General features: G+C 42.2%; 1 protein-coding gene across 8 annotated transcripts; it reads left to right on the top strand.

The window, feature by feature from the left end:
• The first annotated feature begins 34,407 nt into the window (after positions 1-34,407).
• On the top strand, positions 34,408-65,484 carry VEGFA (vascular endothelial growth factor A). Of its 8 annotated transcripts, none has more exons than XM_020785106.3 (8): positions 34,408-35,490; positions 42,682-42,733; positions 50,747-50,943; positions 53,593-53,669; positions 54,418-54,450; positions 57,696-57,767; positions 58,932-59,063; positions 61,391-65,484. In XM_020785106.3, the coding sequence occupies exons 1-8, from the start codon at positions 35,425-35,427 to the stop codon at positions 61,410-61,412; spliced, it is 651 nt and encodes a 216-aa protein (XP_020640765.1). In that variant the 5' UTR covers positions 34,408-35,424; the 3' UTR covers positions 61,413-65,484. The 8 variants fall into 8 exon arrangements, with proteins under 8 accessions (XP_020640765.1, XP_072848025.1, XP_020640767.1 ...); XM_072991924.2 differs by having other exon boundaries at positions 34,409-35,490; positions 57,696-57,745; XM_020785108.3 differs by having other exon boundaries at positions 34,409-35,490; positions 57,696-57,749.
• Positions 65,485-72,089: the final 6,605 nt, after the last annotated feature.

The following is a 72,089-nucleotide window of genomic DNA, read 5'->3' as shown; positions in this document are numbered from 1 at the left end:
AAAATGAAATGGGTTTAAATTTTAAAAGAGCTAGAAAAGGCAGGGAAGTGAGACAAGGAAGGAATAGTGACTGAATGTGGACGTTTGGTTCGCTTATTTCTGTACATAACCAAACTTAGGATCTTGAGGGGCAGCGCTTTGTTTTTGACACCTCGAAGCGAAGTGCTTGTCTTTAGTTCCTGTGTGAAGATGACTGTTGAGAGTTACATCATATTCTAAGAAGGAGGGGACTCTTACTCATAAAAACAAAGCAGGAACATTGGGCTCAAGGGAAAGCTACTTGATGGGTGTTACTTCAGGATTTGATGATTGTGTAACTCAACAGATGTACATACTTTTGCCTGTATCAAATTTCGAGCTATTCTGCATTTCAGGATATAACCAGGTATCATATTTGTGAGTACAATATTATATATTATCAATACACATTATTGTTACTATGATTTGGAGGCATTGTGGCACTTCAGATTTCATGTGTGATGTCTATGGGTTGCTTTATATTTTTAAAATGCAGTGACAGAGCAGTCTTCCTGTTCACATAGGGTAGGGGCACTGGGTGTCCTCAGCCTACGTATCTGGCCCCCAAGCTCTCAGATCAAGCCTCTGTGTTTCCCTCCCTCCTGGCTAGGCTGTTGGCATGCCCACAATGTCACAGCACTGGTAGCAGTGGGAAGTGAGTGTCAGCAGGGAACTGGGAATATTGCATAGCTTCTACCACGTGATGAGGACATTTCCTTGCTCACCCATCCTGGCTGCTCCTGTGTGGGCCTTGCACTGGATAGGTGAGCAGAGTCCTGCAAAGATGGTGCAATGTGTGGTGGATGCATTTCATACTTCTTGCCCTATTTTTACTGGAGTTCTACTTAGCTTGCACTGAAGCTGGATATGTTTAGATAGGGAGAAGTAGATAGATAAGCACTTCCTTAAACTAGTGGTCCCCAACCTTTTCCAAACCGTGGACCGGTTGGGGGTTGGGGTCCGTGTGTGGGGTGGGGCACCCCCCACTCACGGGTGGGTGTGGTGCACTCACACACATGCATGGTGTGTTCACGGGTGAGCAGGGCATGCCCGCTTACACGAGTGGGTGGGCGGGGCATCCATGTGTGCGAGTGGGTGGGCCATGCGTGCATGTGGCCATGCATGGGGGGAGTGCATACAGGGGGGTGGGAGATCTGTCTCCACAGCCCGGTCCTGTGAAGGCCACGGACTGGCAGTGGGCCACGGACCAGAAGTTGGGAACCCCTGCCTTAGACTGTTCTTTACCTGATCTCTGCTCACGTTCCTTCCAACCCCAAACTGATGCTCTTGGGTTACTGGTCCTATTTGCTTTTCCATATACAAATTCTTGAACTTCTGTCAGAGACGATTGCTTTGCTTTCTGTTTAAGAAGCAGGAGCAAGCCATGGCCTCCTGCTCCATCACCTTACTTAGGTGGGACTATGAACTTCCATTTTTTTCTGTCAGATTTTTGTTTCCTAGGGTAAATAGTGGCCAGAATTCAACTGAATATTTTTACTGGTGCAAGTCCAATGGTGTATATTTCATTGATTAACTGCAGCTAGTTAAGAAGTTGTCATTTGTCATTTTTGTTGTGTACCAATGCATAGAACCACCACCAGTATTTTGCCTCGAGATTCATGCTCCGCACACATAGTCCAGCAGTGAGAGGTTTCTGGCCAGTGCATTATTGTTTGTTTGGCCAGAAGTCTCAGTGAAGTTGCCTTCTGTAAGACTACAGTGGGGTCTTGACTTGAGAACTTAATCCGTATTGGAAGGCGGTTCTCAAGTCAAAAAGTTCTCAGGTCAAATCTGCATTTCCCATAGGAATGCATTGAAAAACATTTAATCCGTATCTGCTCTTTTCCGTCCATAGAAACTAGAGGGGAATATTTTGTTTCTTTTTTTCTTAGGTCAAGAAAGGTTCAGGGAAGGCAGGGAAAATACAGTCCAGGCAGTACAGTACCAGGCAGTCTGAAGACTGTCTCCCAATCCACTCTCTAAACGCTGGGAGGAGTGAGGAAGCAGACAGGCACCCTTTTCACTGGCCAACAATTAACTGAAAGTTCACATTTTGCACTTTCCCTGCCTCCCACGTGGTTTTTTTTTCAATTCTTAACTCAAATCTAAGTATGTAAGTCATGTCAATATTTTCCTATGAGAGCGGTTCTTAAGTCAAAATGTTCTTAACTCGAGCCGTTCTTAAGTCAAGACCCCACTGTACCTAGTTTTATTTTTGTGTGCACACTTCTTCAGACGTCTGCTACAAACAACATGACTACCAGCTAAATTACCTTGCTAACTACAGTGGCTTCCAGTCTGGGTTATCATATTTCAGGGCACTGCACCATCTGCTTCCATCTTCCAGCTGAAGAATGGATGATGTCTTTATAATCAATCATTTCAAGAGTGAATATGAAGAGAAGGGCAAGGAGAAGGGATGATGGGATGGAAGGAGACCTCAAGGGGAAAATGATGGATGGGAGATAACTTGCTTGAAGGCATGCAGCAGAGATGGGGGAACTTTTCCTTTTTTCCAGGCCAATAGTCAATTGCCTTTTTTAGGCAGAGCAAAGGGCAGTTAAGGACAGAAGACAAAGGAGAATTGAAGAGCTCAAAGACATTACTATATAAAAAGTTAAACATATTGCATTAGGTAAAACCTATAATAGTGTCACACCTCTGGTCTAGGCTAGTCTACAGGCAGCATAAGAAAGAGGATGTAATTGCTGTTGTAAGTTAAACTGATCACCACCTGTCAGTAAAAGATAGGGCTGATTTTCAGATGTATAATGCAAGCTTTGACTACAAAGGGAAATCTTTGGTTGCTTTTATTTGCCTAGAATTGCATATAGGCGTAGCTTGTTGGTAGAATGAATACATTCTAACACAATTATGTGAGCACGAAACCTATCATGACGAATAGTTTCTCTTAAGCCTGGAAAACAGAATTGCCAGAAACCACCATTCTGGAAATTATAGTCCAAAAAGTTGCTTTTCCAAGCTCTGGATTGAGCACAAGAGAAATAAATAGTGTCCTTGTCCAGTAACATTCCAGAGCTTCAGGATCAGTAATATCTAGTATTTAGCAGGGAGGAAGTACTATCTGTAAATGAAATCCTGGGGCGGAAGTAAAACAGATAAGCTTTCCAAAGTCACAGAGAAAACCTGCAAGACAGTAAAGGCGCACCTCTGCCAATGGTCCAACAAACATGCCTAAAAATCTCAAGGCTTTGGATCTGCAAACAAACTTAATTCCTGGCTGGAGACAGTGCCAGATGGCACATTGCCTTTATCAGTTCACCCAGACGAAAGGAGCCATGTGCTGTTCTGCTAGAAGAGGTTTGGTTTTCCTACATACTTGTTGACTACTTGAAAAGTTTCTCATTCCTTTCTTCACAGTAACTTTGTCGGCCTACCCAAACAACTAATAAAATGCCAGAGCCCCCGCCCCTACTGCCCCTTACTCATTCTCTTCCTACAATTTGACTCTTGAATTACTAGCTGTTCCTAGCTGCCAGTCTATTGCTTTCATAGTGATCTGCTCAATTAATTACGGAGTTAGAAATTATGGAGAGGAAGCAACCCTATATTGATACTTTCCTGTTTCCAAAAGTGTGTGTACAGAATGCTAAAAACCAAACAAACTCACTAATCAGTGAAAAACCTGCACCTAGGTTATCCAAATTCTTTGCTAAGGAATGATGTTTGTTTATTCACATTCTGGGTGATCTTGGCTGGCCCCATTCCTTGGAGGCACTTGCCCCTGTCTCTGTAGTTCTAAACCACTGAGCTATACGAGCTCAATATAGCAAGCTAGAGACAAAGGGAGAAAGCTATTTTTTAAAATATATATATATATATATGTATTTTATTCTGGTGGGTGTGGTAAAATGTTCCTTGGTACCAACTGGGACATAGTGAAGACAGTGACCTCAGGCTTTGAAAACCATATGATGGACACAAATCGTACCTTGTCCTCCTCCAGTACTGCTCTCCTGCCTGGAGACCCTTGGAAGCTTATGTTAGCCCCCTCCCCTTTATCCTTCTGCCAGCAGTTGAAGACACAGCTCTTCAGTTAAACTTTTAATAACCATAGCTGAGTACTTGGAGGCTGGTCTTTAGGCAAGCGAGTTTACTTTTAAAGTTTTAAAAACTTTAAATCTGTTAATGTGTTTTAATTATTATTAAAGTTTAATTACTTTTTAATGTGTAATTTATTGTTTTTAATTTCACTTGTTTTAGCATTGTGAACTGCCTTGGGCAGGAGAAAGGAGTACTATAAATAATATAATATATAAATAAAATAAATAGGACCATAGCCATTCCCTGAGGCTCTAGCTCAGTGGTTCTTAACCTTTGTTACTCAGATGCTTTTGAACTGCAACTCCCAGAAACCCCAGTCAGCACAGTTGGTGGTGAAGGCTTCTGGGAGTTGCAGTCCAAAACTCCTGAGTAACCCAAGGTTAAGAACCAGTGCTCTAGCTGATGCCATGAGCATTGGCAACCCACAGTCCCCATCCCCCTCCAAGAGCAGCTCTAGTTACCATAGCAGATGATGCTGGATAAAGGAACCCCAGACTCAGCATAGCACATGTTGTAGCACACTGGTTCTTAACCTTGGGTTACTCAGGAGTTTTGGACTGCAACTCCCAGAAGCCTTCACCACCAGCTGTCCTGACTGGGGTTTCTGGGAGTTGCAGTTCAAAAGCATCCGAGTAACAAAGGTGAAGAACCACTGTTGTAGCATACTGAATGTTGTCAGTCAACATTCAGTAACAGGGACAAATCTACACATGTCTGGATGAATGCATAATGTACATACTCTATGCAATTTGAGCAGATTCACATATTTTATTCCACAGTTTTACTAGGATACATATTTTATTCTAGCTTTACTAGAAAAGATGCAAATCTTTGTGCAAGGCACTGAAGCCTCACCTATTAATGAAAATGTAATTTAGTAACTCCTCTGACTCTTGGGATTTCATGGCACACTTTCAAGCTGATATTTACAAGCATGAGACAGAAACCTTATTTAAAAGGAGATTCTTTACAAGTTGAATTCTGAGCCATGTATCTCGTAGAAGCCACAGTTCATCCATACACACAACTACTATGTAAATGACAAATTGCAAAGTGTTTTTCATTGCATGAATTCACTTTTGAAACTGGGAATACTGGTGCTTTTTCTTTCTATCGTCACAGTTTTCAATAGTGGAAGATGAATGAAAGTTTAAACTTTTGCCCAGAAACCTCAAATATATGCCTGGAAATGTTCAGAGTTGAATTGACTGCTGAAAGCTGCACAAACCAACAGGTAGGAAAGTTGAAAGCCAAGTTTGTCAGGGATGAATGACCAGCTAACTAAAGAAAATATCTCATACTACTAAAATAACATGTATTTCCTCCCTCCTTACTCAGGCCTTTCCAGGAGGGAAATGGAAGCAAAACTGCACAGTGGCAACATTTGAGTACAGTATTAGACACAGGAATATAAAAACATTATTAAACAAAGGAAGAACTTAAACGGAGTCATGTCACATCTGAACAAAGATGATCCTGCACTCTGTTCCCACAATGGTCACTGAGAAATCTATGAGCCCAAAAGTAGACTGTGAAGGCAATGGATTCTCCCATTCATTTCCTCCAATACCTGATGTACAGATGCATATTGTCTCTGATGTGGGAAGTACCGTGTAATCCTACCAACTCCCACTTATTCAGGCTTAGCTGATTGTAATTATTTGTTAGTGGGCAATTTCTTGTAGCTCCTGATCCACAAAGAATGCGTAATCAGTAAGATTCTAGCTTATAATGTCATAAAGATATTATTGCACTTGACAATGAGACTTCTTGTTGTTGTTGTTGTTGTTGTTGTTGTTGTTGTTGTTGTTGTTGTTGTTGTTGTTGTTGTTGTTGTTGTTGTTATGTGTTGTCAAGTCACTCCTGCCTTATGGCAACCCCATGAACAAGTGATCTCCAAAATGTCCTGATCTCAACAGCCCTGCTTAAGGCCTTCCACCTTTCCCAGCATCTTTTCCAGAGAATCCTGCCTTCTTATGATGTGCCCAAAGTAAGACAAGCTCAGTTTCAACAGGTTTGTCTCCAGATATAGTTCAGGTTTGATTTGATCTAGGACTAATTTGTTCATTTTTCTGGCAGCCCAAAGGGCTTAGATATCACTGAGAGAACTTATGGTTGGTTTGAAATTAATATTTATGCAAACCCATGGAAAACCTGAATTGCTCTGCTGCTCTTCCCCCAAGCATTCCTATTTGAGTGAGAATCTTGTAGAAAAAGATTCCACATTTATATCCCCAACCTCACTGAAATTGAGTTTTCTTATTCCCTGGACATCCAGGAAATATATTTACCCTTGAGGATTCCTAGAGCTTATAACAATTACTTTTCTAGAATACTGTTCCTAAAATTTCTCAGCCATTTGTAGTCTAGAAAAGCAAGCTTCCTGGGCTTTGATTGTCTTCTTTTGGGAGAATGGACACATAGACCAGGATAGTTGTCAGAATGAGACAATAGGAAGAGCTATACCCCTTATTTTACCTTTAGTCAGAACCCATCAGTGAAAAACAAGGATGGGATGATGGAAGATTGATGTTGTCTGATAGCAGCCAAAGGTTTTTCAGTGGCTGCTGTTTGTAAGGTTTGCATTAGAAACAGTTACAAAACAGCAGGGCACTATAGCCAATATGCTCAGGGTATTGTTGTTGTTTAGTCATTAAGTCATGTCCGACTCTTCGTGACCTCATGGACCAGAGCACGCCAGGCCCTCCTGACTTCCACTGCCTCCCAGAGTTGGGTCAAATTCATGTTGGTAGCTTTGGTGACACTGTCCAACCATCTCGTCCTCTGTCGTTTCCTTCTCCTCTTGCCTTCACTCTTTCCCAACATCAAGGTATTTTCCAGGGAGTCTTCTCTTCTCATGAGACGGCCAAAGTATTGGAGTCTTAGCTTCAGGATCTGTCCTTCCAGTGAGCACTCAGGGTTGATTTCTTTCAGAATGGATAGGTTTGATTTCCTTGCAGTCAAGGGGGCTCTCAAGAGTCTCCTCCAGCACCACAATTCAAAAGCATCAATTCTTCGGTGGTCAACCTTCTTTATGGTCCAGCTCTCACTTCGATACATTGCTACTGGAAAAACCATAGCTTTGAATATGTGGAACTTTGTCGGCAAGGTGATGTCTCTGCTTTTTAAGATGCTGTCTAGGTTTGTTATTGCTTTCCTCCCAAGAAGCAGGCATCTTTTAATTTCGTGGCTGCTGTCCCCATCTGCAGTGATCAAGGAGCCCAAGAAGGTAAAATCTGTCATTGCCTCCATATCCTCCCCTTCTATTTCCCAGGAGGTGATGGGACCAGTGGCCATGATCTTGTTTTTTTGTTGGTGAGCTTCAGACCATTTTTGCACTCTCCTCTTTCACCCTCATTAAGAGATTAATTCCTCCTCACTTTCTGCCATCAGAGTGGTATCATTTGCGTATCTGAGGTTGTTGATATTTCTTCCGGCAATCTTAAACCTAGAGTGATCTTTTAGGCCAGAAGGGCGGGGTATAAATCAAATAGGCAGCATATAACTAACTAACTAACTAACTAACTAACTAACTAACTAACTAACTAACTAACTAACTAACTAACTAACTAACTAACTAAATAAATAAATAAATAAATAAATAAATAAATAAATAAATAAATAAATAAATAAATTCCGGTTTTGGATTAATCCAGTCCAGCCTTTCGCATGATGTGTTCTGCATATAAGTTAAATAAGCAGGGAGACAATATACAGCCTTGTCGTACTCCTTTCCCAATTTTCAACCAATTATTTGTTCCATATCCAGTTCTAACTGTTGCTTCCTGTCCCGCGTATAGGTTTCTCAGGAGATGGATAAGGTGATCAGGCACTCCCATTTCTTTAAGAACTTGCCATATTTTGCTGTGGTCCACACAGTCAAAGGCTTTTGCATAGTCAATGAAGCAGAAGTAGATGTTTTTCTGGAACTCTCTGGCTTTCTCCATGATCCAGCGCATGTTAGCAATTTGGTCTCTAGTTCCTCTGCCCCTTTGAAATTCAGCTTGTACTTCTGGGAATTCTCGATCCACATACTCCTGCAGCCTACTTTGGAGGATTTTGAGCATATCCTTGCTAGTGTGTGAAATGAGTGCAATTGTACAGTAGTTGGAGCATTCTTTGGCACTGCCCTTCTTTGAAGATGACCTTCAAAGAAGGGTCATCTTTTAAGATTTCAAATAGTTCAACTGGAATGCCATCACCTCCACTGGCCTTGTTGTGTGCCATGCTTTCTAAGGCCCACTTGACTTCACTCTCCAGGATGTCTGGCTCAAGGTCAACAACCACACTATCTGGGTTGTCCGGGGCATCTAGATCTTTCTGGTATAATTCCTCTTGTATTCTTGCCACCTCTTCTTGACGTTTTCTGCTTCTGTGAGGTCCCTACCATTTTTGTCCTTTTTCATGTCCATCTTTGCACAAAATGTTTCCTTATTATCTCCAATTTTCTTGAACAGATCTCTGATTTTTCCCTTTCTATCAACGTAGAAGCTTAGAGATGTGTTTGTTGTACTCTCAAGCTGGAACCAACTTACAGCAATCCTAATAAGGCTTTCAAGGTAAGTGAGATATTTAAAGCATTTTTAACAATTCCACATCCTTAGTGAATTTCCATGGCTGAGCAGGAATTTGAACCCAATCCTCCTGAGTCTTAGTCTGTGACTTTATCCATTACATCACACTAGGTATCTCTTAGAGAGGTGTGGAGGGAGGGAATTCTGGGAGTTATAATTTAAAAAAAACCCAACAACACAAATCCGTACAGTTTTAGTAGAGACTGTTACCAGCCTCTCTAGGGAAACAGAAGCTTGACCACTTAAAACGAGCATTATTTGTTTGTTTGTTTGGCTTTTACCCCGCCCATCTAGATTCAAATGAATCTACTCTGGGTGGCTTACAGTCCGAGCAATATAAAACAAGAATTAAAACAGATAATAATAATAATAATAATAATAATAATAATAATAATAATAAGAAGAAGAAGAAGAAGAAGAAGAAGAAGAAGAAGAAGAAGAAGAAGAAGAAGAAGAAGAAGAAGAAGAACAGCAGCAGCAGCAGCAGCAGCAGCAGCAGCAGCAACAACAACAACAACAACAACAACAACAACAACAACAACAACAACAACAACAACAACAACAACAACAACAACAACAACAATAATAATAATAATAATAATAATAATAATAATAATAATAATAATAATAATAATAATAATAATAATAATAATAATAATAATAATAATAATAATAGAAAACTAAGCAAAGTCCAGGATGGGGAAACACAGGGAACTAAGTGATGGAAGTGTGGGAAGGGGCTTTATATTAAATTCTGAATGTTAATATACATATATTTATTTGAAGGCTACCTCAGGGTATAATTCTTCTCTCAAAGAATGTGGGTTTTGGCTTGATTTATTTAACTTTATCCCCCCTGCCCCCCCACATGATGCTAAATATTTTCTTTAAATTTAAAATTTGCCACAGCTACCTTCATGAGAGTAAGAGGTTGCTAAAGAGGCCAGTGCCAACCACTCAGAAGAGGAAATTATTAACAATCTTATCTTCTGGAATTTGAGTAGATTTGGAAACGGGTGATCTTTACTGGACAGAGAATTTAATCTCTCTCCCCAGCAGTCCTTGCCCTCCATCTGTTCCAGCATTCTGTGTAATATGCTCTGTTCTGCTTGAATCACCTTGGAAGTGGCAGCTCAAAGGCCAGGACAGAAACACAAGAAAATACAGTTGTGATCAGCAGTGTGTGAAGGTTTCCTCTCCCTCCAGTACAGGAGACTGGTTGGTTGTTGCAATTACAAATAGATTTTTTTTTCTTTTGGTTTCCAGTTTCCTTTGAATTTCTGGTGGAACAGGAGCAGTAGTAATTTAAAAACCTCTGCTCACTCTTGTATCCTTGGTAGGTGTTGCTCTGCAACTTCCCTAATACTCCAGATGATGCACTAATTGGAGTATTATGCAGAGCTTGAAAATTACTTTTTTGGTCTAGAATTTGCAGTAGCCTCCACCTCATATGGTGAGATGCCCTGCTGCCTGGGGAATTGTGGGAGTTGCCGTTCAAACATTATTTCTCCCCCCCAAGGTGTAATCCAAGAGACTGGAAGCTGCATGGGGAATATAGTCTGTTTCAGGGACAGATCTATGGTTTAAAGTCTTTTTTGTACCTGGGCAAGTGCTTGCACTAAATACAGAAGAGCTCACAACAGGAAACGAAAACATTTTCCACAGATAATTGCTTTACTTTCTCCATGATGGTTTTATATTGTTTTACTGGAAATGGCTATCAGTGGTTTTGCCAAGTAGTTGTAAGAACACTTTTAGGTACAATCTTTCTGTCATGTTTGCAAAACATATACAGCACAGGAAAGCAGCCGTAAAATGGGAATGTAATTTTAGAATGCTTTTGATGTAGTGCAGAAAGCAGAGGAGATACACTTTCAAATTGAATGTACTGTACTTTGCAGAGAATGTGTGTGTGTGTGGGGGGGTGTTGCTCATTTTATAGACACAGAAAATGCAAAAACCAGAAACATCTCTTGCAGTAAGACACAACAAAACTCATATACATGTTATCTTTCATGGCAAAGTTTTTTTTAGGTGAAATGTCTAAGATTATGGCTTGGCTAGGTTAGCATGTGCATTTTTTATGTCAACAGAATATTCAGAGTTTGCAATTTATGTTCTGGTTATATTAGCTTCCTTTTTCTTCCTTTCTTGTTCGAACAAAATTATAATTGCTAGCCTTTATTTAAATATTATTTTGTTGAAGCATTTTATTCATTTAAAAAAATTAAATGTAGCTTGTGAAAAACACCATATTTGCCATGTATAAGACCCCCCCCCACTTTTCTAACCCAAAACTAAGAAATCTAAGTGGGGCTTAGCAAGTGTAGGGGGGAAGGGATCAAAGCAGCACAGGATCGCTTTGATCCCTGCTTTCCCTCTCCAAAAGGAGGGGGAAAGGGATCAAATCAATCCCGCAACTGCATGGTCCTTTTGATCCTTTTCCCCCTTATACAGCCACGGGATTGCTTTGATTCCTTCCCCCCTCCTTTTGTTGAGCCCCATGGGACTTAGCAAGCAGAGGGGAAAGCAGGGATCAAAGCGATCCTGCAGTGCTTTGATCCGTGCTTTCGTTTTACTAAGGATAAACAAGTGGAGGAAAAAGCAGGGATCAAAGCCCTGCAGGAACACTTTGATCACTGCTTTCCCCTCCACTTGTTTTTGGACTCCCCTCAGCTTACTTCCTTGTATAAGATGACCCTCAATTTTTAGTCTAAAATTTTTAGAAAAAAGTATAGTCTTATAAATGGAAAAATACAGTATGCTTGTGTTTTAGAGCGGGAATATATTTGGTTATTCCAAGCCTATGGATCAGTTCCTCCTTGGCTACTTTTGCAAGTAAATGGGATTACTTTCAGTTGTTCTAAGGTAAAAATCCCCCCCAGTATTGACAATTGGCTTTACAGAGCTTCTAAATTATGATCTATGAAATAGAATTAGAGCGAGTTCACTTCAGTCTAGAAATAGATCATCCCTGGTTGACCAAACCATGCCATGGGCTCAGCTTTCTCAGTCTCTTGACTTGATGCCAAGATCAGAAAATAACCTAGTGGTCCACATCTGTTCCCAACCCAAAAGTGGTACATATTGCCTGCATTTATGCTGGACTCAAGACCCTGCCAGGAATTAAAATCTGATCACATCCTGTGCTTTCTTAGTGAAGTCAACAACAATGATATCCCTATTTATATGATAGCACTTTTCAAATACTTGAAAGGCTGTCATACAGAGGAGGGGCAAGATCAGTTCTCAATCATCCCAGAGTGCAGGACACACAACAATGGGCTCAAGTTAAAGGAAGCCAGATTTCGGTTGAATATCAGGAAAAACCTCCTAACAGAGCAGTACAACAGTGGAACCAGTTACCTCGGGAGTTGGTGAGTGCTCCAACACTGGAGGCATTCAAGAAAAACTTAGATAATCACCTGGCAGATATGCTTTGATTGTATTCCTGCATTGAGCAGGGGGTTAGACTTGATGACCTTGTAAGCCCCTTCCAACTTAACTTTCCTATGATTCTATGAAATTTGCAATAGCATCTCATTATGTCACACAGAACTTGCAAAATTATATGGGGGGCACAGCTCTCAGAAGATCTCAACTTGCTGGGAAATTCCAGTTGTCAACCAAAAAAAGGGCCAATTTTTCCAACTTCTGCTTACTTCAGAGTTCATATGGACTTTTATTTCTTCTCTCTGTTGACAATGCTGATGCCTTTTATGAGGTTTCATCCACTCCTCAGCTGCAGCCTTTGCCAACATTATGCTTCCTGGATGTGTTGAATTACAACTCCCATCTCCTTAGTCACCATAGTGAGCACCCATAGTGGAGAGCATCAGATCAGGAACAGTTGAAACACTGCTAGGAATGAAATAGGGTCAAATCACTTCCGAAGTCACACAAAACTCCAGTTCAGCAGCCAGCTGATCCTTTCATGGGTTGTTTTTTATTCACACATTGTCTTGTGTACAGTTTGTGTAATTATGCAAGCACTTGTGGCAAGGGCAAGATGATGGTACTTAAATCTTGGTGTGCTGATACATGCAGGTCTGTTATTGTCTTTCTTTGTTCTCTTGGAATTAGATGTTTTCTGCTAAATGCTAGGCATCCAGGTAGAAAGAAATAACACGAGACTAAATCCAGCTGTTAATCCTTATTGGAGTAGCCCCACTGAATGAATGAGGATTGTTAAACTAGCATATAAATTTCATTGATTCAGTAGATCTTAAATGAGACTCACAACTGGATTTGGTCCAATATCAAACAGTGGGAGGGAGAAGTCAGTCCATTACTTCACCTGTCGCAAAGTGTATAGAAATCCTGCTAGATAAATCTTCTGCAGGATAGTTCCTCAAGAAAGCAGAAAATGGGAAGAGAAGGGATATGAACAAGACATGGACAAGTGAGAGACTGGTTGCGAAAAATTGTGAGTTCTAAAAATTCTATGTGTAACATTCCTAAGCCGATGTCTTGCATTTAGTTCTTGATAGTCCATGTAGTCACTGTTAGATATCTATATTGGCGCTGACAGTCATTAAGACTGTTGATTTAAATAACTGGAAGAAAATCTAACCTAGTCTCTTTTTCTAATTGGTGCCTGTGTACCTGATGGGGTTCTGCTCAATTTAAAAATGGCTATAATTGACTGGTCTGTAACCTGAAACAGCTGTTCATCACAGCAGTAGGCCACCCAACTGAGGGAAACATCAAGGAACTCAGCCCTGCAACAAGTGCTGGTGCCACATACTTTCATTCACCTACTGCATATTGCAGCCACAGTGTAAAAATTCATTCACCTATACCTCAGTATTCTGTCTATACTGTGTTATACACTGTTGCTTATCAGTAGCTCATTTTGTTAACAGACAAAAGCAACTATCCCACAGCCAATAAATAAAAACAACATAAAGGTCATGCCTTCCTAGGTATTTTTATACCAATTAACTACAGACCCGTTGACAGTCCCGCCAACCTAGCGGTTCGAAAGCATGCAAATGCGAGTAGATAAATAGGGACCACCTCGGTGGGAAGGTAACAGCGTTCCGTGTTTAAGTTGCACTGGCCATGTGACCACGGAAGATTGTCTTCGGACAAAACGCTGGCTCTATGGCTTGGAAACGGGGATGAGCTCCGCCCCCTAGAGTCAAACACGACTGGACAAAAAAAAATTGTCAAGGGGAACCTTTACCTTTACCTAACTACAGACCAATAGGCATCTGAATTGTTATGTTGTTGTTACAAGCCATCAAGTTACCTCCAATTTATGGTACTCTAATAGGGCTTTAAAGGTAAGGGGGAAGGGAAGACTACAAGAACAAGGAATATGTCTTACCTGCTCAGACTTGCATGCTCAGCTGAAGTGATCAGAACCAAACTATGATTTGAAGTCTGGACAACTTAACTATAATACCAGGTATTAGGAGAATTAGAAGTGGTCCAATGAGATGAAACAAATAGATACCGTATTGTTCCTGAGATTTAGAATTATAGTTATTAGATCAAGCATGCCAAAACATATACAGAAAAAGATTATTCGACCAGCATATTACTATCACCATCAGATATTTGGGACTGAGCTTCACAGTTGAGTGGAATTTAGTTCTCCCTAATTCCTAGTCTAACAATATAACTGCGATCTCACACGGGATCATAACATAATTGATCCCAGTGTTCTGCTAAGCTGGAACTATACTACTGCAGTAAACTGGGGGGGGGGGATGTATTTGTTCTGGGTTAGCTGCAAACAGGTGAGACCACATTTGTAACACACTGTTAAGTTGTAGTGCTTTTTTCTGTATTTTGATCCAGCATACTGTGATTTGTATTGGCATATATACTTTTGCTGTGGGCATATTGGGGGCTGGGCATGCGTTCCTCATATGATGGGAACACTGCACCCAACTTCCGGCCCCACCTTTTTTATTTTATTTTTTAAAAAGTATCTTTGGATGTGCAATTTAAAAAAAAAAACATGTTTTAAAATGGGATCCGTTCTCTGCATGTGTGCATGGAGTTTTTGGATGAGGTTGGAATCTCTTTTAAGGACTGGGTCCACAGAACTCTAAACTCACCTTGGCCCAGGACTAAGAAAAGTTATGGTACTTATTATTACAGTTACTTTTAGTTACTGCAACTTCCAGAATCTTCTACCAAGAGAATCGCTGGCTAGAGAATTCTGACTTGTGCTGTCTGGGATCATTGGCAGTTGTAGTACAGAAAAAGTAACTTCTCCAAACATTGCCTAGCCTTCCCATGAACATAAAATTTCAGGTGTCATAAAATTTCAGGGTTTGAGACCGATGCTGCTGGACTCACATCTACCTGAGAAGGACCTATGGTCAACCTACAAGGCTAGCCAGGACCCCTGTCATTAAACAGCCTGAGGCCGCTGCAGCTGCCTCGGGCAGCAGATACTGGCTGTCATGTCAGGGCAGCACATTGTTGAGTTAATAATAATGTAACTATTATTGTGTTTTTGCCAAAATAACTTGGTTAGATTTGGGCATGGAGGTGCCATTTGCTTCTTGGCCTCAGCAAAATGTCTTGGTCTGGCCCTGCGGTCTTAAAAACCTTCCCATGAATCCCATATGTGCTGTAGCCCCCAGTTGCTATTTCTTGAGCCATGTCTTTCCAATTCCCCTAAACCTGACCTTCTTTCTCTTTACACATATTGTTTTAAACCATTTGTTTACGGCTTGTTCATTTTTCTAAAAAATAAATGAATAAATGGAATAAAACAGTTTAATTTTATCTGAACCAGAAATACACACACTGTATGACCAAACTTAGTCAACAGAAACAATGGGCTTACTTTGCAAAATTTTATGGTTATTATAGAATTTGCTTCTCCCCCTTCTGCCCCCAAGCAGAAAACTTGGGAACTTTCAGCACAATGTTCCAGGCTAATTGATTCAAGCAGCAGAGCCTTCACAGTGCCCTCTGATGTTTCAAGATAATTAGTATGATATGGCTGCGATGAATAACCAAACAGTTTGGTCAAGCTGTTGCCAAGATGGCAACAATGCAGTTACAGTCTTTGAAGGATGTGTATTTTCCACAGACAGCAGAAGTTTTCAACCCAGAAGGGCTTTATTAGAAAGAATGACCTGGTGGCATGCTAATTAATAGATGAGCTGCGGAAGTGCAAAATAAACCTGTCAATTGCTGCAGGATGTTGGATGTGAACCTCACAAAAGTCAGACTGGCCCGAAACCTGCTTCAGAACAAAACACAACTAGGAAACAAACAGGAACGTCGTCGCCGAAGAGGTTCTTAATAAACAAAGCCCTGTTTTAAACCTCCTTGCTCGTGAGCCATACGTTACAAGCAGGCAAGACATGAAAAGAAAGGGAAAAAAGCACAATTCAAATGGCAGTGTGTAGATATGTTAGTGGCACCCAAGGGAAAAAGTGCAGGTGGCAGGACACAGTAATTAGGATTTAGGAACTATCTCAAGAGGCAAATCAACTGAACTTACCCGTATGAGGAATGATGAGGCTGTTAGTTAGAAAGCTTCACGGTTATTCTAACCACACAATGTGGTTCATTTAAACAGAACAGAAAGCTCTGTGTGCCTTAACTATCTTGTGTTTACATCACCAAGGGAATTGGCTTCAGTTAAGGACAGAATATTATCTAGAATATTTCACAAAATTATACACATATACTGAAAGCTGAACATATCCCTGGCAACAGAGTACATTGCTATTGAAACAAAAATGTTGTGATTTCTCTTTTTAAAGTCCTTTTAAAAATTCAAAACATTAAGATGAGATAGAGTAAAAAAACGAAGATCACTATAAAAACAACAGCTTCAGAGAAGCATATTAAAATACAGCTATAAAAACTGACGACACATACGAAGATCCAGGTCTATAGAGCCTGTGTCCTAAGCACACTCCTGTACTGTAGTGAGTCCTGGACCATTTGTGCACGGCAGGAGAGGAAGCTAAACACCTTCCATATGCGTTGTCTCCGACGGATTTTTGGTATCACCTGGCAGGACAAAGTCCCAAACAGAGTAGTCCTAGAACGAGCTGGAATTTTCAGCATGAACACATTACTGAAACAGCGACGCCTACGTTGGCTTGGGCACGTCGTGAGAATGGCTGATGGTCGGATTCCAAAGGATCTCCTGTATGGAGAATAGTGCAGGGAAACCGCCCCAGAGGTAGACCACAGCTGCGATACAAGGATATCTGCAAGCGAGATCTGAAGGCCTTAGGAATGGACCTCAACAGATGGGAAACCCTGACATCTGAGCGTTCAGCCTGGAGGCAGGCATTGCATCACGGCCTCTCCCAATTTGAAGAGACCCTTGCCCAGCAGGCTGAGGCAAAGAGGAAGTCACAAAAGCAGCAAAACCAGGGAGCTGGACAGGGGACAAACTGGATTTGTCTTCAGTGTGGAAGAGACTGTCACTCTCGAATCGGCCTCCTCAGCCACACTAGACGCTGCTCCAAGTCCTCCATACAGAGCACGATACCATAGTCTTTCGAGACTGAAGGATGCCTAACTATAAAAACTGCCTGTTATGTGGGTGTGATTGACCATCAAAAACTGGGCCCTAAACTTTGGCCAAAAGCCTCTTTCATAACTAATCAAATGGCATCACTTTTGTAGACAAATTGCCCCAGTTTAAGAAATCACTGCAAATATTATCAGTTGCACACTGAGTCACACTACTCAATATACAACAGATAATGCCTATGATAATTTCATATCTTAAGGCACTTAAACCTCCAAAATATATGCCATTTGTCTTATGATGGTGTAAGTAGGCAGGAGGATATGGGCCTTTATTTGCTGGGGCATTCTGATGGTACCTTGTTCCTCAAGTCTGTTTACTGTTTTTTTTTTAAAGTTTTAATCAAATATATTAAGACTGTGCAAATTTATGAATTAAGGATGTCTAAAAGTTCCTGTTAGGTATGTGGTGGCGCTGCGGGCTAAACCACAGAAGCCTGTGCTGCAGGGTTAGAAGACCAGCAGTCGTAAGATCGAATCCACACGACGGAGTGAGCGCCCGTCGCTTGTCCCAGCTCCCGCCAACCTAGCGGTTCGAAAGCATGCAAATGCGAGTAGATTAATAGGGACCACCTCGGTGGGAAGGTAACAGCGTTCCGTGTCTAAGTCGCACTGGCCATGTGACCCCGGAAGATTGTCTTCGGACAAAACGCTGGCTCTATGGCTTGGAAACGGGGATGAGCACCGCCCCCTAGAGTCGAACATGACTGGACAAAAATTGTCAAGGGGAACCTTTACCTTTACCTAAAAGTTCCTGTTATTAACAGCTCTGCTCAGGTTTTGTGAACAAGAGGGCATGGCTTCTTCTACTTAGTCAGTGAATCTCATCTACAATCTTTCTGGTTTCCTACTTCCTTCAACTTTTCTAAGTATTTTTACCTTTTCCGTTGAGTCATGTCTTCTGGTAATATGCCCAAAATTTGATAACTGTAGTTTAATCATTTTAGGTACTTGTGAAACTAATTTGATGTCCATCTTAATTTGTATTTCTGGTGGTCCATAATATCTAAAAAGCTGTCCTTTAACACTCAATTTCAAATGCATCAATTTTTTTATGTCATCTTTTTTCTGTACGTAGTAAATGGAAATACCATAGCATGAATTATCTTGGCACCAATTATGAGAATGTATCAAAATTGCAATATATTTCACAAAAACTGGTTTATATAAGTGAGTTAAAATAAATTGAAGATACCTTTTCATATTTACTCAGAGTGTGCAATCATATCTGTATATATAATGAATCAATAAAAAGTAAGTATTAAAAATCAGGAAGATTGTCATAGATTACTTGAACCTGCTGAGCCAACTTTTCCATAACCATGAGATCTGTAGGGCAAAAGGATGATGTTTCCACCCTCGGAGTTTATGACTACTTTGGTAGAGAAATGGCATTTGATGTAAAAAAACCACCATCATCTAGAGTCTGGCACCAATAGTCTGTCTCCCAAAATGCATGTGTTCATTTATAACTCTGATCCAGTCTGCTTCTGAAAATGTCTATGGTTAAACAAACAAATAAGGGCCTCTGCATGAAAATTCATTTTAATTCATATTTAATTATCATTTTTAGAGTATCTACTAGAAGTTTTCCCCCATTCCCAACACATGCCTTTCTTATATTCTTAAACAGCATTTCAAACCATATTGTAAACAGGCAAATTATAGTATTTTAGCTGGGGAAGGAGAAATTATAGATAATGCAATTTAAACCTCTTACACCTGTAATGGTATTGACCCATACTGGGGCCTCAGGTGCTTACATTGGAATAAATAAGTGGTCTTTAGGTACATAACTGTGTTGTGCGGTGTGTAGCCTGACTCTTACTGAAGAAGGTCTTTCCCTTTGTGTTATGAGGGATGTATCTGTTTGCTGCTCTTCAATACAAACAAGCTCAAGAGAGATTAGCTGCTGTGCTGATAATCTAGAGATTTGCTTAAGTGGTGGAAAAGGCATTTTAACAAAGGTAAATTGGTCATATGTATTTCTGTGGATCATTTTTCACTTTGCTGTAAAGTATACTCCCTGCCCCATACAAAATTGCTCTATCCTGATTTCTTGAAGTCTACTAAAACTCCAAAATCAAAACTGCAAAATGGAAGGTTGTATGTGTAAAAAACACATCTCTTTGGCAAATAGAGACAAATATAAATATCTCAAGCCATTATAATGCTATATTTGGATTTTGCAGATCTGTGTTTTATTTGGACAGAAATAAAGGTTACAGGTGTGCACTGACCACAAAATTCTACTTGGATCTTGATTTCATTATTTGAAGAACAGCTTAATTCAGCTTGGAGGGCTCTGCAGGCTGCTTGGTTTGACTCAAGAATCAAAATACTGTATCCTTTTTGGAAATCTGAAGATTTCTGCCTCCCCATTGGGAATAAAAAGAAAGCTATTTTTTAATTTATTGACATAACTAGACAATATTTGCAGGAGAGATGTCACTTTTTGATGGGGTGAAGTGTGGCATATTTCAGCCAAACAACAAGAGGTTTGGTGCTAAATGCCTTTTCATTTTTAGAGAGGTGTGTGTGTGTGTGTGTGTGTGTGTGTGTGTGTGTGTGAGAGAGAGAGAGAGAGAGAGAGAGAGAGAGAGAGAGAGAGAGAGAAGGCAGGTTATACAAGAGGAATCTTTTCAGTTCAAATGGGTTTTAAAAGGGATTTTCATATCCCTCCCCCCACTTTTATGTGGCAAGGAGAACAACATAACTCAAGGGCTTGCCTCTCAGGAATAAATTTAGCAAGGAAAATTCTAGGTGTGTTTGTCTTTTCTGTTTGAAAGAGCTCAAAGTTTAATTTAGGAAGAGCTGTATTTTCCTTTCTTCTTGGGTTTATATAGGCTATTTGTAAGCATACACTGTCGAAATACCATTCTATAAGGAATGTGTGACATTACCAGAGGACAGGTGCAGGGTTTAAGCTGTTACAACAAATGGAAAAAGTTTTAGGACTTTTGTTCATTTTGTTTTCTGCAAACATTTTGTCTGATTATCCTTAAATGGTAAACAGGTGTTATTACAGTAATGCTTGACACAATCATACAACCTTGCTTGCTTGCATAGTTGTCACTTCATCCCTTTTTCTATATTCTTTCAGGCAGAGAGGTGTTGTTGTTGTTGCTATCTTCGGAACTGATATACAGTGGTGCCTCGCTTAACGAGCGCACCGTATAACGACGAAATCGCATAGCGATCCGTTTTTTCGGATCGCTAATGCGATCGCTCAGCGTTTTTCTAATAGGGCAAAATTCGCTTTGCGAAGACCGGTAAGCGTTTCGCTTACCGATCTTCGCAAAACGAAGCCCGACGATCAGCTGTTCGGCGGCCAAAATGGCCGCCGGAAGCCCGGAAATGGCCCAAAATGGCCGCGCGCAGCGTTTTCGCGCCCTCGTTAAGCGAGGCGAGGGCGCGAAAATGGCTGCCGGCCTTTAAGAAGCATCGCTGAACGGTGAGTATTCGGCCCATTTGGAACTCATTAAACCATGTTTAATGCGTTCCAATGGAATTCCCTGCCCCGTTCAACGATGCTTCAGCATAGCGAAGGTTAATCTGGAACGGATTAACCTCTCTATGCGAGGCACCACTGTATAGGAATCCTAATCCTTGTAGGGCTTTCCAGGTGAGCTATTTAAGGAGTGGTTTTGCCAGTTTCACTCTCCAGGTGAGTTTCCATGGCTGACTGGGGTTTGAACCTTCAACATCACTCTATCTACTACATCAGAGAGTTCTTACAGAAGTCAAATGCATCACCAACCTAGCTGATGTTAACCAATTGGAAAGAAAGCAGTAGAAGAATAACAAGTAGCAAAACCATTCCTCCTCAGCTTTCCTCCCTCATACATATGTCTGGCTCTCTATTATATGTGACTTGAATAAAACACCTGTTGCAGAAGGATGATGGCTTGTTCTCCCTGTCCTGGGAGACAGATCAGGTGTGCCAGGGAGCTTGACTATGGTTGTGGAGTCTCTGTGGGTCTTCAGATACTAATGGGGTGAATCAGTATCATTATTGGCCACTTATGGGGAGCAGTGGGTACAAGTTTCTCATACTGAGTGTTGACTCACAAGTAACACCATTTCTAGAAGCACACGTGATTATTGCTCTTGTGGGTAGCAAACAAGGGTAGCCGTGTGACATGGTTTCTTGCACCTTTAACAACTGTATAAAAATGGAATTTTTAGCAGGGACAGCTTGTCATGCAATTTCCTTGTTCATACAAACTATTAAAAGTACAGGAATCCTTCTACCATTTCATGTAGTCACCCGAGACACAAAACACAGGAGTCAGTTCCATTAGATTTCTTCCATATCCCTGTCAAAGCACTGTGATTTGACATGGAAAGGAAACACTTGGTGAAATTATTTCCTAGTTGGAAACTGGAGTTGTTAGTCACAAAACCATGTTACTCTTCCTGTTTCTGGGATTTCTCTTATAGACAGGTGCAGGTAACATTAAGGTTTTAGAGCCACACAGCCTGCATCTTTCCCAATAATTCCCAGAGTCTGAGAATCTTCCAGGACTAGATTCCTATAAGAATCATACAGAGGACTTTGCTACAAATAAATTGCAGATTTGCTCCATTCTTAGAGTGGCCATATAGGAAAGATAAATTTTTCAAAGAAAAGTTTGGATGTAAATCCCAGCAAACCCTCTTTTGCCTCCAGGCAGCAGAATCATTTCCATAATACACTATTCTTTAAACTGGATCTTCTGTATTGCTCAGTTCAGTAAAAGGATGCTTACCATGGTGGTGGGACTCCCATGAGTTGAAGGCTATAAATGTCAAAATATTAATTCTTTGTGCAGATGGATGTGAAATGTTGCAAATTTAAGAAATAGAGGACAACAAGGTATATGAATACTCTGCCAGATTTAATAGCTCAAGAGGAGAAGGGGACGACAGAGGATGAGATGGTTGGACAGTGTCATCGAAGCAACCAACCTGAATCTGACACAACTACGGAAGGCAGTGGAAGACAGGAGGGCCTGGCGTGCTCTGGTCCATGGGGTCACGAAGAGTCGGACACAACTAAACGACTAAACAACAATGACATAGTGGACAGAACAGCACTCTTTCTCATTAGCAATGCTTAAATCACTTTTTAAAAGGAGCGTGTTTTTAATTTTAATTCCCATGTGGACAGCATTGACCTGGGACACATGCTAAATTATAAAATGTAATTGTCATATGGGAAGCATGAAGAGAGCAGGGGTGGTGGTGGTGGTGATGAACATGCCTTTTAGAAAGGATTTGGGCATGGCATCCCTCAATTACATACTCATTCATTCAGAAATAAATCCCAGTATATTCATGAGGCTTACAGATAAGTGGTCAAATAGTTGCCTTCACAGGTAAGTACTGTAACACTATCAAGAGTATGAAACATGGCAAATGAAAGAACTGTTGGGTGTATTTCTGCTTCTATCACACCAGAGGGAGTGTTGGCAAAGCAATACAGGAAACAACCATCTGTTGTATATAAAGTTTCTTATGGATGTTCAGTTGAAGAGGAATATGATATGAATATTTCTTTTTACCACAGTCTCAGCACTACTAAATATATCTGCTGATACCGGACAATTGTGAAGCCACATTTCTTGGTTTCTTTTTGCAATTTTGTCTGGCGTCTCAGTGACTTGAAGCGCCTTTAGATTGAGATTGGCCAACGGAGCTGCTTACTCTGGGTTGCAACCACTCTTTGGCCCTTGCTCTCACACTGCTGGGAAACCTAATCAATCTCCTGCTTTTTCTGGTACATAGCTTTTGGGCTCACTGCCAAGGGATTTCATAAGAAATCAGAGTGACTTTTGAATTGCATCTGCACTAGCACTAAAATGCTTAAAATTACTCTTCTGTTTCCTTGACTCCCAGATTAGAATATCCAAATCCAGATATTCTCACACAAGATGAAATTCTAAGAAAAGGCAATGTTTTGTGTTTCGTTTCTGCAAAGTCTCCCATTTCTCAAAGGACCGTTCCATTTGACCTTCTGCTCAAAACACACTTGAAAATGTTCAGATTAGTCTTTTGGAGGTGAAATACTTGAAAAGGAAACGATGTAAATACAGTTATCTGGAAAAAAAGCACTTTAATGTAGAATAGCTGGAATCCTGTTGCACAGCTCTGACTGTGCAACAGGAATGACATCACCAGCAGTGGCAGACTGCTGTGGATTAGAGGCTTCTCTTTGCTATTTTGGGGTATGCACAGCTTGTACACAATACAACAAAATTATTGTGCATCCCAAAGTTGTGAAAGGAAGCCTTTAATCAGTGGCAATCTGCAACTACTGATGACATCATTCCTGTTGTACAGGTGGGCCCTATCAAACAGGATTTTGTCCAGTGCCTCAGACCCTTCAGTAGACAAGACAGAGGCTGCAACTATGTGGGTGAATAGTACAGCATTTGCTGTGCAAATAAAACAGAGACATTCAATTTTTAAAAAATTGATCACATGACACAAAGGCCAATGTGAATCAGCCCAGCCCTTTTTGCTTCAGATCCAGAGGTTTCTCCCCTGCTTCTGGGGGCTTTTACTTTTATTCAGGCCTGACTGATTCAAACTCTTTGTTCCCCATGTCATCAGTTGTTTTGTTCTCCAAAAGTACAATGGGCATGAGTGTGGGTGGTATTCTGGTGATACACTAAGGTCTAGTTTTCCAAAGTTCTTCATAACGTACAAACGTGTATGCACATACCATGAAAAACATTGCAGACTTCTGTCATTCATAGTACTTGTTTCTGTTTCATATAGATCAGAGGTCTCCAATCCCCGGTCCACGGCCCGGTGCCAGTCCATGGGCATGGCATGACTGGGCCACAGAGACAGAGCTCCCACCCCCACGCACTGCCTGACACCCACCCACACGGGTGCCCTGCCCCTCCGTGAGCACGCCCCTCCCCTCCACACATGCACGTGAGCACGCTCCTCCCCTCTGTGAACATGCGTGAGTGCGCCCTGCCCATCCTCAAATGTACCCCGCCCAGTCATGAGTGCAGGGGGGACTGCCCTGCCCCCCATGCATGGACCCCACCCCACCCTTCCAACCAGTTCCTGATTCAGAAAAGGTTGGAGACTACTGATATAATGAAGATAATCTTGCTTTATCTGTGCAAAGGTGATCTAATGCTAAACTAAACTATATCAATGTAGAGATAAGGTGATCCAATGCTAAACTTAGTAATTTGTTTTTTTAAAAAATAAAAAATGTTTTGGAGTGATAAGGGAGATTATAGGGATGAACGTTCCCACTATCCAGAACATCATGCCCAACTTATTTTATCCCCTGAATACCATCTGGAGTCAAACCATCATTTTGGAGAATGAAATAACTAATCACATAGGAAAGTGTCTGTTTTAATTGTTCCAGCTAGAAAAAAGCATCATAAGAAAAAAAAAAGAAGCTCTGCATCAGAGGAAAAAGACCCAATCTGATTCAAATTAGCCTTTGTAACATGTGGTCAGTTAAAAATGGTGAATTTATGCGATTTACACCTGCAAGTTGACATTTGCATTCCCTGCCCATTATTCTCTCACATGATGCAATACTTGAGGCCCAACCCTAGCATTAGACACAGTGAGGCAGCTTCCTCATCTAGTCAAACTGGATATCAAGAAAGGAGAGCAAATTGTTAGTTATTTGCTTTGTTGTTAATGTTGTGCCCCCTTCTCCTGGTGGAGATGAGGAGAAGAGAGTGTCTGCCCCACTGACTCACTCACTAATTTCACTCACTCTGGATACTGTGCACCGTGATTTAAATGTGGGGGTTAGTGGGATGGAATTGCCATTTGTTGCTTCAGCCCAGGTAGCAAAATTCCTTGGGCTAGTCCTGGCAACACTATGCAGGACGTCAACAAGCCTAGAATCGCACTATAAGCTTCCCTTGCTCATTTTCAAAAGTCAGTGGAACTTGCCTTGTGGTAGTAAATGGGCCCAAGCAACTGCCTCTCAGTCTCTTCCACTGGGAGCATGTTAACTGTGAGACTGCACTGAACTGGCATAGAAATAATGTGTGTTCTATAAAAGATGGCATTGGCCAAAATCTCCTTGCTGGATAGTAAATGGCACTGGAGTAGGCCTATTGAATCAACTAGGATTTAGTGAGTCAACTCCTACTTAATTCCTTTGGTTCAAAGGGGGCTACTCCAACTTTGACTTGCTGTGTTAAAAAAAAGTGACAATTACAGTAGGCCCATTTGAATCAATGAGAACCTATGTAAGAGTTAACTCAGCAAAACCCCATTCATTCAGTAGGCCAACTATAGTGCAGTTTAGTGCAACAGGACTCCAACCATTATTTAGTTACTCTGTAATGCAGGGTGGCTATCCCAGGAGAAGCTTATAGCTGTCTCCAGAAGCTTTACTTTCAGTTGTTATTGGAAATACGTATATAAAAGAATTGGGCTTTTCATTGGTTTCCCCCCTTAATTCATGCAGATACATGAACTAATTTAACACTGACTGCTTTTTCCAAGTACAGGATGTTGTGGCAAGTGTCAAACCACCACATCCAGGTGAAATATAAAACCAGCCAAGCAAAGCTGTAGTGGTAATTTTAGAAGACAGGCACTTGTGCTCAGCACTGACGTTTTATAGAGACATCATCTCTTCATGGACAGAAAACTATGTTGATTATTTTGACTTGAAATCCCCTCCCTTCTTATCTTCAGATCCCAACAAAGCACCATGTTGATTTCCCTCTCTTTCTTTGGATCCACCTTCATGGACAGCTTCATGTGAGGAATTTATTTCAAAAATTGGGTCTGCTCTTTGGTTCCTGATTTTCTCATAGGCAATTTGTGGTTTAGTGAGAATTTGTTCAGTAGTCTCCAGGGTGAAATCTTGGCTTGTTGCATTTTGTCAGTTGCCAGCTCTTATTTTTATTCTGAGTCTCATTAACAAGTAGGCCTTTAAAAACAATAAACAGACACTTGGTGTACAAACAAGAAGGTGAAATGTGTGTGTTGAAGAGTTTTAAATTTCAGGTAAAACCTCCTTTTGCTACATAGTAGAAGTACAGTGATCCACAGAGGAGAATAACAGCAAGTTCCCAGAGTCAAATCCTTTCTTATTAGCTAGCACTTAAAGTCTTAGTAACTCATTCTGAGAAACCTGTAGGAGAAAGAATTTACATTTCTTTTACATACATTTGCTTGACATTACGAACATGTGCATTCTGATTTTTTTACTGCATATATGAATGAACAGATCAATAGCAACAAACAACTGCTACCAACAGACAAAGGAGAGGAACAAAACATTCAGCAGAGAGGCAGGAATCTCTTCGAATTTTAAAAGCTGGAAGGAACAATTGGTTAGTGCTGGATAGATAGACAATTGCCCTAGCCCTGAAAAGTCCTTTCCAGTCACTCAAACTAAAGGCAGCATGCAAGACTGTAAATAAAACTCCAATGGTGTGAGACCCTCCAGATGTTGCTGGTACTGGTACTGGTAAGACATAACCAATAGTGAGAAACTACAGTAGTCACAGTCCAACATCCAGAGGGCCATGTGTTCCCCATCACTGCCAAATAGCCTCAAGAACAGTGGTCCCCAACCTTGGGCCTCCAGATGTTCTTGGACTTCAACTCCCAGAAATCCTGGCCAGCAGAGGTGGTGGTGAAGGCTTCTGGGAGTTGTAGTCCAAGAACTTCTGGAGGCCCAAGGTTGGGTACCACTGCTCAAGAAGACTGAATGTTGAGCTCCTTAGCCTTTCTTACTGTGCTCCCAATAATTGACATTTACAATGTAATCCTGTACATTTTTATTTAGATGCAAACTCTGTTGAGGTCACTGGTATTCACTTAATAGAAATTACTTCTGGATACAAATATGTAGGGCTATGATATTTTACTAAGCCATAGCTTATTTAACTTAACTATTTGATAGTGGCAGGAGAAGTGCAGAGCTTGGGAAGCTTATATTTTTGGACTCCAGAAGTACCCAGCCAGCATGGCAAGAAAAGTACATTTCCCATGCTCTTGCTAAGGATCACTGCTCCCATTACCTGTAAGGCCAGAGGCAGCTCTTTGACTAGTCTGTCTTACTGTGCTCACTGAACAGTTACATTCTGAAAAAACCACCAGAAATATTAGGAAAACAAGAAGCGTTGAATCACACACTCACACAAAACTCTTTGTGATGAAGAAGAGGAATGATAAGACAAAAAAAGAGTAAGAAGCAATACTCTGATCATCTTTCCCAAGAGCCAGGCTAAAAAGCAATTTTCTGGTTATGACCAGACAGGGGAAAGTGGAGTGGTCTGGTTTGTGCCTAAATGATTCTTTCCTTAAGTGTGATCTATTTTATCTTGCAGTTTTGTTCACGCTGGATATGTTTTTCTCGCATGAGAAGAACCCAGACAGGTCTTTGGATGACTCCAATTTGTCCACTTTTCAATGATTGACTCTTCCCTGCTTTTTATTGCCTGTGAATTATAGTGAGATTTCCCCCTTTTTTTAAAGCTATTCCTCTGAAAAAGTCAGTGCTTCATCAGATAACATATGTTATCTGAAGGACATATCTGATGTATCTAAAACTGCGCTGAGTCAGTTAGGCAAATATTTTTAAAAAGTTAGAGAAGAAAACAGAGGAAGGTGTTTCTCCATTGTCCCTTTTAATATCACAACCCACTGCATATGTCACAGGATTGTCACCACAGCGAACACCACCCACAGCGCTATTGGGAATGAATTAACCAATCACACAGGCTACTGAATGAGAGAATCGGGAGCATTCTCAGACTGTTGCTAGGGGCCATTTTTCCCATTACCTGCAAGGGCAGAGGCAGCTCTTTGACCAGACTCTCTTACTCTGTTCACTGAACAGTTGCATTCTGAAAAATGCAGAAATATTAGAGCCACCAAGAAGCATGAGTCCAAACTGTGCTAAATAAATGGCAGCCCCAGCACTGTGCCAGAAAGAGAGGGGCAGCTCTTAAATGGGGCAGGATGGTTTGCTCTTATTCAAAACATATGCGGTTGCCGTAATTTGATTTGAACCCAAACTGCACCAAAACATTGGGTATTCCATTTCCGCTCATTTTACAAATCAAATTGGCTTTTGCATAAACAGAATCTGCGAGAGCTGGTTTTGGAAGAGCAAAGCCTTCAATGTAACTGATTGAATGATCTCAGTTTTTAGAGTACTCAGTGACCTGTCATCTCTGAGTGACATTCAGTATATTTATAAAATACAAGCTGGCTTAAAAATGAATAGAAAAAGCATACACTAAGATCAAGACTAAACACATACTAAAACCAGACTGTCAGCAGAACATATCATATGAAAAGACAGACTAGATTCAGATGAAGGAGACATGAACATTAATGGAAGAAACATCAATAATGTAAGATACACCAATGACCACCTGACTGGCAGAAAGCAGCAACCACCATAGATGACTTTTAAAGAAAGTAAAGGAATAAAGTGCCAAAGTCTGATTACAGTTGAATGTTAAGATGACAAAAATCATGACCACAGAAGAACTGCAGAACGTTGGTGCTGAAAAGGAATAAATTGAAATAGAGATTTTGCATGCCTTGGTATACAAATCCAAATGGAGACTGCAGACAGGAAACCAGAAGACTGAGACTTGGAAGGGCAGCAATGAAAGAATAAGAAAATATAATCAAGTGTAAGGATGTGTCACTGAAGACCAAGAGCAAGAGCCTCCACACTCTTGTATTTCTGATCACCATGTATGGGTGTGAAAAGTGGACATTTAACTGGAAAAAAGATTGACTCTTTTGAAATGGCACAGAAGGAGAGCTTTGTAGATACCCTGGACTGCCAGAAATCCAAACAAGCAGGTCCTAGATCAAATAAAGCCTGAACTATCACTGGAGGCAAAAATATTGAAAATGAGACTTTATTATTTATTTATTTATTTATTTATTTATTTATTTATTTATTTATTTATTTATTTATTTAATTTATACCCCGCCTATCTGGCCCACCGGACCACTCTAGGCGGCTTCCAAATATAAAATCAAATAATAAAACATAAATCAAACAAGAACAGCAGTAAAGATGGGCACATCATGAAAAGGCAGGATCCTCTGGAAAAGACAATAATGCTGGGAAAGGTGAAAGGCGGCAGGAAAAGAGGAAGACAAGAAGCCACAGGCTTGAGTCTACAAAGCTGTTCAAGGCAGTTGAAGGCAGGACATCTTGAGGATTGCTCATTCATTGCATCACTGTGAGTTGGAGGTGACTTAACAGCACATAACAACAACAGCAAAATCAAGACAACACCACCAGCAACTTTGTAGAGTATAATGCAGGTGCAGACAACACCTTTATTAAACCACTACGAGAAAAATCACACAATCTGCTAGCTTTTCTTCAGGCATGCACCACTATCTCAATAGTGTGAAGAATTTAGAGTTCCAAAAGTTCATGACATTATGGATTTACCAGACTTGTTTTTTAGATATAAGTTAAAAAAAGGGAGTGGTAGCCTAGCACAACCAGAGGACAACAAGTCTAAGATGAAGGAATGACAAATATGATATGACGGAGTGCCACTTCACTGACTTGTGACTCAGAAAAACAGACATGGTGCTTTTTCTTGGGGAATTCTGGAATTGTCATAATTTTACGTCTTTTCTTTCTCTTCTTTTCAACTCTCCAAGAACGTTTATCCTTTCCTTGATGAAACATACCTTCTGAATAGCTTTTTGCTTGATGAGAAATCCTTTGCTCTTGATATTGTTGTAGCAACCACTAGCAGTGTATCACAACAAAGTGCACAAATGCTTCACTGCAACAAATCAAAGGGATTCTGATTCAGAGGAAGAACATGAGTTCAATGGGGCTAAAATGGTGATGTCACTGAGTCTTATTCCCTTGCTCAGATACTGAAGTACTGTAGCAAGACATGATATGGTTTGCACCGTGTGGCTAGTACTACTGAGTAATTTTCATGGGTCAAGAGGAGACAAGAAAAAGTCTAAGGAAATTTAACTCATTGACCTGACCTTATTAATTAATTAATTTATTAATTAATTTATTTATTTAAAATATTTTTATCCTGCCTTTCTCCCCAAAAGGACCCAAGGTGGCTTACATCACTAAAACAGCATTTGAAAGCGATAAATAGTAAGTATACAAATGTTTAAAAATAATTAAACAAGTATTACGTATATTAAAGTGGTAACTAAGATCAATATTCAAACACATTTAATACAGAGCACAATCATCCATTTAAAACCCCTGATTCTGATAATAATCTCTTCTCTAAAGCTGTTATTTACATTTCAAGGGATGCCTCCCTTGGTGCCTGTAGGAACCTCCTTGAATTATAAATGTAGGAAAGTAACTTTCCCCACATTCTGTCCCACAAGACTTAAAGTCTTAAGGCTGCTCAAGCTTCCATGCAATTGATGTACCAAAAATGTGCACATTAGTTGCATTTATACTTAACACCATGTCTCACCTGGCCTCCACAGCAACCTATAGTACTTATTTCAAGTACAAGGTTGGTGTGATAGCCTTTCAAATTCATCTCTGTTTTAATCCAAGAGAGAAAACCAAGTCCTTTCTCTCCTTGTCCCAGCTACCTTTCCTGTCCTTCTACTTGGAGTGGAGGAAGATGGGCTTTGCCAAATTGTACCTTCCGCAACACACCCAACATCTGAGAAAATGTTTATCAGCTGTCTTAGGGAAACTACATTTTCTAACACTGCTCCTTCACAACTGTACCCAAGTACGGTGTGAGCCTGACCACACCAGAAGAGCAAGCAGTTGGGCATGTATGAGGAGTGGCTTAGAGGCCATCAGGGGAAGGGACTGGTCCCTTTATAATAAAGTCCATTTTGGCTAGAGGTTCAACTGAGAATAAACCAAACTATCTTCCAGAATTTGAGAGAAATAATTTAGTTTTTTAAAAATCTCATTGCTCTCCGGTATTTTTAAAATGTGTGAGAAAAAGTAGTAGAACTTCAGGTGGATAACATATATGTCGATGATTTGCTGGCTATCCTTCCCAGTATATATAAAACTGCCTGGAATTTCCTGTCCAGTAACATACATTGGACCTGGTATAGTTCAGTGTGTTGGACTATCTGGCTACTGAGCAAGTAGGAGTTTGAATCTGATTGTGCCTTCTGTGAGAGGGGCTAGCTGAGATCACCTGCCATCTTGTGCCACTTTGGTCCCAGAGTACCATCAGAAGGAGGGACTGGTAAACCATTTCTGAGTACTTTATACCTTTGAAAAAACCCTGGGAGAATTGCTGAATGCTAGAATCAATTATTGACAACACATAATTAAATTACATATATACTACATCAAACTACGGTGGACCCTCTACTTACGGAATTAATCCGTATTGGAATGGTGGCTGCAGGTCGAAAGGTCTGTAGGTCGAGCCTCCATTGACCTACAATGCATTGAAAACCGATTAATCCCGTAACCAGCCGTTTTTGTTCCATTTTGGTTTTTTTCTGGTCTGTAGGTCGATTCTCCGGCTGCAACTTGAACCTAGATTTTGCGGCCAGAGAAGTCTGTAACTCGAAAAGTCTGTAAGTCGAGCTGTCTGTAAGTCGAGGGTCCACTATAAATGATTATATTCTTGCATGCAACTACTCAGGGTATGGGTAGTTCTCCTTTCCCTTTTGAAGGTGGGCTATCCTAATCAGTATCCAGTGTGGTGCAGTGGACAAGAGTGTTCAAGAAAGCCGCGTTTGAATCCCCAATCAGCCATGAAAACCCAGCATGGAAGTGTGTGTGTGTAATATAGAAATGGTAAAAACACTCCTTAAATATATCATATCTTGAAAATCTTATTAGTGTCATTGTAACAGCGGATGGACTCACTGATCCATAATGTCCCTTCCAGCTCTGTGGTTCTAAGATTTCTAAGTTTGATGGGCACATTACATACATACCCTAATCAACTTTAATAATAGTTTGTCAGTTTAGTATGCTCCCTTATATTTTATGTTTTCCCTGCGGGAAATGTGCATTTAATGCGGCCAGAGAAAATTAGGTTTTTAAACCAACCAACAATATCTGAGTAACTTTTCTCCCAACTCTCTCTAATGTGCTGTGGAAAAGAGGGAGATGTATTTGTTTAAGTCTTTTCAAATTTCTACCACCAGGGAGCACCATAGGCACAGTTGTGCTCCTCTCATTCAATGTTAATAGGCCTAACTGCTTTCTAATGATAATACAGTACTGTATTTCCAAGTCCCCTACCAATGTTCCTGCCCACCCTGATGCCAAAAATGCATTTTTTTCATTTGTAGCAAATGCAGACTGATACTGCAAAGCCTGCGACCAAAGTTTTGCACAACACATACTAATATTCGTTCAACCACTGAATAAAACAAAACTTGTTTCCCAAGAGTAGAAAACTGTTTCCGATTTGCAAAGGAGCCTTGAGAAACTTGATGAAAAGATGATAGTTTGTGAGTTATCTTAGGCCTATGTTAATATTTGAGTATGCCTTCTACAAGAAAGTGGGATGACAGCTTATCTGTGTTCTCCCCAGGCTAAGACATCCTTGCATACATATACTTAGAGCAACATGTGCCACTTATGCTGGCAGAAGTATGTGGCAAGGGACACTCAAAAGATATGACTCCAAATTATAAAAGGGAGGGGAAAACAAAGTAGCACATAAGAAGCCACCTTATTGGCTCATCTTGCTTAACGTTTTATATAACAGGGTGTGCAAAGTGGAGACCTCCATGTCGTATTGAATCACAACTCCCAGCATTCTTCATCATTGGCTATGCTAACTAGGTATGATAAGAATCAAAGACCAACAATACCTGGAGGTCAGTTCCTTGGTTATCCTGGTCTTCAGTTACAGGCCCACCGAGGGAAAAAGATGGGCCTCCTGTGCTTTTAACAGTTGTCTAGGGGAGGAAATTTCAGGTGTATCTTGTATTACAAGCCGCACCTGCTGGAAGTTTATATAACCACGAAAGGTACAGGAACACTCAAATTCTTTAGTGTGTGTGGCCTGCAGATATTTGAACTAGAACTTTTCTTAACCTGATTTGAAAGACTAGAGAAATTTTGCATGCAAAGTATGTGTCAGACCATTGAGGTGGCCACCCCACTCCTGGGGAAAATGCTCACCCTCTACTGCTTCTACCAGCTCTTATGGTTTCTGGCTTTGGGGAGCAACCACAATGAGTAGATGATTGGGTGTGGCTATAATGATCATTTATTCGTTCAGTTTATTTTAAATGTCCCCGTAAAAAAACAGCAGCAATAAAAGCAGGCATAATTGAGCAGGAAGTTCTCTTGTCTCTACTCATGGAAATGACAGGCATCACGTGCAGCTCCCATTCATTTCGAGGGAGCCTTTGCTTTGAACTTCCTATGGGGTCATGTCTCCTTCTGTCTTTAGGAGGGGAAAAATAAAAAGCACTGAGATCCAGAGCTAGCCGCTTGAGATTAAGATCCAAGAGCATTAAATCCGCGCCCCTTGAAATAAAGTGGTATAGTCCCTAGAGCCAGGAAAGTATTTGGGTGCATAAGATGGGGGGCGGGGGCGCAGAATCCCATAAAGCACTTCCTGTCCTTGATGCGCACACCACAAAAATATCGAATTAAGCCGTCTAGCACGACACCCCCAAATCTGCTGCCTGAGGCAGCCGCCTCACTTTCCTAACCGTAGAGCTGGCCCTGAGGAAAAACCTCTTTTTCAAAATGCCGCCCTTTTCGTTCCAGGAAAGACCAAGAATGAGCCGCTGTTTGTTTTCCTCAATTTCTTGATCATCCTCCGTCCCTATGCCAGCGGGCTCTAGCCATTACTTTTCAATAACGGGTGTTTGTGGCGGGGGGGGGGGGGAGGAAGAAAGAGGAATCTTTTAATTTGAATTGGCAAGCCGAGACCATACAGCTCGCGAAAAGGAGGCAGGGAAGGGAAGCCGAGAAAGGGGAGGGACTTAGGAGGCCAGAAAAAGCTCTTTTTTGCGAGCGAAGCTCGGCGAGGCGTAGCTTAGTGAGAGCGGGCAAGCCGGGGAGCGCTGTGGACAAGGGGTCGTGCTGCCGCCGCGCCTGACATTCGAGCGAGCGAGCGAGCGAGCGAGGAGAGCAAGAGCGCGCGAGGAGGGGGAAGAGAGAGAGAGAGAGAGAGAGAAAACGCCAGCCAGCCAGACAGGCGCGCACTCTCTCTCTCTCACACGCACACACGCACACACACACACGCCCAGACGCTAAAAGTGCAGGCTCGCTCGCTCGCGCTTGGCAAAAAAAGGAAGGCCAGCTGAGGCAGGGAGCTCGGCGCTCGGGAAGAGGAGCTTCGGACTTCCTTCTCGCCTCGTACTGCCCGGCGCCCTGGGATCGGCTATAATCGTGCTTTGATTCACCCCTTAATTAATTTATTCTTCCCCGGCTGCTGAGAAGGTGCCTCGCTCATAAACCGTTGGTATTGTGTGCTTTTTTCCCCTCCCTTCCTCTTCTTTTGGAAAGGGGAATTAAAAAAAAGCACCATATCATTTTTTTCTCTCTCTTTCCCACCTCCGGCTCCTTTTTTCCCCCCTTCAAACTCCAAGCAAAGGGCCCCAAAGCGAAGTGGGCTGATTCAGCGCTCTCCAGAGGGGAAGCTCGTGAAGGTGGTGTTAGAAATAAATCAATAACAGAACAAAACAAGCCATTCCAACTTCCAGCTTGAAGGCAGCGACTGGCGGCAGCCTCGGGATCCGAGACCTCTGGGGAGAGAAGATGCACTGAAACTTTTGGGGAAACTTTTCCTCCTTTCCCCCCCTCCTTTAAATGAATTCTGATTACTGATAATATTACAATTTTCCCCCTTCCTTTTGCCTTGGTGGTGCGCGCCACAGAGCTTCGGAGTGGGTCTGCGTGTGAGAGAAAGAGAGACGAGAGGAAGCAAGCAAGCTGTTACAAATCGGAGCCGTTGGGTTCCGTGCCGGGATTGTTTCGGAGGGGCGTCGGATCGGAACCAGGAGCTGAGCCGGGGACGTTGAGAGTTGGACAAGTTAAGGAGCGGAAAGCGAGTGAGGTGTGGAGGGAGTGATTTCCCCCCCTTCCTTTGCGGCTTTGGCGCCTTGGGAGCCGGACTTATGGACGGGTGAAACCAGAGCCTCATTTTCTCCCCCCTTCCCCCTTCATCAGCCCCGGAGTTTTCCTTGATCGGAGCCGCCGCCAGAGGAGGAGCACATAAAATAAAAGGAAAGAAGAGGAGTAAGTCAGTGCGAATCTAATCCAGCTCCTCGGGTTCCCCCCTTTTGCTTCGCTCCAGGAACCATGAACTTTCTGCTCACTTGGATCCGTTGGGGGCTGGCGGCGCTGCTCTATTTCTACAACGCCAAGGTAAAAAGGGGGCGGGCGGGCGGATCCGGGGCGGCGGGGAAGCCTTTCTTCCTGCCCCCGCATGGCCTGGTCGCTGCCTGCTACGCGGAACGTGCGTGGCGGGGGCGAGGTGAGAGCCGGGCCAAAAGGGGGGCAAAAAAAGGTGGGTGGGAAGCCCACACGCGTCGGGAGCTGCCCGGCGTGAGGGAAGGAGGGGAGGGTGCAAGCCCAGCAGCGTCGGGGTGCCGGTGCTCTGCCGCGCCGGATGGGGTTGCCCTTGGTCGGAGGGCAGGCTGACCGACCGGCTCCGCCGTCCCCGGCTCCCGACCCCAAGGCACTCCGAAGGACGCCTCACGCCCGGGAGGGCGGTGGGCTTCCCGTTCGCACGCCGCGGTCCGCATGGGGCCTGCGCGTGTGACAAGAGGGAGGCGAAGGCGAGGCAGGAAAGGTCGTCTCTCGCTCTCGCTCGCTCGCTCCCCCCCCTCCCCGAAACTCTCTCAGGCGAGAACAGGTCTGGCTTCTTCCTGGCACGCCGTTCCTGCCAGCCGTCCACTCCCCCTTCGCTGCCTCTGCGGTGGGCGAGCGGGAGTTGTGGAGAACCTGGCTGGACGAAGCCCGCAGAAAGAGCGAGGGGGGAGAGGAGAGGCGAGGAGAGGGGGGGGGGGCACAGCGCCTCTGCCTTCTCGTCGGCTCGTCATCGGTCCCTGAGCATGTAGGCAGCCACCTAGCTAGCAGGCTCAGTTCTTGCATCAGCAGCGCACACGCTCCTCTTTCTCTTTCTCTCCCCCCCCTTGACATTGCAAAAGGGGTGTTTTGGCCTGTTTGCTTTAGTTAGTGGCAGGTTTACTGACCGGAGTTCAAAATTCCTGGCTTGCAAAAAGCAAACAGAGATCAAAGACCACAAAATGGATTCTGCCTTGCTTCCAGGTCGATTTCCAAGAGAAATGACCCTGCTGAGTTCCCATAAATAGGAGTTCCTTCTATTCAACTCCCCTAGCTCCTGAGCGCTTTATCTTTGCCACTTTATGGGTATTCTTTACAGGCAGCCTAAATGCTCAGTCCATTTCCCTTGGTGTGTGTGTGGGGGGGGGGGCAGTGCTGACCAGTTGATTGCCATTGTTAGTATACTTTTCAGAATAGTTCAGACAAACAAGGAGTTTAGAGTTGGGTCTAAGAGTTTGGACTGGGCAGGGAGTTGAAATATCCCCTGTTTGCTTCTAGGTACATGCTGGAAGAGACCAGAACAGATTAGCTTCCTTTTGCTGTTTGTGATCAATGCAGGCTGAGAACTGTCTCTACAAGTGTGAGAATTAGTGCTTTAAGTCCAACCTTCTCCAGTTGGACTACAAGTTCTATAAGCCTCAGCAGACAAGGTAGCCGCATCTGGAGGGCTGCCCAGCACAAACTATTATTTGCATTGTTTCCTTTGCCACTGAAGGTGAGACTGTAGTTAGGAGCCATTTCAGAAATGGCCTTTGATGTGATGTGCTTGGCTCCTTCAGGGAGGCTTGTAGCTTGGTCAGTGCAATATCATGGTTTGCGCTGACTCTTGAAAATCTTTTGAAAACAGCACAATTGAAGTGTTAGGCTCTGTGGGTCAGGTTGAAGAAGGGTGAAGAAGCTGCTCCTCTGGCGAAGAGAATAAAGATAATGGAGGGAGAACAATTATAACTCCTTTGGGAACTGTACTATGATACCTGTAGTATCATAACTTGCACTGTACTGTAGTACTATTCTGTGGTTTTGTCATAATGGTAGTGTTTGAAAGGCTAGCCCAAATGATGTAATCAGAGCATCAAGTGATTTTTCCACTGGTGGAGGGAGTGGGACAAATTTGTATATTTCTGTGTCATCGTTTCCAATAAACGTGCCTCTTTGTGCATTAGGGGGCAAAGCTGTAGCTGAGAGGCAGACTGAAGAGTTGCATGCAGGTAAAGTGTTGTGGTGCTTTAATAACACATTGGGGAGGTGTGGTCCTGAGATAAGGCTGTTCTAGCAGAGGGAACCATACAGATACTAACCTGTTAGGCTGTTAGGGTTCCAAAATGAGGCTGAGGCAGTGGGGAATCACCGTGACCTGCCTGAGGAAGCACAGGTGTTGGTTTCCTCCCGCAGACCAAATAGCAGGCTGTAACAATGGTGCAATCAGTAGCCATCTTCCCGCAGTGATTTGCCACTTCCGAAAGTTCTCTCCTTTCAGACATGCAAGCCTGATCATGGTTGGAAGAGGGATAGATGATACGATCCAAACTTGTCAGGTTACAAGCTTGGGCAGTTCCAAGGACTCTGTTCTTTTCTTCCCCCTGCTGCGGCCCAAGAAGCAGGCTTTGAATCTAGGGTGCAAGATCTTGGACAGCTCTGCTGGTGGCCTTGGTTTTACTAAAGCCTGTGCTGTTATCTTTCTTCCTAGGCTGGATGTGAGTTAGGTATAGAGTCATGGGGCTCCCTCCCAAGATGCATTTCCAGTGGGATCAAGCAAAGATCAAACACTGAGGAAGGGGAGGGAGGGAAGGAGTGTGTGACTAGACTGCTAATGATCTTACAGCCACTAGCCTCTTGCTTTCTGTCAGGCCACACTGGGAATGGTGGTTACCTCCCAGCTCCTTATGCTAAATCGCTTGGGGGGGGGGGGGGAGAGGTCCCTGCCAGAGCTTTCTTGCTCTGAGAATTCCTGGCCTTGCTATAGCAGCAACACTATTGCTTGCAAAAGGTAAAACAAAAATTCTGGAGATCTCTTTCTCTCTCTCAGTGCCATGTTGGAGACTCTTCTGGTTACTTTGCTGGATTACTGATCTTTCTCCTGAATGCACAATAGGGAAAGATTGCAGCACAGCTCAGTTCTTAAGTAGAAACCTCTGAGAAGACTTTCTTAGTGCCTGAGATGGAAAGGGGTTTAACTCTTGTCCCAGGGGCCCTCCCAAAGTAGCTGGATTGTTTGTTCCAGACCTAAACAGTTACAAAGCTCTTTTAATGAGGCTGCAGAGATTAGGGGGAGGAGAGACAGAGTGGGGGTGGGGGTTAAGGTGGAATAGGGAGTGTGTATGTGTGTGTGTGTGTGTGTGGTTAATTTATTGGATTAACCTTTTCTCTGCCTTGGTTCCAGTTGAAATTGGGCACCTTGTAGTAAACTAGGGGCTAGTGCTTAAGAACACAGTATGTCTTGTGCAACCTGTGGCTATCTTAGGACCTAAAGGAAACATTCCTCTTTACTCTGTCTTTTTCTGTAAGGAGAAACTGTGTCATAGGAAAATCCAAAATGAGGTGGAAAGAGATTATAATATAGGAACAGTGAGTAAATCCCCAAGTCAGCAAATGACACGAGGAGAAGCATAATAACCTTCAGAAGGGCACTGGGCCTTTTTTGTCCCTTGGGAACACTTTGTTTTGCTTTGCTTTTTCTCTAATGAAAGCCCACATGTAAATAGAAGCAAATTTCCCTCCGCCGGAGAAGCACCCTTGATTTTCTGAACTAAGAGTTGTCAGTCCCAGTAACAGGAGCAATAGTTTAACAGTGTAGGAGGCAAAAGAGAAGTACCTTCATGTTTCTAGTATGGACTCAAGGTGACACTGCTGTATAAATAGCTCCTGGATCCAAAAGCAAATGGTGTGAGCAATACCATGAAAATATTGTGCATGAGGTTTAATGGGTAATGTGTCATTGTGTGGGCAACAGATACAGCAGTCCTTTTTAGGAAAATACCTGGGTGTCATGCCTCTGAAAGCTGCTTCATCAGCAGTCTTTATTCTAGATAGATTTTAAATAAATAAATTAAAAATACCATATCAAATCTGCAGTTTACTATCTAAAATAATTTCTGAGGGCTTTTCAGAGATAATCTCTTAAGATAAGTTCTTTTAACACAGCAGAGCACCATACAGCTGGAGTTTATCTGAAATTCTCTTCCCTAAACATTTCTCAGTCTCTCTCTCTCTCTCTCTCTCTCTCTCTCTCTCTCTCTCTCTCCGTGCTACAATTTTAGAGTTATGGGAGAGACAAGGAAGCTATTTATTAGAGGCTAAACATCTGCAAAAGTACCTTAGGGGCACGTCACATACAAAGTGACCAGCAGCTTGTTGCTATTTCAGAACACCCCAGACTGGACGGTTTTTCTTTCTTTTCTTTCTACAGACATAAAGGGATGCCAAAATTGCAGCATCTTTATTCTTTGACTAGGATTCTGGATATATTGTGGCAGTGTGGTATTGCTTGTTACTTGTGTAGGGCAGCTGCTTGTGATCACGTTTTCTGCAGGTGTGGTAGGTGTCATAAATTGGAAAAGTCCCAGGGACACCTTGCCTCTCACTTGCTCATAAAGGCTACGTGCATTACGCGATGCTGGGAGGTGGGCGGGCACTTGCTTGACAGGGACAGCTTGCCACCTGGCCAGGTAGCTAGGTCTCTGAGACTGCAGACACAACGAAGGCTTTTCTGTGGCTGCTTTCCAGCCCTCGGCCTTGGTGGTTTCTGAGGTCAGGTATGGCTTCTGCTTCTCCCGTCTTGTTTGTGTTGTTGCAGTGACCTTCATGTTAAGGAGGAAGAAGAAAAAGGAAAATCCTGTTCTTGGCTGTAAAAAGTAACATTCTAGTCTGCTAGCTGCCAAAACCTTTTACAGGGGAAGCTGACTTGACCGGAAAGGCTGCACCATTTCTGCCCACAGTTATTACTGTATATTATTAGTTATATTTGTATTCCATTTCCCTCTAGTTTGGTCAAGGTTGTGCACATGATTCTCCTCCTTTCTACTTTATTCCATCCTGAAAAACCCTGTAAGGTGGGTTAGCTAGGTCCAAGATTGCTCAGTGAGTTTCAAGGCTAGGTGGAACAATAATGAGGTTTCTTTCCCCCCTCCCCGGGGCCCCAATGTTGGACAGGCAGCCTTAGCTATAGTACCATGGTGGCCGTCATTGTCAGAAAGCTGCTGCTGGTGGTAAAATCTATGAAATGTTGAGAAATTCTTTGTATTGTTTTCCTGTGGTGGTTACTGGTCTTTAATTATAGCACAGCTTCTCTTTTTTGGCACTTCCAGAAAACATTGCTTGCCTCTTCCATATGTCTTTTTGATATTAGACATGCCAGTGAATGGCAGCGTTCATTATACCTCAACATGAAAGCTGGTACTTCCCAATACTGGCTTGAGTCACTCCTTCACAGATCAGCTCCACCGATATCCTAATGGCTCTCTTCTTTCTGTCTTGCCTGTCACTTGTGTTTAGATGACACTCTTCAGAGCCAGTTCCTTTCTGAATTGCTTGGATGTGAAAATTCCTAGGATGCCACCTTAATTAGTTCTGGTTTGCCAGCCAGGCATTCTCCCTGTAGGTATTTGTGCACTGCATTAAGTATGTGGAATCAGCATGATTTGTCTATAGCCATTTTAATGGTCAAATTCATTTCTGTAACTGCGTAAGTGGGAGTTTGGTTAGAGCAGCAAAGAAGCCAGGCACAATTAAGAATGGGTTGCCACTTCTGTGCTTTTTCATATGTCCTTCACACTGGTTGAAAGAGCCTAAGAATTAAAATTCAAGATGGCATCTTTCTGGACTTTGGAGACTCCAGCAGGAAAAGAGAGATGAGGGTTTCCATCCTATGCAGATAAGCTGCTCAGCTTTGATTGACAGGAGCGGAATCTATGTAGCACAGCTGGAGAGCCAGTGGAGTGTTGTGGAGAGAGTGTTGCTGGTACCCGTAAAATCCAGATTCTAGTTCTCCTCCTGCCAAGAGGTCCACTAGGGTGACCTTGGACCGATCACATGCCCTTGACCTGGCCAACCTCACCGAGTGGTTGTGACAGGTTAAATGGGAAGGTGAGGGGAGCTGAGTACCCTTCTTTAAACTCATTCCAGGACAGGCAGGATAAAAATACAACTACTCAAACAATAAACAAATAAACAGAACAGCAAATATGCTTGTGAAATACAGTTGGTGGGAAACAGTTGACTGGGAGTGCGCTGTTTGCCTCATGTCTGGCTTATGGGCTTCCGAAGAAGCAAGCGTTTGGCCTCTGTGGGAACAGAATGCCAAGCTAGATAAGCCTTTGGCCTAATTCAGCAGGATTTTTACATCCTCGAAGTCTGAAGAGATCTCTGCTCCTCAGTTACCCCACATTGCGCAGTGCCCGCGTAAATGGATTTGCTTCTGTGACGCGAAGGGGGAGAGAGAGAGAGAGAAATCGGATTGTGATCATTTTAATTGCACTGCTGGCTCCCTTTTCACTCTGCTGGAGTGCTTTGTAACATGCAGCCTCCTTTTTCCCCAAATACCTTTGACAAACTTTCCTTGTAACAGCAATGGCGTGCACAAATCTTATGGCATATTTGTCATGTCAGCGCTAGAAGGTCACCAATATTGTTTTCTCCTCTGCCACCCCCCCTCACCAGTTCAGATTTGCTCTCTGTGTTTTGACCTTAATAATCTAAAATGTCTTTGAGCAGCAAGTTTCACTCCTGTTGCCTGTTCAGTGAAGAGTGTTGCTGACTGCTGAGAGCTTTCGTAGGACCTTCTGCCTAAATTCCGACTTTACCAGAGAACAAGGAAGTGGAGTTTTTTGGAATATGAATTCCAGAATCTCCCAGCTAGCATGGATAGGGGCTGTGCTGGTGGACTTTTCTGGGGTTATAGTTGAGAATAATTTTCCCCAAGTTTTTTTCTCACACTTGTGGGCACAGCAGGCTTGTAAATTTTCTTTGCCTTCCTGCTGAGCCTGTGAGACCCTGAACTTTCTCATTTTTACCCATGCACATATATAGCCCAGGCTGTGTTATAATGTCTTCTCTTATGCAGGGAGGAGTGTTTCTTTTTCTTGTTTTATTTTAAAAACAGTGGAAATAATGCATCACAAAAGCACGCACGCATGCGCACACACACACACACACAGACACAGACACAGACACAGACACAGACACAGACACAGACACAGACACACACACACACACACACACACACACACACACACACACACACACACACACACACAGAGGTGCCAACAGTAGTCATCAGTGTTTTATTTCTGAATCTAGGTATTTTCTTTTCTTGATCTTTCATTTACAATGAAGAGGAACAAGTTGTGGATACAAATTATGGCAATGCCTACCTTTTGCCTTGCAGATGGTTCCTGGAGGGCTACTCTGATTTCTGCAGGAAAGTACGGTGCTTTTCTCTGAGGATTAGTCACAAATACTGTATTTTGACTGATTTTTTTGTTCTCTTTCCAGTTATCATGGGCTGCTCCTGCCCAGGGGGATGGAGATAAGCAACACATTGAAGGTAAGTGGCTTGCCTTCCTTCTTTACTCTTGTGGGAAATGGAAAAGTGGGTATAAGTTGCAGAGAAAAATTGGGGTGGGCTTCCAACAGCTCAGCTGCTGGAGAAGACCCTCCTTAATGCTGCCACCTTCTGGAAACTAGGTGTCAGCTGTATAGAATCATACTATTTCAGAAGCATGTGCTCCTCTTGTATGTTGTTGGATGTCATCATCTGCCAGCACCAGATAGTATGGTTGGTGATAATGGGACTTAGAAGGTACAGTAATAGCATCTAGCAGAGTGCATTATCCTCACCTTTGACATATGTGCATGCATCTGTTAAATGAAAGTAGTGGCCTAAATCCTATTAGTTAAACCCACCAGTGTAACGCTGTTAGAGTAAATCTTGTTAGCAACTGGCTAAGTCAAGGTGTTAGCCTAGACATTTGCTGGTTTGCACTGAATTACACAGCTTGGTGCACATAACAAATGCCTACTCTAATTTCTTAGAAGTCATGGCAGTTAGCCAATATGGTTTATGCCAGTTGTGGCATAAAGGCCTCAATAGGATTGTAGCTGATGGAATATAAGATTGACATTATTCACTGTCAGATTTAATGCCATCTTGGATTCATGATATCCCAGCTTGATTAAAAGAACATTATTTCACTGTGGAGGAGGAAGAGGCTGACCCTGTGTTCCACCAAAGCCCACAGAACACGTTACAGGAATGCTATTGTTTCTAGATCCAGACATTTGCATCTTGGGTTAATTAAAATGTCTGTGACAGTCCAGAAAACAGATGTATGAGTTTGTTATGATGTTCAGAGGAAGATATGACAGCTCTTTCCTGTTGGCAGACCTTTGACCTGGCGTGTTCAGCTCCCATAGAGAAGCAAGGTGTCAAACTATCAGCCAGTGTTTGGATCTTTTAAAGATCAGTGGTACTTGTGGGTCTGAATAAGGAAATAAAAGGGATACTTTTCTAGGAAACTACTTTTCTATCTGACAGTAGTAGGGTTATCAGAAGATTACTTGGTATCTTTTAAAGGGATCAGCCAGGATATGAGGACTGATATTATACATCAGATTCCTTGAGACTGTAGCCTAAGATAGATGGTAATATTGAGGTAGGGTTGGGGGGGGAGAGAATTTCCTTTGTTCCTTCTGACCATAGAAGTGTTAATTTTTGGACCATAATGCCCAGAATTCCTCAGTCAGCTTAGCTGGGGGATTCTATTACTGTGCTCCAAGAAGTAGTTTCTCCAAGCTTTGCTTTTGACATTACAGTACTTGAGGATTAATTCTACCATATCTGAGGCCAAAATGTTTCGAGCATCCTACTTTAGATCAAAGCAGATCAAAGCAGTGGTCCTTTTGGAGGCATTTCCTGTGAATCTCCTAAGTGCTCAATTGAGAGGTTTTGGCGTTGAACTTTGGAGCATCTGGGGCCTGCAGTGGACACTTGGGCCTGTTCTGGTAAATGAGCTGTTGACACTGCAAGATGGATGCATCTCCTCGTTCCTTGTAAAAACTGCCATGCATCTAGACAGGTGTGTGTTCTGCAAAGTGATACAAAATAAAGGGTGGCCGGAGAGAGCAGGAACGGCATAGGGAAGGAAAAGCAAGTTTTGGAGAGTAAAGGAAGCAGTTTCTTTTGACAGGTGACTAGATAGATCACTGAAGGGAGTCTTGCCTTCTTCCTTTTTGGGAGGATGTCTGTTTCACAGTGCCTGGTAAATTTATTCAAGCTTGGGATTTAGCGCTGACAAACTTTGGACCTTCAAATGGTGCATACGCTTCCCAGGTTAGACACCTCCGTGCTACTACATTGTTTTCCAGCTTCGGGACCTGAGAGCCTGCTTTTACAGTCTCAGTGACCCAGACTCTGTTTGGGACACACAGGGAGTGGCACATGCTGCTGTTCTTAGCTCAGGGCAGCAGGGGGCAGCGTCTCATCTTGCCATACTCTTTCAACTTGCAACAGAGTTTTTTTGGCTTGGCAAACTACAGTACTTTGCCAGAGGCTTACAGGAGAGCAACTTTGTAACAATGAACCCATTTTATATTGTCTCCTGTTCCTGAAAGGATTGCTGAATAGTTGTTCTGTTGATTAAAAATAAAATTAAAGGAGGTTTTTTTTCCACATTGAATGGGAGATAGTTTTGATCAGAAGCCCCAAGTAGGAATAAGGTTGAAGATGCTCATCCTAGTTCTGGGCCATTATTAGATGCTTAAACGTAACCGATTATCTAACATTTGCCTGCCCCAAACTGGCACCCTCTAGATATGTTAAACTACAATAGGAAATGATGGGAATTGTAATTCTTCATGACTGGAAGAGATTATTTTGAGAAATGCTGTTTAGTGTTTGTGACCCCATGCACTGTTTTAGAGATGAAGTCATATTGTGCTGCTAGACATGCTTTGTCCCCTTTATGCTCTGGTTAAATGAACCTGTATTGCGTTTACCCACCTGTATTTTATAGCTGCAGACTGTCAAACACTTGGCTTATATTACAGACAATTGTGAAGTATAGCAAGGTGGAGTACATTTTAGATGATATCTACAATTCTATTATTGGAACTGGTGTGCTGCTCATGCTGTCTGCATAAGGAATTGCCTGCCTTAATGGCCGTTTTGGGTCCCTTGTTGGGAGAAACGCGGCATATAAATAAAACTAATAAAATAAAAATCAAGTGGTTAGTTCTAGATTTTATTGGGGGGGGGTCATTCATTGTAAAGAAAGTAGTGCAAGGAAAAGTTGAAAACAACAGGAAAAGAGCCAGACCAAATATGAGGTGCATTGACTCTGTAAAGGATGCTACCGTCTTGAGTTTGCGAGAGTTGAGCAGGATGGTTAACCATAGAACCTTTTGGAGGCTGTTAATCCACATGGTTGCCAGAAATCTAAAGTGCTTAACAACAGCATCATTGTCCACTGTGTCTCTATCAATGCGTAAGATTGTGCATGTGTAGGCTCAGTTTTTTCTGGGCCAACCTCACATGAGTGGCAGAGATGGAACCTGTACATCAACTGTGTGCGTCTGTGTGCTATTTAGACCTCTGAAATTGCCAGCAGAGACTCCATAGGGTTCTAATGTGTTCTCTTCCCCTCTACGATATATTTAATGAACAACACTGATTGGTGGGACTATTCTTTAAATTGATGAGGTCTTTATGTTCTATGGATCAGAAGGCTCAAGTGCTGGTTCCTGTCTGTGGAGTCCCACCCCAAACAGTTGTTTGGTTTTTCTCATCCTTTATACCACTGCTCAGCTTCCTTTATACCACTGCTCAGCATCAATTTATCAGAGTGGTGGGCCCTGGAATTTACCAGCAAAGCACAAACATTCTGTTGGATTCACTGCTTATTTTATATTTTGTTTTTAATTCTGTTGGGAGATGGTGTTAGAATGGTATTTCTTTTATGTATATGCCCAGGTCACAGCCACTTAACACCACAGCTAGCCTTGGAAGTTTCTTGTGACAACCTTTTCTATTGCTAAGCATGGCAATGATAGGCAGAGATAAAATACTGGAGGACTGATTGGAAAGTGAATGTGGAATACTTACAAACTAGTGTTGGGCATCTCTGTTTAAAGCCTTGCCCATCTGCAAGGGACCATAGAGGTAGCCTGTTATGCCAAAAATAGCAGGCTATTTATGCATACTTGCATCAATTATGTGCAGTATATGCAAGGGATTGTTGTTGGAACTGAAGCTGAAAATGAGAAGCACCTCAGGAAGAATGGGACATTCCAGATGTTGTTGGACTACAGCACCTTGCATTCTCCTCCAGTCTTATGCTGCTTTTGGCTAATGTGGGATGGGAGCCCAAAAACATCACAGTGCTTTCACTGTATAACCAGCTGTGTAATCCTTTCTACTTGCATCAGTATCTTTGCAGAGTCTCTGATCCTTACCTCCAGCTTTTTAACAGTTATCTTAGAATGTAAAAGTGCAGTTCTTTAGAACTGTTTTTAAAATTGCTTTTCCTTTTTTTAAAGGAAAAAAAAACAACTATGCTGTGTTTCTCACCAGTGATTTCAACCTTTGAGTCTAGCTAATAGTAGCTTCAGTCAGCTTGCATGGTCCATAGTCAGGGATTCACCTGGAAATTTAAACCTGAGCCACCTTCAGGTTCAGTAGTTGAGAATGGCTGCCTTCCTATATAGTACTGCTAATTTTGAGTAAAGGGAGATATTTAAGCCAATTTCTTTGGAAGTTACTACTTGGTTTACCTTTTCTTGTGCTGCAGATGTTAGATAGCATCACCAGCTTTATGTTTATCTCTTAATGGGGTTATCTAAGAATTTAGGTTTAAAATGAGATAAAAGAATACAGTAATGACTTTTACTGTGGACATAGAGGTTATCTTGGTGAGAATGTGCACGGAATGATCTCTGAAAATTTAGAATGAATTTTACTGTTTTAAAATATATACATTAAATATGTGATAGTGAGTCAGGGAATGGGGAAAATATACTTCATGTGGCATGCTTTACTTTTAAGGCACCTTCTTTTGGTTCACACGTTCTTGAGAGAATTCTGAAGCATCAAAGCATTGGGAGCAAGTTGGCTTCACTTTTCTTCTTGGAAAGCTCCAAAATCATGAGGTTTTTTTTTTAAAGATTGATCACTCCCCTTCTACTTCCCCACTTACCTCTGAAGGTAACATTATCAGAATAAAAACCCTGTGTAAGAAGTGCAAGATGGCTTAGGGATAAATTGGGGTATCTTATAGATTTGAGTAATAATGTACAGTAGATTGTAGCATCACAGAATTGGAAAGGTATAGAGTTGGGGCAGGGGAGAGTCATATGGCCTACCATAGGCTTCACACTGCAGAAGGCCGTGATATCATCCCTGACAGGAGACTGTTATCAGACCTTTGGTGTAAATAGCTCTAGTGAAGGAGAAACTGTTGTCTCTTCAAGTGTTTGTTCCGCTGCCTAATAGTTCTCACTGTTCAGATATTTCTACTGACGTTTAGGTGAAATCTGCTTCCCTGCCACTTCGGCCCATCGGTTCTAGCTCTGCTTTTTGGAACCGTTGGGAACCGGTCCATTCTGGCTTCTGCAGAACAGTTTGCCAGGTATTTAAGAGCTATTTACCTGCCTCCCTGTCACTTTTTCACTTTTTTTTTTGGTCCAGCTTGAGTATATCCAATCATTTTCTACCATTCTACATAGGATTTTGTTGCCAACTGCCTTGCCATCCTGGGTACCCTTCTCTGAAGTTTCACATTGAACCATGTTTCATTAAGCCTTTCAGATTGCCTTTAACGTTAATTTTTTATCAAAGATTAACAGGTTTGCCTTATTGATACCAAAACTGGGAAGTGTTGTTCTTTTTAATCTCCAGCTCCTGAAACCTGGCAGGTGTGGTCTAAAATGACAACTTCTAACAAATGTTATCCAGTTTCCCCAAGTTCTGGAGGAGATAATGAATACCCCATCATTCTCCCATTTGTTGTCACTTTATGTTGTTTGTTTACTTTCTTGCATTCAGCTGTTTTGCAGCAGGAAAGGGAAGTCTGGCAGGGCTCTAGCCCTGGTGCCTGTTTTTGTAGGGCCCTGCCCCCCTTTAAAAAAAACACACAGACACTAAGCCAGACAGACTGAACAGGATAATAATGTTGTGATTTCAAAAAAAAATTTTTTTTAATATGACCAGTTTCTTGCCCCGTAATCCTAGCAAAGGTGTGAATAATCAGTAATGTGGTTACGTGTCTGGCTGTATGCCTGCAAGTTTCTCAGGCACTAAATTGTTTAATTCTTCAGTTTATAGATAGCTGTATTTTAAGGTTAAGGTCATGTTGAAGGGGAGCGTGAAGGAGGTGGCACAGACCAAGTGCAAAAGGATAGGAGAGGCTAGTAGCAGACTTTGGGTTAGATCAGAAGGTTGTATTTATGTGTGTGTGCGCGGGAGGGTTGAGGAAGGAGCTCTGCTTTCCTAGCTGAGGACTGCCAGTCATTCACTACACATTTTCCTTTCCTGAGTCACTGTCTCTTTAAATAGGCACATATGCTGTGCAGCTCGTAGATATCCTGGACAGAAACTCCTCCTCAGCTGTACCTGCTGCCAGCAGCACTCTGACACTGTCCATGCTCCGCGTGACCAAGAATTAACTTTCAGCAATTAATCAAGAATCTTGTGCTCTGAGCCCTGGAGCCTCCATGTATTTCCCTTTCCCTCCCCCTTCAGCGAAACAACCTTTATGCTGGTTTGTCACAGGTTCAGGACTCCTCAGAAACGCTTACTGGCTTCTGTTTTTTCCATGATGCAAGCAGTTTGTGCTTGTTATCGCCCTGGGTTATCAACCCGCTTGCTGTAGGATTCGAAAGACATATGATCCAAAACCAGCCAAGTTCAGGACAGATGCTATCTTAAATGGCTGTGAGCTGGTCCCCAGCAGCAGAGGGTTTTTTGTTGTGTTTGTTTTGTTTGTTTTTGGTATAATGTAGGCTGGAGAATTGGGTGCTATCCCATATCGTGAGGAGTGTATATATAGGCATGCTGTGCCTACATGTGTGCTCCCAAAAGGGCTTAAATTTAGATCTTCCTACAGCTGGGTCCAGGCATTGCAATGGATCTTGAGTGTTGATGTCTGAGACTTGACATGCATAGAATTAAAAATCTGGAGGGAAAACAGATGCATGTGAATTCATTGCACCTTCCTTCTGGTTTACAGGAGAGATGCTTGCTGTTTTGTTCATGCCTTCAGACATTGTTGGAATATAGAGCCTCATTTCATGGTTAGACCCCATCTATTTCTGTCAAGGCTCTGGTAATGTGGGCCCTCACAGAAATCCGATGGTACATGCATGGTAGCCTTCCTTGATGCTGAAAGTCATCAGTGAAAGTGCTGATGATGGATTGGATCTAGACCAAGTTAGTAGAGGCATTGAAGCCTCTATTTAAGTAGCATGCGAGTGGCAAATTTGTTTGCTTTAATAAAAACTAGATCTTGATCTGAACCTAATCCAGAAATACTAGGTAGAATGGTCCTATACCATGGTAAAAGCAAAATGGAGGGCCTTTCCTGCTAGCATGCAAAATGCGAGACACAAGTAACAGGAAAGAAGAGAAGCAAAGAGGAAAAAATCATTACTTGTCTCTTGAGTTCACTGGCATACAATGGAAGTTGCTTCATTGGAAGGCATGGAATGGTTACTCTCAAGCTTGGGTGGGGAGTGCGGTTGGCATCAGGGCATCATGGAAAATATACTTCAGTGCTGGATTTGGGGAGAAGAGAGTGTCTGGCTTTGTAGAAACAAATAAAAACCCCTGTAGCCAAAATACACTGTTGAAAGGTACAGGAGGGGAGAATTGGTTCAGTACAGGGAAAGGATTAGTATGGGAAAGGGACCTTCATGCTATCTTACTGCCTTTACCTTGTAGGAACGGCTTTGTGACTGGTGTGTGCATGTCCAGCAGGCATGCAGAATCTGGCAGTGGCAGTCAGTTCACTGGTGGAGGAAGGAACTGTATTTTTCAGTGAGGAAGCTGCATGTGGCCAGGTCTGGGAAAATGTGACCTTCCCAGTGCAGAAATACAGTCCCTAGGAAAGAGGGTGGTGGCTTGGTGATTTTCCCTCACAGCTGTGTATTTGAGGGATGTCCGGAAGTAAATGATGAGTAGGAATAGTGGCGGTGTGGGGAAAAATACTGGACTGGGTTCTCTGGACAGGGGCCAGGAAATTCGCTTTTATCCCTGACTCACAAACATTTCTGGAGTTGAGGTAGTTAAAATTCAGAGAAGGCAAATGATAAACCTGTCAGTAATTTCACCCTATCTTGCTTTTCCAGAAACATCTTCCCTGTACTTTATCATCTTGGGCTTTAAGTGCATTTTAACTTCATGGGAAGGCGTTCAAGTGGAAGCGGCAACATGTGCAGAGTCATTTGTCCATGTGCTTGTAATACATTGCCTTAAACATCTTAAGGGCAAAGTTGTCAGAAGAAAAGGCATTCAATTAATTAATTAATTAATTAATTAATTAATCTTTCTTCTCCCCTTATTTTGTAGTGATCTCGTTTTTGGACGTCTTTGATCGCAGTGCATGCAGACCTCTTGAGACCATGGTGGATATTTTCCAGGAGTACCCAGATGAGGTGGAATATATCTTCAAGCCCTCCTGTGTACCCTTGAAGAGATGTGCAGGGTGCTGTAATGATGAGGCACTGGAGTGTGTACCCACAGCTGTGCGCAACATCACTATGGAGGTAAGGCTGTGGTTAAGCAATAGAGTAGGAATGGGAACCTGCATGCTCCTCATAGAGATGGTGGACTGCATCTCCCAACCATTGGTAGCCATTGGTTGGTTTGGGATAAAAGGAATTGCTGTTTAGTGGTATCAGGGGTTAGTGAGGAGGCTGAAAGGAGTAGCAGTCCATTGTCTTAAGCCACAAGCATTGCGATGCTGATAACAGTGCAAAGAGAGAAATGTTACTGGTCTGTGGCTATGGCTTGCTTCCATTGAAATAGTGCATGGGATTGTAAGTGCTTTATTGAATGCTGACATAGGCAGACACTGCCGTTGCAGTGTCTGCCTACCCCTTTCTCACCTGCCTTTGCATTGTGAATGGAATTAAGAGTGACTTCCTAACCACTGCCTTTCCCTGACCAGTTCCACTTGGTGAGCAGTGGCACTAAGTCAAAAAGAGTATAAACAAACCTCATTTGGTTGCCCAAAAGCAGAAGACTGTAGGCTGGCCTCGCAACCTTTATGGGGTGTTCTCGAGGAGGAGGGTCCCTTGCCATTTAGAAGGAAAAGGGACATGTTGCATCCTACTTTCAGGCTAGATAGCTCTGTTCCTCTGAGTTTAGGGAACCAATTGTCTATGGATGCAACACTGTCAAAATGTCAAGGACCCCAGTTGCTGCGGTATCTTTGATCCCTCACTCTCGCTTGAACTTGGAAAAGTTGGATTTTGCACTACAGCTTTAGAAAAAAAAATCCCCCACCAGCATTGTAGGTGTCATTGTGTCCTAGATGATTCTGGTATTTAATAACATTCCAAGATCTGGGGATCAGGCTGAAGAAGATGGACACCCCTAACCCTGCTTACCCTACACCAGAGAGCTTTCACATGAGTTGCTCCCAAGAATCAATTTTCTGTGTTATCTCAAAGTGAACCTGTTGGTTACTGGAAAAATATGTTTAAACAGGTATCATTTATCTTCATTGGCCTTTCAGAGGGTGTGTATCAGGAAACCTCCCTTGTTCTCTCTCTCTCTCTCTCTCTCTCTCTCTCTCTCTCTCTCTTTGCCTTTAACCCTTGTTTTGGCTTCTGTACATTGCAGCCTAAGTTCACCAGTATAGCAGATGCTTCTGTACAAAAGAGAACTGTGAATGGATCTTCTCAAGAGCTGTCCAAGTTAGGGTTTGCCAGTCAAGCTAGAGGTTTTGTCTGGCTGAGTGCAGAGGCACTGCAGGGGTAGGAAGAGAAATAGCATTGTCACAAACAGAAAACGTTCCTTCCTTTTTCTTTTGAATGTAATCATCCTGAAAGAGAGTGGGGTGGAAAGAATAGCTGAGGCTGAGCATACTGTGAGGAGACAGACTTTATACCATGAGCACAGCCAGAATGCCTCCGCTAGACTGTCTTCCTCAGTGTATTCGCGAAGGCTTGTGGGGAAAGCTTCCTCAGCTTTGGAAAACTGCTTCTTCATCCTGATCCAGACAGAGTCCAATCCTCCAGACCTGGAATCAGACCACAGTCATTGCTTACAAATGTCACTGTTGGCACTTCAGATTGGGCCTCTCAAAAGAGGGAGTGTAAATAGTAGGGTGGTTTTGTGGTGCAGACCCAAGACCACAAGTGGGTATGTTAATGGCAAGGAATCCAGTTTTGCTAATGACCATAGTGAAGCCTGGAGTAGTAGCATGTTCAGTTAGTGTTGCTGCTGCTGGCCACTTCAGCAGTGGAGCCATCTTTCTGTGGTGTTTCACAGGGCTCAAGAATAGGCTCCAGAGCAGAAGCGTGTGTAATCCAGAGGTAGCTGTCTGCTGAACAAGGCTGAAAAGCTTGTATTTAAAGCAGTTGTCTGAATTTTCATGTAGTTTTGTACCTGCCCATGGTTTGTATTTCCACTGCCTTCGCAATCCATGTACTGCTCTTTCACTAGTAGTCCTAAATGTGTATGTGTGCATGTCTGTATGTGTCTGTGCACATACACACACCGGTGTTCTTTCCTAAACAGCTTTTCGTTCTACCTGTGAAGAAGCATGATCTACCTCTAAATTCTGTAACTAAAATCTGAGCAAACCTCGCTGGGAGAGGAGGGTGGAGCATCTGTTTTCTTTTAAACAAGTGCACTAGGAATGATAGGAGTTAGTTATGAATGATGTATCTATTTACCAAAAGCTTGTGCTGATTATCAAGGCAGGAATTGGTCAGTTTCACATTTCCTTGGTGCTTTCAGTTTTATGTGGGTCACCTTGGAAATAAGTCCTATTGTAAGGATATGTAAGTCTTGTGGTACTTTTGTGTTATGTGCTGTCAAGCCAAAATTGATGCTCAATTGTAATAAAGCTTCCACAGTGAGATGTTTGAGTGGTTTTACCAGTGCCACCCCTACTCCATGAGTTTCCAGGGCAGAGTGGGGATTCATATCCAAGCTTTCTGAATCCTAGTCTTGTCATCTATCCTCTACACCATGCTGGGGATCAGTAGTACTTACTCCCAAGTAAATGGGCCTAAGATAGTATGTTTCATATACAGTACTAACTTGGTCTTCCAATTTACTTTAATTATTACTATTGGGTTGCTTTGTCTGTTTGTCTGATGGCTACCATGTTGCAAATGTGACTCACCCTGTTTGTTTTCTTTCTTTCTCAACCTCACCCCTCTTTCCATCTTTCATTTTAGATCATGAGAATTAAACACCTTCAGGGCCAGCACATAAGCCTGATGAGCTTCCAAGAGCACAGTAGATGTGAATGCAGGTGAGGATGGAAAAACTTCTGTTTGTGGAAGCAGAACACACTGTAACTGCACTAGTAGGCATTTCACTTTGTGGGCAGGGGGTTATGTTAGTCTCGGGCTGGTGGCTGATGACTGAAAGGCCTGACCAAAGGATAGTATTTTATTAGTTGTTTTTTGTAGAATGCTTGTAAGATGGCTCTTAGATATGTTTACTGGATGATGCGGTTGAGGAACTTTTTTGGGTAATATTAGGCAAGTTACTTTGCCTGTATTTAGAAGCATGTTCTCTTACGTGGTGAGGAAATATTTTGTCTTGTCATGCGTTTTTCTTGTTTCAGTGTCTTGCATTCCAACATGCTTTGTTCAAGCATGTTGAAATGAAGGCATTTATTACTGAGGAAATAGCATTTTGGAAGGAAGAATGGGTTAATAGAGAAGACATATTTCCCTTAATGTCTGCTTTGTCACTTGGAGTGACTAGCAAGAGGGGCATTCCTTGTGTTATTCCAATATTACAACAGCATGTGGCTGTTGTAACATTGGCCAGCATTCTCCAGCTTACTGCTCTCCAGATGTTTGGGGCTCCAGTTCAAATTCTGCTTGGTCAGTGGTCAATGATAATAACAACTTAGCCCTGTACTATAAGATATAAAGCATTATAGTTCTAATTATATCTGCAACAAGTTGGGCTAAGATGGTGAAAAGGTGGGTCCAATGTCTGTCATCGTTCCTCTCCTGACTTTGTTCCTTTTGTCTCTTTCCTCATAGACCAAAGAAAGAAGTCAGAATTAGACAAGAAAAGTAAGTGACGTGGCTTATGTGTTTTCCCACCTTCCCTTTGGTGTTGGTAATTACCTTTTCTTTTTTTGATCAGAAACAAATGCTGACCAAAAAAAAGAGTGTAACCAATCAAGCAGTCGTTTTAATTGTTGATGCCTTGAATCCATTCCTTGTGGGCATCTGTAGCAGCTTCAATGTTGTGGCATTTTTCCTGGCCAAATGGCTTTGCTTCTACAAATGTGTAAAGGGCAGCAAGGAAGTAACAAGATGCTTCCCCCCCCCACCCCCTTTTGGGAATGGATTCTAGGTGGAAGTTTCTTTTGTGTAGTTCTCTCTCTGAATACTCAAAACGATTGCTTTTTCTCTTTCTATTGCTTCTTGGGTGACAATTTGCTGAATGATTCAGTGGTTTGCATAGCTTCCTAACATCAAGGCTGTGCATGCAAGCTTTATTGCCTCTCTCAGAGAAGGGGAATGTCAGCCTGCTGAAAAACCTGAAAGTAAAAACCCAATTAGGGTGTGGGCAGCGATCTGTATGTGAATGGACTTTGCATATTGATTGTGAGGGTGGTGTCCAGTAAAGCCCTTTGTCTAGTCAGCTTTCTTTGCCAGGGGTCCTGTTGGATGGCTTAGGCTATATTGCCGTCATCCATGACTGTTGGTCATGCTGGCTGTGCTGATGGGAGTTGTAGTCTAAAACATTTCTAGGATATTGGGTTGAGAAGGGTTGTTCGTGACAATAAGGTGACTTGGCTCATGAGAATGGGACTGGTCAGTGCTATAATGTGAAACTGAAAATTGCTTTCACCAGTCACTTTCAGATGATAGCAAGCATGGGAAATGTGATGGTTTCTTTTCACATCCAGCTTGATAAACAAAAAACTATATGTATACGCAATATAAGTGGCATGAGTTGCACAACTTATTGTCACAGATTTGATATGGAAACAGAGGCAGATGAGACAGAGAGAACAGTGTAGGGGCCAGCTGTGTTGCTGTTCCCACATCCCTTTCCCTTGGAACCTATTATAGGAAGCCACCATGGTAATAAGAGAAGGAATAGCAACTTGGCTGATTCTCTCTGGAGTACTGACTATTCTCATTGTTGAACTGGGTACTCAGGTAGCTCATAGGTGTGAAAATGTGTGGCTATGATCATGAACACTAGTGCTGATGGGATGCAGCCAAAACACCCTCTTCTTTTACTGTAACTTTCATTTTTCATCCCTTTTGCCTAAGCTTTAGGTGGGCTTGTGTTGCTTTGCCAGTCTTGCTTCACATGTGGTGCTTTGTTCTGGGTTATGCTGAAATTTCTCTCCTGCTTGTTACCAGCTTCTGAATTAATCCTAAAGGAAACTTCCCTTCATCTTTCCCGCTTGTAGCACTAGTTCTAGGTATGTCCTGTGATGCTTACGGTTAGAAAAGGAAATGAATGCCAAACAACTGGCTTTAACAAGTCTGAGGAAAACGTCTGCCTTTTTAGCTTTCTCCCCACCGTGGACTTTTCTTTTTCATCCAGTTGAGATGGGCTGGGAAAGAAGCAGAACTAGGAGTGACCAGGGGGAATCGTTCTGAAAGGGTTTTGCAAGAAGAGTCCATTACCTTGACTTCCTTTCTCTGCACTTTCCCTCCTTGGCTCACTCAAGATTTCCACAAACATCTACTTGAGCATTTGGGCTGGAGCTGTGCTTTCCTAATCTAGATATGGTGCCATTATTGAAAGTCAGTTATATGGTGAAAGACTGACAGAAGGTCTTGGCCCATCTGTTTTAAGGCTATTTCCTGTTTTCCTGATGTCTAGTTACAAGGGAATTGGGGAATGAGTCTACTTTTTGACTTTCTCTTATCCTTGTGTTAAAGAAGTGACTCCAGATTTTCTGGAAAAGAAAGATGCAGTGTCATCTTCCAGGGATTTATAATTAGATGAGGCCTCCTTTCAGGGTGGATAAAACTCTATGATTAAAAAAAAAAAAGTTTTAAATCCCAATTTAAATTTTTTAACAATTGATTTTTTTAATTTAAATCATCCCAAAAATCCAGTTCTTAAGATTTAAATCATGATTGACATTGATTTACATTTTAATCAAATCCACCCTGCTTCCTTGTCATATCATGATAATCTCATGTAAAAAATATTTGTTTGGCAGGTCTCTAAATTGCTGGTTGGGGCTTAAAAAGCAAGAGATCCTGACCCGTCAGTAATTCTGGTTACAAGCCCTCTTCTTGTATCATTCTTTACCTTCCCACATGTGTTACTATGTTTGTCTTCCTGGGCAACCCCAGAAGCAAAGAAATAATAAGGCTGGTTGCTCTATCCTTAGTCTTCTGTGAAAGATACCCATAGAAGTGGAATGGTCTGCTGGTTTGAGAGATGCCATAATAGCCAAAGGAAATGAGCATGTTGAGGGTCAGATGTAGGTTAGCAGTTTACACCAATCTTTCCCAGTCTGATGATTTCCAAATGTTAGTATTCCAACTCCATCGGGTCCATCCAGCATGGCCATTGGCTGAGATTGCTTGGAGTTGTACTTCATAATATACAAAGGGGACCAGGTTGGGAAAGGCAGGTCTTCATCCTTCTCGGCAAAGTGTGGACTTACCTGGTCTTCCACTCGTCACTTGCTGGTGGCTGTTTTCCAGACACTGTGATGGCATTTTCAGAGCAGACGTGCTACATCCAGAGGTCATCATGGCACATGGCATGCACAGTTTCTCAATGGCAGTTCCTCAATCTTCATTGTCTCTTCCTGGATAATGATGGCTGATAGGTTGCACCTGAGTGCTAATGATTTTTCAGCCTCCTGAGTGGGGTGGAGAACCTCTTATTTCTTAACAGAGCAGCAGAATTGTATGCTGAGACATACCAGGGTTTGCCTCCAAGTTGGAGAGTGAGTCACCATGTTCTGTTTCAGCTGTTTGGTTCATCTGGGAAGAGTTGTGCAGGATGCGTGGAAAAGCTGGTACATGAGGAGAGGCAATAAAGGCCTTGACTCAAAGACCTTCCAGCCTTCCATTCTTTATGTCAGGGTAGAGAAGCTCTGACCTTCTGATATTTGGAGCACCAGTGCCTATGGCTGTGTCGGTTAGAGTTGGGAGGCCAAAGCATCTGGAGGGCCAGATATTTCCACCCTTGCTTTATGTGTCCTTTTCTCCAAAAAGGGTATGTAGCCCCGCCTCCTTTTCTATTTCTTCCCTCCTCCCCTTTTTTTCTTGCTTTCTCGCTTTTTTCCTTTCTCTCTGCTTTTTTTGTTTTGTTTTTCTTCCAGAAAATCAAAGCGAGGAAAGGGGAAGGGTCAAAAGAGAAAGCGCAAGAGAGGCCGGTATAAACCCCCAAACTTGTACGTTTTGCATCATGTGCTTGCAGACTCTGCCTTTCCCCTTTTACCTCCCATCATTCCCCTCAAATCAAAGCAGCTGCTTGCAATTCACCTAATTAAAACTCGATCAATCAACCACCCAACCAGTGTCCACCTGCTTCTCCAAATTGCTCATTCATGGTGCCTGGTGGTGGTGGTGGTGTCACTTTGCCACACTGGGAGCAGAAGCATAAAAGACCAAGGGCCACTTTTCTTGCTTGAGACATAATTCTTTCTCTCTTAAGGGCACAGCAACATGAACGGATAGGCAGCCTTCTGTTATTTTGTTTTCTGCTGCTACAGCACCTTGCAATGGCCTGTATGATTTCCCTTCTCTCCTCCCTTAATCCCCGGCTCCCAGCTTTCACTTTAAGCCTGTCATTGTTGAAGAGGTTGGCACTGAAGGCTTGGCCCTTGCTGTTCGTGCATGTTTGTGTCTGTGTCTGTGTGTGGGGTTTCATGGTAACACTAACTAAAGAGAAGCTAGAGGATGCTGGGAAAAGCAGGGCATGCCGTCTCTGTTCCTTTTTCTCTCTCTTTGCTGGGTATTGGTGCCTTTCCCTTATTTTTCTGCATCTCCTATCAATTCGCAAAATCCTGCATTATTGAGAATCTCTCAGGTGTGGCCTAAAGTAGGATATTTGAGCAGAGTTTTTGCAGACAGGCTGTCCCAAGTCAATTCTAAGGAAAATTAATTCATTCATTTAGGAGCAGCTGAATCCAGGAACCTTTTTTTCCTCTCCCTGCCCCCTTTTATACAGCTGTTGCCCTAGTTGACATGAGTGAGTTTCTCTGTAGGAAGAGATGCTGCTGTGTATTCTGCTGCTGGCAGGCTGTGACCTCTATACTATAGCGAGGCCCCCCACAATGCCTGCCTCAGCAGATTGGACTAATGCAGGATTTGTGGATTTGTGCGGTTGTCGAGTTTATCTCTATCTTGTTTTTTTAAAAAGCTGTTGCAAGTGTTGGAATGCATTTGGGGAGAGTGGCCACCACCTAGCAGTGTTTTGGATGGGCAGTGCTGGGTGTGTGGATTATGTGGGGGGTGAGGGTAGGGGTTGCTTCAATGTTTAGGGTGTTGCATGTATAAATTTCTTCCCGCTAAAGCGCTGTAGCTTAGACCTCTTTCCTTTTGCCTTTTTGCAGTCACTGTGAACCTTGCTCAGAAAGGAGAAAGCACTTGTACAAACAAGATCCCCAGACCTGTAAATGTTCCTGCAAATTCACAGACTCACGTTGCAAGTCGAGGCAGCTTGAGTTAAACGAGCGCACTTGCAGGTTTGTGTCCTGAAAAATGAAAGAGGGGGAAAAAATCATACATCTATACACATGTACAAGATACATACAGATGCATATCCACACACATACACACTAAGAAAGAGGATTTGCTTCTTGCTTGCTTTTGGTGCTGATGTCCTATCACCTCTCATTTCCTCTGCTTTATATTGGTAGGAAGAGTGTTGTAAGAAAGGAACAGTGTTACCTGTCTGGCCATGTGAGCTTCCTGTGTTCTGCTAGGGTTGAGCTGGAAGGATTGCAGATTGGGTGGTGTACCTGCTGAACGTATTCCTTGGAGAATAATATGGCTCATTCCATGTGGCAAGGAAGAAGGGCCAAAGGCCTTTTATACAATAGCAGCCACAAGTCATTTTTTTACTTTACAGTCCGGCAGATTATTCTCACTGGAGTAGATTATTTGTCTGCACGAGACACTTGTGGCTGCACCTCCTGATAACATTAGATTATTCCCTTACTTTTGTTTTCAAGATTTAAGGGAAACCCAAGTGCATGAGAGCATGATCTAATCTTGTCAAAATCTGGCTCGTCATGAAATGAGTCTACCTAGGATTGAGCCATAAGGTGTAGGCACGTCTTCGGTTTTGTATGCGTTTCCAATAAGATAGTGTAATCAGCTCTTTCTTCCCTCACTTTTCATTATATGAATATAATCAGAAATGTGATATACATGGCTAGGTTTCTTGACCATAGGTAATTCAAAATTGGCAAAAGAGAAGCTTATGCAATCCTTGCTGTATGCTACCTAAGATCTGCCTGTGTGCACATAGGTTATCAGTATTCCTGTCTCTGCCTTATGGCCCCCAAATGACACACTACCCTTCATGATCCCAGAGCTTGTTGCCACTGTGGGTTTCATGTATCTATTAGGGTGTGTTAGATTGTTGCAATAAGCTTGCACACTTTTGGAATTGTGGTTTATTTGACATAAGGTTGCCTGACCACACCAGATATGATCAGGAACCACAAAAGCAACTGCAGATCTTCTATCCATGAGTTGTTTATTGTGATGTCCAAACTTGACACTTCCTTTGGTTTGTTTGTTTTCCAACAAGCCAGAGAACAGAAATAGGAGTGATAATACCTAATAAACCAAAATTCAAAAGCCTTCTGATTAATGCAGCCAGTTAAAATCGCTGTGTTGATTTTTGGAAGACATACATGCCTTTATGCCTCTGAAGGATCAGTATTCACAAGCAGAGACTAAAAGGGCTGGAACCTGCCCAGATTTCTGGGCCTAGCATGTGTGGTTCTTCAGTCTTCTAGTGCAGTAGAAAAGTGTGCTCTCAGTAATCGTTGTGTTGGGCTATTCTTAAAGAAAACAAGTGGGAAAGGGCATATTGGTGCAGAGGATGCTCGGTTCTCTGCCAGTGGAGGAGCTACTCTATATGTACTGAGCTTCCTCTTTTGTGCGGTTGTAACCCGAGTGTGGATGCCTCCTGCTGCAGAAAGAAGAGAGCCAGCCAGCTCTTCTTGGGTTACAGTTCACCCTGCAGAAATTGTCCATGGAGAGAAACCAGACAGCTCCCTGTCCTTGACCTTTATAGTTTTTCCTTGGACTGTCTCATGTACAGCTTGAAATCATCCTTGCAGAAAGCCTAGGAGTGTTCTCAAGCCAGGAAGAAAAGTTATCTTGAAGTGAGAAGTTATTTGCCCCAAGGCTGCTGGTTTCTCATCTCACTCTTGTGTTGGACTACGGCCAGTAACAAAAGGCTTTTTTTGAGTTCGGACTCAGTCTGGACTCATTGGGGCTGGCAACTTGGTTGTGGTTTTGGTGTGAGCTGCTTCAGCTGAATGTCCTTCCTGTCACTCTAAGAGACTTTCTATGTGTGGCACATCCATTTCTTCTTCTTTTTCTCCTGCTGCTTCTACAAACTGCTTCTGTGTTGGACACTAACCTCTGCCTCTTTGTAAACAATGGAATGAGACACTTATTTTTCTTTGCATGAGACACTCGTGGCTGCACCTTATAAACGGAAGCTAAAAAGGCTAGCTTGGCAATGAGGCTGTTTGCGCATATGCATCCTTTTGTGTATGTCTGACTAGAGGTGTGTGAGGTTATTAAAAGACAACTATGGAAGGGAATTAGCTTTCTTTCCATGCTTTCCTGGTATGGGGAAAAACTAAATTCTGATCTTGGTGTCTTTCCCCTTGTTTTGTAGAGATTGTGAGGAAGATTGGTTTGTCCAGTCTTCTTTCTTCATATTCCTCTTCTTAACTGCCATAGCCCTCATCACATCAGAGAACCATGCATCAGATTTTCTTCTGAAAAGCTTAACCTCTCTTCCTTTCTCCCTTCTTTTTAATAGATGTGAAAAACCAAGACGGTGAGCAGCAGAGAAGAAATGGGTTGGTGGGGGAAAGAGCCTCAGTTCTGGAGCCTGATATCTCGCCTGGTCAAAAAACACTAATCCAAATGAACACTAAAAATGAAGGATCAGTAGAGCACAGCACTTTTTGAGTATGGACGATGGACTCCGGTAGGAACATTCCCCGAGGACCCGCACAAGATTCACCTTTTGGGTTTTGGACTGGTTTTTATTGAGAGACTTTCCTTCTCATGCTGCTAAATAACGAAGCCAGGGAGATTGGAGTGGCGTATGTGGCTTTGGGACTCCCATTTCACTCGAATAATATATAAAATATATATGTATGTATGTGTATATATAGATATACATATATATATATATATATCTCATGAATTTTTGAAACATTGCTAACAATATTGGTGTCTTCACTGGATATAATCAACTGCTGTGGACACAAGTGGGCTACATGGGGCGAAAAGAAAAGGAAACTCCAACTGGACATCAGTCAAAGTGCTTACTTTTTTTTTAATCTTCATACTCTTGCTGACTCTTTAAAGCACGCTGGTCCAGCTTGATTGCCATTTCTCCCTCCGTTAGTCTTGTGTGTGTGCCAGAGAGGTGGCAAAAGACTTCCAAAGATGGCACCTTGAAATATGGTGGGTCAAAAGGTCAAGCAAAAACTCTAGATGCTAGGACTGAGGATTCTGTCAACTTTCCTCCCCAATCTTCAGGCTCCTGGATTGCAACTTTCCTGCTTTGCTGGAACTTTGGTTTGCATTTTCATATTGACCCTCTTCAGGAACTTCATCATGGATGTTTATTCTGGCCTTAATGGTGGAGAACTGGTTGATGCAAGGACTCATCAGTATGAGAGAGGCATCACTGGAATTGGCAATCTTCCACCCCTGTTGGCTACTTAAATAAAGGAGAGAGAGATATTTATGGCTGATAGTATGTAGAAGCAAGAATTGGGGACCGGTGTCTAGCCAGGCAGTTGAACAGCACTGTCTGCCATTATTATGCACAGAGCTGCCAATGAAGATGCTTACATAACATCTCTGGAAAGGGATATTAATCTAAAGTATATATGTACAATAGGCAAGGATGTGTGAGTGATTGTCTGTGAGGGGTTGGGTGGTATGTACCTTCATCTGTATAGGCATTTGGGGGTCTAATGCTTTCAAAGCCAGATGGCATCATTTCAGGGCTAATGGGCAACACCTGATGAAAGCTTACTTACAGTGTTGTGAATTTACTCAGATTCTCAATCTGTTGTGACATGAAAGTGTTCATGAAAAGTGTTGTGTTCTATTCTACCACTAAGCTGCATGGGTGGGATTATGTCATCTATACACGTCTACCTTTTTATCTGAAAAAGTGTTTGGTTGCAACAGAAACATACTTAAGAGGACAGCAGCCCTGTCCAGGTGTTACACATAAGGTAAGTGTGGTGAAAACAATGTTGAGTGGGAGGGACTGTTTTAGTCCTTTCTCAGCCAATGTTGCACCACTTTTCCCTCCAGTATGCCAGCAACCCCTTCCTTCAATGTGGAGCCAGGGTTCTGAATCACATGAGGAGGAACCTCATCATTTACATGGGAAGAACAGTATTACTGTGGAGGCCAAGGCTAAATGTGTGCCATGTGGAAACTGAGGCCTTAGTTTGCCTTCTCATCTGATGCTGTCAGATATGTTGAGCTATAGTTCCCACTGCCATAGCTAGTTATGTTTGGAATGATGGGATTTGCACTTCACTGTGTCAGGAGAGTGCCAAATTAAAGAAAGGTGTCTTATGTTTTCCTTTCCATTTGCTAAATGCTTGATGCTATATTTGGAATGCTTGTCTGAAATAGCTAGATACAAATGAAGTGTTAATGTGACTGTTAACTCCACTAATCTTGACAGACCTGCTTCTGTAGCAGGAGGTTGAGTTCATGCATGTGGAGAGACTTGTAAAGGTAGCTAGGTCCCCAGAAAGAGGGTTTTATTCTGCCTCTTCAGCTTTCAGAAGTACCATCTAAGTCCCTTTAAAGCCCAAATCATTTTAAAGCAAAATTTGAAATATAGTCCAGCCCGTTTTAAAGGAGTAGTCACAGTGGTGTGTTTAATTAAAGTCAGGCCAAGTTCAAAGCCACAATAAAACTGCATTACTTACGTTTAATATGCATTGCCTAAAATCCTGAGATTGTCTGATCTGCATATAGAGATGGGTTTTTGCTAATTGCTTCCAACCAGATCTCTGTGCGCGGCCCTTTGAAATTTTGCCTTCCCCCCCTTGCTATAGAGACTTTCACTGTGGGAAGTTGGCTGTAGCCTCCTTGATTTCCTCAGATCCAGATTAAGGGATATGGAAGTGCTCTTATGGGATCAGTCCACAATGCTCCGTGCCTTGATACATGAATCACTTGAAAAACCAAAGCATCCCAAGCCAGTAAGTGAGCATTTAGGACATTTTTGCTCTAGAGATAATCTGGAACAGTGGAAGGTTAAAGCCAATGATATACTTTAAATGACAGAAACTTGTTGACCTCCCCAAAGACTCACTTTACCTACAAGTGCATGGTGAGAGTGGGAGCCACAATGATTGTGTTGGTAAGTGCATCGTAACAAACCAGGTGTGTAATCCACTGGTAAGTTTTCTGCAGTTCTGGGTGGAATTTGTGGCTCTTGAACTTCAATTGATCCTGCAGCAGGTACGTTTTCCTGTTGATTGTACCCAAAATCTGTGACATTGCAAGCAGCTTCTGCTGGGCTGTTACCAGCTGGTATGTGGCACAGATGTTTCTAAATTTAGAAGCAACCTTGTTGTCCTAGAAAATCTTATTCCTGTGTTATCTATGTACCATATACTGGGACTCTGTGTGTATGCACATGTGCCATTGCTATGCATAGATCTGTGGCTTTATGGTGGTTCAAGCGATAGCCAGTGAGTTCACCTTTGAAAAAGCTGGTTGTGATTTAGTGATGGAATGTGTGGAACTGAATCTGAGCATTTCCTTTCTGTACAGAGGGTACAGGGTTGTCCTGGCTTCTGTTCTTTTCCCAAAAGAGGTCCAGCACTTTCAAAATGACAGAGCTGGCCACTTGTTTGCCACTGCAAACATATTTCCTTATTTATTGTCAGGTATTGTGTTTGTAGCCTTGTGTACTGGGTGCAGAAACCTCAAACCACATGACCAGTTATACTTCTCACGATGCAGAAAATTGCTTCCAATTGCCTTTCCAGGATTGGGGTGTGTATTTGGATCTCAGCTTCATTTTAAAAAAATTAAATTATATGTATTCTATGTCTGAAAGCTGCCAAATGCCTGTTTATGCATAACAAGAAACTGTCCTAAAAAAATTGTGACAAGTGTAATGATTAACCACTATGAAATCCCCTTCCAGACAATAGAAAATGTGGTATGAGTGTGTGGGTGTGTGGGGGTAGGTGTGAATGTGCACACAACTGAAATGTATATATTCATGTTGTATGAGGTGACAAACATTGTTCTATATACTTGTTTAATATCCCTTTTTAAATTTTAGAAATTAAAAAAATAATTTAAACTAGGTATTTTTCAGTATTCTTTGTTAATATTTAATTTTACTATTTATAAACTGAACCTCCTTTTTTTGTACTGTTAAGTTTTAATTTTTAACTCTTCTGTTCCATCCAATCTCTCCCCAATTGTTTTCAGAGTCAGTAGCATGATCAATTATTTAATTAATATCTCTAACACCCACCCCTACACATTCCTCCAGAGGCAAGGGTTATACATCTACATATTATATATATATATATATTTGGATATATGTATGTGTGTGTGTGTATATATATATGTTTATGTATATGTGTGATTCGGATTAAATAGACACTACGATTTTTATATATGTAAACTTCTCCCTGCCCCTGAAATATAGAAAATTTTACTATCATTTTATTTATTGGTGCTACTGTTTATCTGTAATGTGGCGATAAAAGAATTCACTAGCCACATGGGCTAATCTCAAGATTCCATATGAACTATTTATTTTTAGACAAAAATAACAAATATATCTTTTAAAAAAACCATCATCTATGGCTTTTTTTGTAATAAAGAATTTAATTCTCATATTGTTTTCTTTTTTCTGTTTTGCATCTTTTTCTGTTTGATATTTTGAACTGGATTTACTCATCGGCTTTAATGGAAGCAAATACAAGCTGTCAGAATACATTTCAGAAAGGGGTGTGACAAGGCACTTCATACAGAGTAAACTCACGAAATTAAAATCCAAATTCTGTAACAATGGAATATGCACATTCCCTGGACTACTAAATCAGATGGTCCATCCTTATCCAGAACTAGTCCCAGGGCCAAATTCTAACTAGAGTAGGCCTACTTAATAGGTATTAATAAATTCATAGTCTCATTGGTTTAAGGAATGAACAGTTCAATTTAGCCCAGGGACTATTTCTGGATTTTTCTGGATTGGGATGAGTGAGTCTGTTTCTCTCATAGTTTTTCATTTCCCTCATGTTTATATTTGTTTCCTGCCCTGCCCCACCCATTTTCCCTGTCAGTTTGATATGTTAAGTTCCTGACATTTTTATTTCCAAACAAGTTTTATTTTGAGTGTTTTTAATGAACAAGTTGCCTAATCTTGTTATTCCTTAACTGTTTTCTTTATTGTAATGTTGCTGTAGTACTACAACTTTTAATGTTTTCACACTAATATATGTATCCTTGTGCCCTTTTCCCTCTAAAACATGCACTTTGAAATACTGAAAAGTGCTATTACTGAAAGATAATTGTCTTCCAATTTACATTGATTTGAGATGTGTGAACTGGATAAGTTCCTGCCTACATACAAACAACGTAATTTTTCCTGTCAGCTGTAGAGAAGTGTTGGATTGCTTGGTTAATCAGCAAATTGTCAATTGGCAAGAAACCGAAAAGTTGTTGTTGCCTCAGAAGTACCTCTAAACATCATGGCTACTAGATGTTTTCTTAGAGGAGGGATTCAGTGTTTCTACAACAAGTAGGAGCCTTTCCAAAATGGTGCCAGATGAGGTGTATCAATTGCAAATATCATAGAATAGTTGTTGGGTTGGAAGGGACCTTGGAGGTCTTGTAGTCCAACCCCCTCCCAAGGCAGGAGACCTCATACCATCCCGGACAAATGACTGTCCAACCTTTTCTTGAAAATCTCCAGCGATGGGGCACCCACAACATTGGGAAGTACTTTAAATGTCCTTGATGGAGTAGTATAGAGTTTTTGTTGGATTGTCTACAGAGTCAAGATTTTCATGGAGACTACGCTGCTACTGAAACATACTGTGGTGAAACTAGAAAGGGCCTTGTTGGTGATAGCACCCTAGTTGTGGAATGCTGTCAAGGGAGGTTTGCTTGGTGAATTCTCCCAGGCCTTTTAATTGAGTCTTAATCCTTGTTGAAAGCAGTCTCTTGATTCTGTTAGATGGTGATAGTGGCAATAACAATTATAATAGAATTGTAGTGGGTGGAATGGAATCCCCTCAATCCAATTACTTGGACAGGTCAGTACCTGTACAGAAGTACCATCGCTGACAAGGCCAGCTAGGGCTGATGGGAGTTGCAATCCAACAAGACTTGATGGCCCAGATGATTTCTAGGCCTGTCACAGAGTGAGGTGTGATGCACCATGTCAAAAAATAAAAATCTCAATAGAATAAAGGAACCTTAGGGGTCTGTATGGTGGAGTCCTGAACATCTCGAATATATTTAGTGATGGATATGAGAGGCTGGACAGTTGTCTATGCTGACTGGCTATGGCTGATGGGAGTTGCAGTGCAACAAAAGTAACTCCATGTTTCCTTTCGGTATTCAGGAAGCTTGATTTTATTACCTGACATGAACTCCCATAGTGTTTAATAAGCTGACAAAGATGTATACTGTGTATAGGAACCTCATGCAGTGATTAAATTTTTGCACTGCAGCCAAAACTCTGCTCATGACCTGGGTTCAGCCCCAGATAGTCTGCTTGAGGTTCACTCAGCCTTCTATCCTTCTGAGCTTGGTAAATTGAATACCCAGCCTGCTGGTGGGGGGCATTATGTAGCCTGCCTAATTAAAATTGTAAACCACCTAGAGAGTGCTTTAAACACTATGGGACCGTATATAAGCACCATTAAAATATACTGTATGTAACTACATCTTAGGACCATAGACTTATACAAACACTAGACCAAGCCCCCCAAATTCCGTGGGATCTCTTCATTTGTGGAAACATAAAATTGGAAGCCTGGGATTTTCTAAACGCCAGAGCCTGCCTGTAACAACTGAAACCTGCTTGATACAGAATTGCTTTCCCTGTGACAGTTTCAAGGTGAATTGATTAACTGCAAACTTTTACTGAACATGTATTTAGTAAGATTGCCTGCTAGAGTAAGAACTTTCTGTTAATTTAGTACACAACATTGCACAATGTTCATTGCGACACATAAGTGCAAACCACCATGCAACTGTCAGATACAATTTTTGCTTAATATGCCAGGAAAAGCACATTTCCATAGTCTGTGCAATTCCTGGACAGTTTAGTAGGAAACGGGTAAAACCCACTAAAGATATAAGAAAGCCAATAGGCACGAGACCACAGCTGTAACTAGCCGTTTTTGGCACCTGAGCTGATTTTTAGTGCCTCTCAACGACTCTGTCCTAAGACTTGCGTATGAGCTATCCAATAAAAAAGGGAGGAAAATGTGGTGATCACTCAAAAGGAGATTTATGCTTTTTAAAAATAAAGAAAAGTGAATAGGGGCGGGAGGTGCTGCTCTTTTATTTCCTTCAGACCAGTAGATTTGCCTATATATTTCACCATCCTCTTAGTTTTGGTGCTTTGGGACGAAGCCCTACTTGCTTCAACAAGTCCGCCATTAAACACACTTTTCTTCAGCTGTAGCTATGCATGTACAGAGACAAAAGCAGACTTACACCAGTGTACTAGTACCTTTCCTTGGATTCTTGCTACTTTGTTACATATGAGGTTGTCTTTGAAGATGCATCAGAAATGTCAGTCCAAAATGGGGTGTCGAGAATGTTAAACCCAGGTTGATGAATGTGACCACATCCTGGTGCTTTATCATTTGCACTGGCCTCCACTCTTTTTCTTGACTTAATTCAAGTTACTGGTTTCAATCTTTAGTGTTCTAAATGATTTTGAGCCAGGTTGTGTGCATGAGTGTGTCCTCCTCCATCTACCTAAGACTTTAAGGCAAAGGAGGGCAAGCTGTATCCCTCCAGATGTAGCTGGTGTGCAGTACAGTATATCTTAGCCCAAACCAGCACTTCCAATGGGGAAGAACCCTCAGAGTTATGCTCTAAGAACATTGGGAGGATTGCATTTTGCTCATTCCTCTCTCAGACACAGTGAGAGGTTCTCCCCTAAATGTCACTGATAGATGAGATTAGATGGATAGTTACTTTGAACTGTGAAATGCGTAATAAAAGCAGGAATAATATTGCTATGTCTGCCTTGCCAGAGCATGATCTCCTCTGGCTGTAATCAGATGGAAGATTATAATGATTTTATAGGACACTTTTGCAAATCAAAAGCCAGATCTTGGCAGACCAATAAGCAGATGGAAAAAACATAACTAAATTATTTCACAGTCCTCGCTGACTTGTAAATGAAGGCAATTTTATTGTACCAAAGCTCTTTTTTTCTGGTCAATTTTTGAATGTTCCAAACTTTCCTGCTGCTTACTTATCTGTTATCCTATATCAAGGCTGGGATTTAGTTGTGTTATTTTATTGGGCAATGTATTAGTGGCCCATTACTTAGTAGCTTTTTTTTCTCCCTTAATACATTTCTCAGAGTGGAAAGGGTGCCTGCTGAGTCAGTTTTAGGCACAACTATTTCCCAATGAAAAGGAAACATTCAAAATGTCACAGAAAATGAAAATTCAAGTACCAGCTCATGAAGTATAAAAGTAGAATACTCAACCACAACTTCCACATTTGTTACATTTTAATATCTGGAAAGTGTATCTCCTTACCCCTTTTATTCCTCATGGTCTTTGGAAGCGAAAGGAAATTATCATCCTTCATCTTGCATCAAAAGTAGCATGCTTTTTTTAAAAAGAGGCTGAATTTCCATTGTCAAACTTCTGTTACGGTTATATATGCCAACAGCCTTTCATATGACCCAGCTCTGATGCTAATACTGCCCCTGTGCTATGTGATACATATTTTTATAGAGCTGCCTCTCAGACTAATTAATTTTACTTGGAAAAAAATCAGAGCAAGCTTCTTTGGCAAGAAGCACCAGGGAGCATAGCAGGGTTTGGACTAAACTAGAGGTAACAGTGGCAAATCTGTTTTTCACAGTTCAGTCTCTGCTAAATCCCTATAAATCGGGATTGCAGTTTGATTAGAAGTGTACAAGTGGTGCCTCGCTTAACAATTACCTCGTTAAATGAGAAAACTGTTTGATGATGAAAAGCGATCGCAAAATGATGTTCTAAGAAGGAAAAATCACTTAACGATGATTTTTCGCTAGATGACGATTTTAAAGTAGGTGATCGGCGGTTCTAAAATGTCCGCCCGCTGTGCAAAATGGCTCCCAGCTGTGATTTAGGACAGATTCATCGCTTTAGAGGCACTGAAAATGGCCGCCCTATGGAGGATCTTCACTGGACGCTGAGGTATTTAGCCTATTGGAACACATTGAACTGGTTTTCAATGCATCTCAATGGGCTTTTTCATTTCGCTTGATGAGGATTGTGACAAACCCAGACCCACTGGGATATGTCACACAGTTACACTAAGCTGCCACCAACCATTCCCTTTAAGAAGTCACACAGACCAGGGATGGATTTTTAAACAATAAAAAGAATAAGGTTTATTTAAATACACACAGGGAAAAATAAACAATCAGGTGAATAGGATAAAGTAACGTGGCTTATTCTCACTCATACAAGCATACAGTTTGGTTCACCTAGAACCCTTAACTTAAAGCACAGACCCTGAACCTATCAGTTCTGGCTAACCAACAGACACCTGAACCTATCAGGTTGGTACTCTGACACACAGAAGTACCCTGTCTGACACACAGACTCCCACAACAGCTTCTTCTTCCCAGCTGCTGCTTCGTCTGCTTAGCTTCTCCACACACGCATCACATATTTATACAGTACAGCCCCTCCTCCTGATGTCCCGCCTTCCACTCCCCATAGGATGGAACTTTCCCTCCAAACCCATGACAGACAGGTAACATCAGTGCTGTATGTAACACCTCCCCTCTTTAAAAGTTGTTTTGTAGGGGGAAAGCTAAGGTGCTTTTCACCAAAAAACAACCTGTATAAAATACACAAAAACAGTTATACATACCATATTATACTTACTTATACTTACATTCTAAGTTAAACCATAGCAAATAGGCATTTAAACATTTACCATCTACATTACATCAATTTACCTTTATTCATACAAACCAATTCAAAAACAGGTACATTTTACTTTTTGTCATCATTATATACATATAGTCCATGTTTCTTTCGCCGTCTTCATTCTTCAGGTCTTCTTGATAAGGCGTCAGCAACACAGTTCACTGACCCTCTGACCACCTTCACTTCAAAGTCATAGTCCTGTAGGTTTAAAGCCCACCTCATAAGTTTGCTATTGTGGGTTTTCATTGTCTTTAACCATTGCAATGGTGAATGGTCAGTACACAGAATAAAATGTCTTCCCCAGATGTAAGGCTTGGCCTTCTGGATCGCGTAGACTATGGCCAAACACTCCTTCTCCACGGTTGCCAAATGTCTCTCACCTTTTTGAAGTTTCCTACTCAGGTAGGACACTGGATGCTGGTCACCATTCTCATCCTCCTGGCACAGAACTGCTCCTACCCCGCTGTTAGACGCATCGGTGTAGATGATGAACTCCCGGTCGAAGTCTGGAGCACGCAGGACAGGATAGTTGATTAACGCCTCCTTCAACCTCTGGAACGCCGCCTCACAGTCGCTGGTCCACGGGATGCGGTCATCAGTCTTCTTCCTCGTCAGATCGGTCAGCGGAGCCGCAATCTCGCTAAACCTTGGGATGAACTTTCTGTAGTAGCCCACCAACCCAAGAAATGATTTGACTTTTTTCTTGGTGTTGGGTCTAGGCCAATCACGAACAGCTTCTATTTTGGCCTCCAGGGGTTTTATCATTCCTCCCCCTACCATGTGACCCAAGTATTTTATTTCTGGGCTACCCAGCTGACACTTGCTGGCCTTTACCGTTAGCCCTGCTGCACTTAACCTCTGCAGCACTAACTCCAGGTGTATCAGGTGATCTTCCCAGGTATTACTGAAGATCCCTATGTCGTCAATGTAGGCCACTGTAAAGTCACTGAGCCCTGCCAAGGTCTGGTCCATCAGCCTTTGGAATGTGGCTGGTGCATTTCTGAGACCAAAGCTCAGGACTCGAAACTCATAGAGACCAAAAGGGCTGCAAAAGGCAGTCTTTTCTTGATCCCTGGGATCAATTCTTAATTGCCAATATCCCTTTACCAGGTCCAATGATGAGATGAACCGACAACCCCCTATGGTTTCAATCAGGTTGTCTAGCCTGGGCATTGGGTAGGCATCAGGAGTGGTTACACGGTTTAATTTCCTGTAATCAACACAAAACCTAATGCTCCCATCAGGCTTGTCCACAAGGACTATCGGAGAGGACCAAGGACTAGAAGAGGGGACGATTATGTTCTCCCTCAG

The sequence above is a fragment of the Pogona vitticeps genome, chromosome 1 (genome assembly GCF_051106095.1).
Source record: "Pogona vitticeps strain Pit_001003342236 chromosome 1, PviZW2.1, whole genome shotgun sequence".
Lineage (NCBI taxonomy): Eukaryota > Metazoa > Chordata > Lepidosauria > Squamata > Agamidae > Pogona > Pogona vitticeps.
The sequence above is the reverse complement of the archived record's forward strand: the minus strand, read 5'-3'. Positions and strand labels throughout refer to the sequence as shown.

Bases quoted from the DNA above. Each gene is read 5' to 3' on its own strand.
- VEGFA (XM_020785106.3), top strand. From the start codon at position 35,425: ATGAACTTTCTGCTCACTTGGATCCGTTGGGGGCTGGCGGCGCTGCTC. The intron at 53,670-54,417 runs GTGAGGATGGAA...CTTTCCTCATAG, and splicing joins CACAGTAGATGTGAATGCAG to ACCAAAGAAAGAAGTCAGAA. The intron at 57,768-58,931 runs GTACGTTTTGCA...GCCTTTTTGCAG, and splicing joins CGGTATAAACCCCCAAACTT to TCACTGTGAACCTTGCTCAG.